Source organism: Halichoeres trimaculatus, unplaced genomic scaffold (assembly GCF_033239565.1).
Source record: "Halichoeres trimaculatus isolate MK-OKI-2021-1 unplaced genomic scaffold, fHalTri1.1 fHalTri1_scaffold_20, whole genome shotgun sequence".
Taxonomy (NCBI): domain Eukaryota; kingdom Metazoa; phylum Chordata; class Actinopteri; order Labriformes; family Labridae; genus Halichoeres; species Halichoeres trimaculatus.
In genome coordinates, this window is record NW_027437198.1 from 12,605,606 (window position 1) to 12,676,456 (window position 70,851).

The 70,851-nt window shown below is 41.5% G+C and overlaps 4 protein-coding genes across 4 annotated transcripts; 1 reads left to right on the plus strand and 3 right to left on the minus strand.

Annotated features, from left to right (window-relative positions):
* The first annotated feature begins 1,420 nt into the window (after positions 1–1,420).
* rdm1 (RAD52 motif containing 1) lies at positions 1,421–4,027 on the plus strand. Its single transcript, XM_074696952.1, has 8 exons — positions 1,421–1,618; positions 1,766–1,869; positions 2,163–2,342; positions 2,854–2,982; positions 3,059–3,218; positions 3,309–3,407; positions 3,650–3,723; positions 3,872–4,027. Exons 2-8 carry the CDS (start codon positions 1,771–1,773, stop codon positions 3,935–3,937), a joined length of 807 nt encoding a protein of 268 aa, XP_074553053.1. The 5' UTR covers positions 1,421–1,618; positions 1,766–1,770; the 3' UTR covers positions 3,938–4,027.
* A 5,230-nt stretch (positions 4,028–9,257) lies between these two features.
* Positions 9,258–24,192, minus strand: LOC141809732 (integrin alpha-3-like). Its single transcript, XM_074696903.1, has 29 exons — positions 24,085–24,192; positions 23,363–23,532; positions 20,295–20,422; positions 19,669–19,754; positions 19,385–19,521; positions 19,206–19,312; positions 18,973–19,065; positions 18,305–18,364; positions 18,067–18,220; positions 17,789–17,982; positions 17,620–17,708; positions 17,408–17,541; positions 15,802–15,879; positions 15,646–15,713; positions 14,313–14,449; positions 12,578–12,718; positions 12,389–12,489; positions 12,104–12,272; positions 11,922–12,014; positions 11,763–11,842; positions 11,604–11,681; positions 11,421–11,523; positions 11,169–11,345; positions 10,926–11,054; positions 10,731–10,841; positions 10,457–10,555; positions 10,249–10,374; positions 9,944–10,086; positions 9,258–9,357 (listed from the first exon to the last, which is right to left on the minus strand). Exons 2-28 carry the CDS (start codon positions 23,518–23,520, stop codon positions 9,976–9,978), a joined length of 3,141 nt encoding a protein of 1,046 aa, XP_074553004.1. The 5' UTR covers positions 23,521–23,532; positions 24,085–24,192; the 3' UTR covers positions 9,258–9,357; positions 9,944–9,975.
* A 1,717-nt stretch (positions 24,193–25,909) lies between these two features.
* trir (telomerase RNA component interacting RNase) lies at positions 25,910–28,180 on the minus strand. Its single transcript, XM_074696723.1, has 3 exons — positions 27,369–28,180; positions 26,962–27,033; positions 25,910–26,515 (listed from the first exon to the last, which is right to left on the minus strand). Exons 1-3 carry the CDS (start codon positions 27,660–27,662, stop codon positions 26,408–26,410), a joined length of 474 nt encoding a protein of 157 aa, XP_074552824.1. The 5' UTR covers positions 27,663–28,180; the 3' UTR covers positions 25,910–26,407.
* An 860-nt stretch (positions 28,181–29,040) lies between these two features.
* On the minus strand, positions 29,041–41,055 carry hook2 (hook microtubule-tethering protein 2). The gene is made up of 23 exons (XM_074696697.1): positions 40,828–41,055; positions 40,075–40,157; positions 39,542–39,614; positions 39,362–39,412; positions 39,148–39,280; positions 38,372–38,439; positions 37,984–38,049; positions 37,823–37,903; positions 36,361–36,518; positions 36,129–36,269; positions 34,342–34,543; positions 34,110–34,220; positions 33,408–33,495; positions 33,136–33,202; positions 32,761–32,898; positions 31,838–31,925; positions 31,597–31,602; positions 31,414–31,448; positions 31,249–31,331; positions 31,074–31,177; positions 30,776–30,883; positions 30,617–30,688; positions 29,041–30,469 (listed from the first exon to the last, which is right to left on the minus strand). The coding sequence occupies exons 1-23, from the start codon at positions 40,870–40,872 to the stop codon at positions 30,341–30,343; spliced, it is 2,130 nt and encodes a 709-aa protein (XP_074552798.1). The 5' UTR covers positions 40,873–41,055; the 3' UTR covers positions 29,041–30,340.
* Positions 41,056–70,851: the final 29,796 nt, after the last annotated feature.

The following is a 70,851-nucleotide window of genomic DNA, read 5'->3' on the forward strand; positions in this document are numbered from 1 at the left end:
GTCCAAAATTTAAAAAATAATTCATGCTTTTATTTTGAATACAACCGTTCTGAGCCTCCTGACAGCTGACTCCTTCCTGACTGATGCTTCGTTTTCACTTTCTGGTCTGTCAGGAAATACACCAATGATGCAAGGCTGTGTCGTCGTCACACACGCGCACACGCACACGTGTGATGCACAGTGATGACATAATTGATTTGAAACCTAATAGATCGGTATATCTCGTGTCGTCATGAGAACAGGTGCACTGGGCAGGGAACAGAAAGTAAGTTTAAAGCCTGTATAAAGGCACACAGGTGTAACAACACGGATCAGAAAGTGAGCTCTTTGTTTCATCATTTTTATCATTTCTTTATTTTTAAATCAGAAAGAGCTGTCAGGGTTTGGAATCACAAACCCTGACAAAGTTTTGGGACCCCCTTGTAAACGAGATGGTTCATATCAAGGGGCTTTCCCGTCAAGAAATAAATTCAATCAAATAGATGAAGAACTTCCCCTCGTGATTTTTTGATAATTTTTAAAGTATATATATATATATATATATATATATATATATATATATATATATATATATATATATATATATATATATATATATATATATATCGTTAATCATACAATATACAACCAAAACATGGTTCGTTCATCTTTTTTACACATAGTTTAATTAAAAATATTTTAAAAATATCACCACTGTTGGTAGCCCAAACTACCAGGGGCCCCTAAGAACTCCTCATTATGACATGGTTGAGACTTTTATTTATTTATTTTTATTATATCTATTTTTTTAGTTTTATTTTTTTATATATAATTCTACAAATTATATATACATTCTGTACATTCTACAAATGCACAAATTCAAATGCCATAAAATGTCCAAGTAGGGCCTCAGCAGATAAGCTGAGGCCAAAGTTCACAAATACACTGAACAATAATATGAAGGCAACACTTAAGTGTTTCCTCTCATTATTCATTAGTTGAACTCAAAGACTAAACACTTTTTCTATATTTACAAAAGGCCCATTTCTCTCAAATATTGTTTAACAAGTCTGTGTTAGTGAGCACTTCTCCTTTGCAGGGATAATCCTTTCTGATTACACAGCATGAATACTACACTAATGGAGGCTGGCCCCAATAAAGGACCATTTTCAAGTGAGTTTTACTGTATCTAGTGTGACCACAATTTTTCACACTCAGTCTCTAAAATAATATAATCAGTGAAACCTTACTACAAAAATAATAAATTAAGAAATAAATAAAAAAAAATAGATATACATAGAGTTCTAATACTGACGGATAAAAAAAAATAAACTATTAACTTTTTTCAAACAAATTACACGCACACTTTGTTCTTGATTGCAGAAAGCTTAAAAGCTTAAATTGAAGTAGTACAACTACTTCCCTATTGGTTACTCGAGTAAGCCCCGCCTCTTTGCGGAAGCGCGGTAAATGTGTGCTCAGTGAAAGCAGGAGGAGTAAAATTGAAAAGTTTACTAAACTCGAACCCAATGGAAAAAGCAGAGTCTTTAAACGCGGTAGCTGGTGTTCAGAGGACTGAGAATCATTTTTACATAAACTTTGACAAACGCTGTTCATGAACGAGTTGCATCCCTGTACGGTTAGTGATGTTTCAGGTTGTTTACGCCTAAATATCTTGTTTACTTCGCAAGCATATCTATATTAAATGCGTAATGAAAGTATCTTCTGGCACATTCATGACGTTACCTGCGACATCACTTCTTCTTTCACCTCTGTGTGTACACAGATGTGATGGAAGTGGACATCTTGGAGTTTCGGGTCCCTGTGGAGAACACCAAGACTCTGTTTGTGTGGGACATCCAGCCCTCTCACTCCGAGGCTGAAATCTTTGTAAGTTTACCTTGAGTATTGAATATCTGCACTTGTAAGAATAAGATTATTATGTGTCTTAAAAGGTATGACAACCACTGACATCCTTCACTGCAAAAACTTAAATCTAAGCAAAGTCTATCTTATTTCAGCAAAAGTTTTCTTCTAAGCCTTAATATGAGCCAGAGATATCAATCAAGCTTAGAAAAATGTCATATTTCAAGATACTAATAGATAAAACTGATGTCTGATTTGTTTGTAAAGAGTAAAAAAAAATCTGCCAATACTGAGACATTATTTTTATTTTTCTGCAGAATGGGTTACACCATGTGTTCTCCTCTTTCGGTCCTCTCTACCTGCTGAAAGTGTTTCCTAACGCCCCAGCTTGCCTGCCCGGGTTCTACGCCCTCATCAAGTTCTACTCTGCTGCTCAGGCCTCAAAGGCACAAAAGCAGACTGATGGACGCTCGCTTTTCCAGAGCTCTCCACTTAAGGTCTTCACTTACAGGGTTTTCTTCTTCTTTAGTTTTAAAAAGAAAAACGGTCAGCACATTATCTTTGTGTATTTTATAACTCATTCCATGCAACTGTAATATTCTAATCTGAGAATTCAGTTTATGTCTCTGCCAGTTAGAGAGGGGAAAGGGGGGCAGTGTGTGCACTTATGGGGGGTGGGTGTAGTTTGTGTCATTGAGCAGAGGGTGGCAGCATTGTTCAACATGAAACTCAATCTGAGGGCCACTGGAAGATTTGAGTTTAGTGAATTGCTCAAAGAAATTGAGGAATACTACCTATGTATATTTGTATTTCTCTTTCAGGAAAGAAAGAAAGAAAACTGCATCGATATCACAAAGCGCTGTTGTGTGTGTAACCAGTAACTTGTGTGTGTGTGTGTGTGTGTGTGTGTGTGTGTGTGTGTGTGTGTGTGTGTGTGTGTGTGTGTGTGTGTGTGTGTGTATGTGTGTGTGTGTGTGTGTGTGTGTGTGTGTGTGTATGTATGTTCAGGTGAAGCTCAGCTCCAGACAGTCACCTCACTTCACTTCTGACAACAGTAGACCTCTGAGCCACACCCGCTGTGTGGCACTGGCCAATCACTGCCTTGGGTTCAACGGCTGGACCTCTGACATCATCACAGTGAGAAACACACACTCTATCTCCTGATGGCTTTACGCACAGTTGGGTCTGTACGTGTCTGTGTTTTGCCCTGCAGCTGAAGGAGCTCACAGATGATGAAGAAGAAGAAGAAGAGGTGGAGGCGGAGGGCAGAGAGAGGAAGCTGAGGTTCGGCTGTTTGCTGCAGCTCTCGTTCCCTCATCACAGACAGATGACCAGAGCCGCGGCTGTGATGGAAGATTGCTTCACCTGCACAGGTGAAGACCTTGATCTCAGTGCTTACTACAGATTTGATCACAATAAAACATGTGTCAACATAACGATCGTGTGTGTTTGTGTGCGTACAGGTCCAGATGTGCTCCTACAGAGACGTTGTAGACTGCAGAAGCTGGTCAGAGAAAGAGCTCTGGTTCAGGCTTTTTCAACAGTTCTCATCATACTACTCGGTAAGATGATGAAAATTAAAGTTAAGCACAAGGTATTGTGCTTTTTTCACTCTGTAGTATCTTTAAATGATTAACAGCTCATATAAATCCCATTTTTTTCCTCTCTCTGGTGTTTTGGAAAGCCCTTATTTCAGCCTCTGTCTGAAACATTTGTTTTAGCTTCTGTCTCTTTAAGGCTCCCTTTTCCACAAACTCCCTTCCCTCTGATTGGCCAGCCCTCTCACTCAGGTATGTCCGTACAGGTAACGGAAAAGTGATGGTGGAGGTGAAGCAGACCTCAGATCAGTTACTTGAGGAGCCTGAAGAAGTCCTACAGGTAAACACACCTGTTCACTCATCACACCTGTGCACTGTTTCCTCCTTTTAGTAACACCTCTGTGTGTGTGTGTGTGTGTGTGTGTGTGTGTGTGTGTGTGTGTGTGTGTGTGTGTGTGTGTGTGTGTGTGTGTGTGTGTGTTTCTCAGGTGAACCAGTTTGATCTTCAGGAGGAGGAGGAGAAGGATGAAGATTGGGATCTCACTATATCATAGAGTGATGCATTATGGGAAGTTTGGGGTCTTTCAGATTAAGTTATGAAATAAATGTGTTTATCTATTGGAAAGTGTCAGTTTCCATGTCTTTACTTGATGATTCAAACTGAGCTCTGATTGGTTATTTTTGCTCTGATGGATTCAATATGGAAAACAATTACATCAGAGTGTTTTTATTGTAAATAAAGCACGTGAAAAATAAAAACGAGATTACATACAGGCAGAGCAGAAGAGCCACACACACTCTGTTCGGACCGTGCTTCGAGACAACACATTACCCACACAGAGCAAGGACAACACAACTCTGGCATATTAGCTCAGCAAGCTAGCACTAGTTTACTTTTATTTGATATACAAACTCATAAGTCGCTTTTAGTGAGGTGTGAAGATTGGATCGAAACAAACTTTCTTTGTTCAAGGCAACATTTCACCAGATACAACACGCAAAGGTAAGGCATTTATCAGTACAGTTAAAATAACAATAAAATGAGGAACACATTAATGTGTTTTAAACATGTAGATATACAATTAATGTGCTGTAAAAGCTAGAGATCTTGAGCTTCAAAAAGAAAAACATGTCAGTTTAATTAGAAAACTTTTTAATATACAGATATACAGAAAACAATTCAGATGTTTTTATACGTTGAACATTTTCAGTGATTTTTCGTTTGCTTTTTTGTAACTATTGTTTTTTTATTTGTTTAAATCCTGGTGTTTGCACTATAAGCTGAGGTACAGTAAACTGAGGGAAACAGTTCTTTTCCAGAGTTTAAATGTGCTTCTTCATCAGTTGTTCAAGTTTGTTGTCCACCTTACGCACCCCAGCTTCAGATAAACCCGGACAGCCTGAGACCATCACGTAACCCTGCACACGTCCAACAGCAACACAACAGAACATACAAATACAAACCATCACAAAAAGGGCACTTAGGTTGGCGTACAACAAACACACAGAGTCATGCTAGGTGTATAAATGAAGGGTTGCACTGAGAGACTCACATTAAAATATTTGATGTTGACCTTGGAGAAATCTACTGCAGCAGGCAGGGGAATCATTACACCTGGAACTCAAACACACCGTTTTAAATTCGATTTTTGAATTATTATCATTAACTAATTCCATCAGTGAAATAATTAATTTGATTGATTCTGGGCACTTTTGCCTTTATTGATTGGACAGCTGAAAAAAGACAGGAAATGTTTTGAGGAGGTATGCAGCAAATAGCCATGGCTGGATGGCTAGGAGTCAGACCAGCAACCCTTCCAATACTTGTCACAAATTCCTCAGGAAAAAGTATCAATTTTAAGAATAAAGTCAGAAATTACATTTTTTCTCAGAGTTGAAAAGAAAAGATAATAAAAAAGGAGTATTGAAAGCTTGGCCTCTAATATTTTCCCTCAGCAGCCCCAAACCTGTCTGTAAGGATAGTACGATTTGTTTAATGTTGAATTTCAGTCTCCTCGATATTCCGTATTAGATTAAAAACCTTTATCCAGTTGTCTACTTTCCCTTAAGCATGGTCAAAGTGAAATAAACCCCAAAGAGAAATCTGGTATCTGTAACTTCTTCATATTAGGGACGCACGCTGTTGATCTTCTATATCACATGGTTAGAGTGTCTCTGAAAAACATCTGTCCTGGTAAGTGTCAAACAGTGAACTCACTGCCTGCTGCTTTTTTCACTAGAAATCCAGTCAGGCTCTTCACCTGCACAGAAACAAGACAACACACAATCACAGATGTCTTCACACAGAGACAGAGAGGGTGAGACAGACAGGTCCTTACCATCAAATTTCTGGTTTCAATCGCACATCTGAATAGAGACATTTTTTTTAATCAAAGGATGAATGCCTTTTGGATTCTTAATGTACTTCACCATAAACACAGAAACGTGTGTTTGTGTGTGTTTGCATGTGTATGTGTGTGTGCTTACTGGACTTTGGGTGTCAGATTTTGTCCTTTGATCACCATCTTTCCTGAAACTGTTACCCTCTGGTGAGACAGATTTTTTTATTTGTGGAGACAAGTGACAAACTGACTTCTTCAGTAAATAAATAAATAAATGAATCATAACAATAATAATAATAATAGTTGTGTGATGTGTGTAAAAATATTGCAGCTCAAATGAGATCATGGTTAAAAGTCTTAGGTTAGGTTAGGTCTACAGCAGGTCTTAACAATCCTGCTCCTGACCCCGCCCCCAGACTGTGAGTATTTACCGCTGACAGTGAGAAGAGATTTTTATGCATCTTGAAAGTCCTGATTTTGTTGACTGTCCGTGTAAACACTCGGACTTTGACTCGAACATTGACAGTGATTCCATTTTTCGGTGTGATGTGGAAGATGGGTGCTTCAGTGAGTCCCACTTCCATAAATAAAGTCTTCCCCAACCCGAATGGTTGCTGTAAAAATAAACAAAAAAAAAAACAAACAAAAAAAAACATTGTTTCCTGAAATAGACTTCGGTTCATAATTGATAAAAAGTCAACGTCAACATGTCTCATTCAAGATTCAAGATTTAAAGGTTTTTTATTGTCAAGTTTCTATATATGTGAAGACATACAGAAAAAGAGCAAAATACTGTTTCTCTCTTCCGACAGTATAGATAAAAAAAAAATGTAATTCTAAAAGAAAAGTAAGTCTAAGAAAAAAATATTTCTATAAATGTAAGTATGAAAATATAAAAAAATTAAATTGAATTAAAAAATACTTTGGTTACAAGTATAATTTTGTAGATAGAATAGAATAGAATAGTAAGAATAGAATAGAATAGAATAGAATAGAATAGAATAGAATAGAATAGAATAGAATAGAATAGAATAGAATTTTTGTATAACTTATTTTCAGAGCAATTAAAACTGATGAGATTAGCCCATGTGAGGCATGTCTGACAGTCTATGATCACAGTATCTGCGGTGCCATTTTTGGGACCGCCCTGGGCCTAAACCTGAGTAATGTTGCTTTTTGTCAGTGGAAAGATTGGTGACTTTTTCTGACTAGTTTTGTTTTGTTTAGGTTTTTCTTTTATCTCAGTGAAGCCATCTAAACATTAGTGGCTTGGTCCTAAAGGTGGCTGCCACAACAAAAAAGTCACATGACTGAAACCAATGAATAACAAAAGTAGTACAACATGTTGTAGGAGGAAGTTTGAATAATATGTTCAGTATGTTGAACGATGATTAAAAAGAAAGATTGTCCCAGAACCTTTCTTTAAGGAGCACAAAAACCCAGAAAGAAAATCAAATCCAACTAGAAACTCATCTTATGAATCACTTGTGTCTGAGCTTACCTTGAAAAACTGCAGGGTTTTCAAAAAGTTTTTTACACTTTTTTTGGTCACCTGGTGAAGAAAAAGAAAGATGATAACATCTTTAAGAACTTTTTACAGGGATTTCATTGTTGTAAAGGATCAACTGAAATGTCAGAAGACATCTTTCTCTTCTGGTTTTGAATTAATAGTTAGAGCCTGTCAGAGTTACAGTAAAAGTTGATGATGTGACCAGTTTGTGAACTGTTAACAGCTGTCACCACATTAGTGAACAGTTTACACCACAGTCGTTGTTGGCTGATAAATGCTCTGTCGGGTGTGTATGTGTTTGTTCTTACCTGTTTTGTTTTATTAAAGACTCCTTTGCTGTAGAGAGACCTGACAGAACTGTTTAATAGTTCTTCATAAATTTTAACTTCCATTTTTCCAAGGGCACAGCCTGTCCCCGTCTCAACACTGAAAATGAAACTCATCACAGTCTGGATGATAAGCAGGTCTAAGGTTCAGATTTCTTATGTGATAAGTACAAAGTATTTTCCGTATGATTCACTGGCTCTTTAAATATGGTGTAGTAGTAATTAAAGTCGCTCATTGTGCAACTGTTTAAAGGAGCAGACCACTTTTTTTTTTGCGCAATATCAGCAATCCTCTAGCCAACCTTTAGTTTGGTTTCATATTTCTGAGTCAACGCCTGGCAATGTTGACATCATTCAGCTGATGTTTTTGAGCAAAGCACTCTATATTGTCCTTTTTAGCAGATTTTTGAAACTCAACATCTGTTGAAGAAATCCCTGAATCTGTCAGTCAGCTGATCAAAATGCACCCTTTTAAAAATAGCACCAAGTCTTCCCTTGCTGAAAGGATGAGAAATTAAGTAAAATAAAATCACATTCATCAGCATACAAATAATCAATCCAGTAGAAATATGTCCACCCCTTCCCTTCACCTTCGCAAAGGTTTCACCAAAGAGTAGATGTGGGGACAACAGACCAAACAGATCGACCTCGAGAGTTTCAAGACATTAAACGACAGAACACTATCAAAAAATACTTTAATATCATCAACAAACACACTGACAACAGTTCACCACAGTGATGACACATCACACAATGTTACACAGAAATACGTGCTGCTCTCAAGTGCTGTCAGAAATACCAACATCGTATAAAAAACACCTAAAAAATGGGAACACTACACGAAGAGTTGTTGTTACATTGACAAAATAAAAGAGGAGTCTTTTAAGGGATCTGTCAACACAACACTTCTGTTCTTCACTACATTTTCAGGAAGCGCTTGAAGACAGCACTTCAACAGAACGTCTGATTTAACAACTCTGCTGCGGTATTTGGATTTTAAATTTCATGAATCATCCCAATGTCCACATCAGTCTGTAAATATAGAAAACACCAACTACAAGGAACGACTTCTTATCAGTGTGACGTATACAATGCACTTAAAGGCAGAGAGGATGCTGGGAAATGGTTTCAACCTTAAAAAATCAAAAAAGAATCATACACCTCAAAAAATAACAAACATGATGAAAAGTACAGTGTAAACACGAAGAAAAGGAATCTTTCTATCTCTGAGCTGACTGTAAACCCTTTGAGGTTTTCACAGGAAAGGAGACACACAAACACAGGAAGGCAGGTTGCAACGGCAGTGTTGGGTTCACTTTGGTTTAGTTTGGTCCAGGTTGTCAAAGGTTTAGGAGGTTTGGTCCCATTCTGGATGTTTCTTTCCAGTTTGGTCAAGTTCAAGATGTGCTGGTCAGGTCTGGTCAAGGAGTTAGTCTAGTTTGAGCTGGTCCATGATGAGTCTGGGTTTAAATTGTGTGGTATCAATCACGAACTGGAGATCCAGTTTTGTCTGGTTTAGTTTGGTGCAGAGTATCTTGTATGGTAGGATTCAGGTCGTGGTCTAGACTGGGTCTTGGTCCTGTTCAGATTCCATGGATATATCTGGGCTCTTAGTGTGTCTCAGTCCACAAAGTGATCCAGTGTTTTGGGGAATTTCTGCTCCTAGACGAAGACGTTTGGTCTTGGATCAGGAAACCGTCAGCATCAGTGTACTGATGCTGCCTCTCTTTACCCACAATCCTCCCCTGGTGGAGTGCCGTGGCCCGCCACGCCCTCTGGTGCTCAAAGAAACCACACTGCAGACAAAACACAGAATGGGGCGGAAATGAAACACCAACATGTGGACACTGAGGCCCTGTTTACACGACAACGTTTCACCCCAAAATGCAAAAGTACAGCAAAAAAAAAAAAAAATCAGTGTTTATGCAAAAAAAAACTGAAGGTCTGGGAACGGCCTGTGGTTGGGGCTATGACTACCTTGTCCAGGAGCGGCTTTTGGAAGATCTCCACTGAAGTAGAAAACTTTCACTCAGGAGGCTATTTTCAAAAGTTTGCGTTTTAGATAAGTTAAAATACAGTTTTTGTGTAAACAAGGGGCCGAAACACAACAATACTTTTGCATTTCACCCTAAAACCATTGTCGTGTAAACGTCCCTTGAGACAGAAGAAGAAAGCTTGAAGTGAAATAATCCTCAACTGTCATGATAGTGCAACAAAGTATCAGCAGAGAAATTGAGTTAATGCAGCGGGAAACAGCTAAGCTGGAAAGAAGGAAGTGAAGAGGCCCCAGCAGAAAACCAGAGACAACCAGGAGCAGAGAGAAGATAGCGAGTCAGTAATGATCAGAAACACTCCTCCAGGTCAGAAACAGTCGATCCTTACAGCGGGGCTCTGTGGCGGCAGCGCGCCCAGCCTCAGAGCTCCTCGTCCAGCCTCTCATGCTCAGACGGCTGGATCTTCATGCTGGCTTTCTGCGTCTTTGCCTCGTACAGCTCTCTGGTTTGCGCTCTCTTGAAGAAACCACACTGAACAGCAGGGGGCGACACAATGGCACTTAACACACCAGGATCGTGTGATGGCAGTACAAAGACATGACTTCATTTTGATGACACAGCTAAAACTCTGTGGTCCCAGAGGAGCCTGAACCAGAGTGGGTGTTTCTGTTTACAGGCTACAGTCAGGTTTACCTTCCAGAGCAGCACGCAGATCAGAGCCAGGAGTAAGACTCCCGCAAGAACAGATACAACGATGATCCACACGGGGGCTTCGGAGTCGAGCTGCTGCGCCACGTCTGGATAAATGTGGACCTTAATCTGCCGAAGAAGAGTGCCTTGAATCAGGATATGACACAGGATACCACAAAACTTTAAAAGTAGCAGCCTGACAGTTTATAACCTCTGTGCTGCGTGACTCCATGCTGATGGTGGGTTTGTTGGTCTGCAGCTTCAGAGTCGCCAGGCCTTGAACTACCACACTATGTGCATCACTGTAGTCCTGAAACACCAAGAAGAAACAACGATGCAGATGAAGTGCCAAAAATGCTCCTTTGTGATCCGTTTACAGACAGGGATCGGGGATTATGAACATGTAGAGGTTTGAAAATCTGAGCGTCCAGCATTCTGACTTTATATCCAACTTAAAGCTAAAAGAGGCGACAGAAGTGTTGAACCTCAATCATTGTGGAGTTCCACAGTCTCGCTCTGACAGTCATGGTCGCTGTGCTGTTCATGTTCGACAGAGGACAAAGAAACTTCACACATTTGGCTCCATGTGTACAATTCTGCACAGACAGAAACACACGTTAGTCTCATGATAACACCCTGTAGAGTTTATCCATTAGTCCAGCGTTAAAAAATCTTCATACCAGATTGTACTGCTTCTCATTCTTTCCTCGTGTGTTGAGGTCAGAAGGTTTCTTTGTCTCCTGGGACTTGGTTTTCCCTGTCATTTCCTCTTCGTTACTCCTCCTACTCCTCCTCCTCTTCTCTGGCATCTGAGCAAATAACAGCTTGGTTTAATCAACCTATTTCAAGCAATATTTAAGACTTTTTATCGAAAGGCTTTTATTTTGAAAGGAGCTGATGTAAAGTTGATTTTCCTGTTGCACCTGGAGCTTGAGGGGGTTGATGATTTTCCCAGGTGGAGTACAGTACGGCTCAGATGTACCATTCACTTGGATCTCTGTGAGGTACAGCAGCCACTTCCCATTGGACACCTCCATCGGCCAATCGAACTCCACCGCCAGCTTTCCAAGGTGACCCAGTGGCTTCCCAATGATGTGAATCTATCAGAGGAAGAAGATGAACACCTGGTCTGTCTAATAATAATCTCTGAAGAGTCAGACCTAGTTAAGACCAACCTTTAAGGTGAAGCGCACCAAACTGCCAACATCCTGCGTGGCGTTCATGGCCGACTCCCCTACAACATGACCGCTGAAGGAGACGAAGCCAGGCGGATTGATTCTGTCAGGATGAAATTGACCAATAAGAGGTGAGGATGGTTCAAAGGTGAGCACCGAACACCTTCACACTGTCTAACTTACAGAGAGAGAGACGTCTGCAGAGCATACTCCAGCACCATGGAGACAGAAAGAGGAAGCAGATCTGACTGCTCGCTGAGCCTGAAGACAGAGACACAGATTATCACCTGTCAATTAGACTCAATAATAACAAGCGTGTGTGAGTGTGTGTCAGTGTCTTACGTGGACAGCTGCAGCTCAGACTGAATCTCTCTGGTGTCCAAACTGATCTCAGACGGCTGAAACTTGATCCAAAGCCGAAGCTGGAACACAGGAAGAAACTCGGCATGAGCCTGAGGACAGTACGACTGAAAACGACGGCAGCAGAAGCACAAAAAGTACCTTCTCGTTGCTTTTGAACGGATTCCCCAGCTCACAAGTGAGAACCGAGTCCTTCTCAGAACAAACCACCACTGCATGGGCGTCTCTCTGAAACTAAAACACAGGACTCACTGTCACAGAGACCCAGTCCTTGGTCTAGTTTAAGGATCTGAGAGGAGTTAAAGAGCTTTGGGTGTCAGTACCTTCGAGTCGACCCCCGCGTAGCTGAGATGGGGTGGGACGGTGACGCTCAGCTTAGCATCATGAGCGTCCTCTGCCAGTCGCCCAGAGGAAGCTGTGTTGGTAATGTTTACCTCTAGAAGCAGTCGGTTAGTGCTGCCATCAAAGTACCAAATCTGTTTGTTGTCCTTTCTGGAAACACAAACACACACATGCACACACACTCACAATCTTTCAGATTTGTTTTTATCAATAAGGAGCCTATTAGTTTCCTCAAAACTGACCCTGGTCTGTAGGAGGTCTCTCACCTGGGAAAAGGTGTTAGGCTCTGGTCTGTAAACTGAGCTGAACTGATCTGCAGGTTGCTGTTGCAGTTGTTGTCGTCCCCACACGCCTTCTGAAAGTGGATCTAAAAGATGAAGAAGTGTAACCGAGAGACGACTCAGACAGGAAGTCAGTTTAACTCGTGTGTCATTCCAGATTTTTAGTCTTCTCACCTTTGTTGTGATGGGTTTTGGTTTCTGGCTCAGCACAGGAAAGCGTTTCAGATCCTGCTTTGGGATCTTTTCAGGAGGCTTTTCTTTTAATGCATAGCTCAATGAGAACTCCAGAGGTTGCACTTTGTCCCGGATCAGAGCCTACAAAACACAAACAGAACCTCGGCAAAGAGAAGTAAAGATTCTCTTGTTTGTCTCCTTCATTTAAGAGTTTTCAGGAAGGTTTGCTCACGCAACAACTTCAACAGAAAAATTGCAAAAACCAGTCCCTGTTTCTGTACATTTCAGGTCTCTGCTTGTTGATTTAAAGAAGAACAGTGGTGTGGTGATGATGATCACCAGGAGGACAAGTCATCACATATCTTTCTCCTGAGGATGTGGAAATGCGGGCAGAGTCTCAAAACCGTGCTGATAAAAACTGTCAGGACATGACAGAACAGCATGAACTGTAACCCAACCCCAAACTGCACAACACTTTCTCCTCCAAACAAAGAGAAAATACTCATCACAGAAATACGTTTACACTGCCGGGGAGTGATTCTTTAAAATGAAGTTTTGTCTATGAGCTCTGACGGAGAGGCAGGATGTAAACTCTGTCATCAGCAGACTGATTAAAGCTCTGCAGTGAAAAGTAAACATTTCTTATCTTTTGAGGAAACTTCCTTCAATTAAAGCTCAAAATGTCTGAGAAAAAATCTGTGCAGAGATATTCTCAGGCCTCCTGGGTTCACAATTACTGTCAGAGCTTCAGAGGTCAGTCAGCGCAAAAACACGGTTATAAAGATGTTAATCTATTTTCAGGGTTAATATTGAGAATGACTTTCTAAAAATATACAGGACTCTATTTTCTTTCTTTCCATCAAGTTGAATGATAAATCCTAATTCATTTATCTTAAACTATAAGACATTATGGTATTCTTTTTTAAATTTTTAATCAAATATTTTGTTTCATTATTTTTACATATAATTAATAACATTTGCTTTTTACAACATAATTAATCTAATAATTTTAACTTCTTTTTTTTACCATCTCACAATATCTTCTTTTGATCATTATATGTATCTCATTTCTCTTTTTATCTCATTTTTATCTCATGATTTAGAATTTTTAACCTGATTTTTTACATTTTTTCTTCTCCGTAAAAAATGTCATTAGCATAATTCTGTTTCCTTATCTTATCATTTGATATTCTTATGTCATGCTCTCATTTTTTTTATCTCATAAGTATGACTTACATCTTCTTATTTCTGTTTCACAACAGATGATTTAGTATTTAGGGCTCAGCATTGTGACTTACACCCCAGAAAAAACATTTTTTTTACAATAGTATTTTTTTTTTCTTCACAGTTATGACTAGTTGTGTCATAATTTTTCATTGATATCGAACAGTTTTTTTATTATTACTCAATTTTTTTAAATTATCACTGTTTCTCCCATAGTTTTGAATTTTTCACCTTATTTAAACTATTTATATTTCAATCATGAAATCTCAGTTTTTTGTCTCTACATTCAGAGTAGCTATGTCATTAATCTTTCTTAACATTTGGGATTATGTTTTTCATTTTTTCTCACTCAGGCTCTCCTTTATACTCTTAACATGAATATGGACCAGTTGATAACATTTAGATATTCTGTTGATGCAGATCCTTAAGGATCACAGTTGATGTAGTAAACCCTCCATCCTGTAGTGGTCGCTCACATGTGTATAAATGATCAGTTTGTGTGAATCCTCACCAGCAGTCCCACTTTCATAGTGTCACACTGTTTCCCCGGCATCGTCACACCGCCAGTGTACACGTTCAGTTTGCTGTCCTGGAACCGGAGGCGGGGTTTGAGGCTGGTGGCATCAGCAGTCAGGTTGAAGTGGATGGCTAAGCACAGACAAAGTGTGATGAATGTGTGTGTGTGTGTGTGTGTGTGTGTGTGTGTGTGTGTGTGTGTGTGTGGGTGTGTGTGTGTGTGTGTGTGGGTGGGTGAGTAGGATGGCAGAAGGCATGTCTGTGGTTGAACAAATTATCAAGCATGACACACAACTTCTGAATACTGAGCGTGATGAATGATGAATATGAGGGTGTGTGTGTGTGTGTGTGTGTGTGTGTGTGTGTGTGTGTGTGTGTGTGTGTGTGTGTGTGTGTGTGTGTGCGCACGTGCGCGTGCGTGTGCGTGTGTGCGTGTGCGTGTGTGTGTGTGTGTGTGTGTCCAGATGTAGCATCAGTTCCTGTAATGCAATTTATCATTCAGAGAAACACAGACACGATACAAGGACAAGAGAGGACACACAAGGACATGGTGTGATGTCATTTGTTTTGTGTGTGTGTGTGTGTGTGTGTGTGTGTGTGTGTGTGTGTGTGTGTGTGTGTGAGTGTGTGTGTGTGTGTGTGTGTGTGTCACTTAGTGGATTAACAGCAGGCGTTAATTGACAGGTTTGTCCTGTCAATCAATCAAGCCAATTAGCTGAGAGCACACACACACACACACACACACACAGACTCACACTCACACAGGAAGCTGGGTGATGATGACCCTCTGACTATAAACAGACTCGTTAGCATTTTGTGCTCATAAACTGACATCTGTCAGCGACAGCAGCTGATCCATGCTCTGGGCACAGAGACGCTCTTCAACCTCTCAGTGTTTCTCGTTCGTGTACAGATAATTTTGAAGCTTGCTGCTGACTTGAAAATCAAAATGAGCAAATATGTTTCATACACAGAAAAAAAATAAAATCAGTTCCTGGGAATGATGTGCTGCCCTGACAGACTCATTCTCTCGGGAACGTTATTTTTATGCCCAGGCATGTTACCAAACAACTGCTTAATAATGTGATTCACTGGAACATGTTCTCATGGGGGTTTTTGTTTTAGCATTGCATAATCTGTAGCAGTGGATTTTTTATCTTTTTATTTTTTTGGATGTCCCTCTAACACATTTTTGTTGTATGTACTGCTAGCATCAAGCTTAAAACTGTTATTTTTCAGTAATCAATGAAGCTTTTACGTTCCAGTGTGTTCTTATTAACACCAATTACATCATTTCATTTCACTGTGAAAAGTTAAACTTTACTCACTGATGTCGTCTGTTTTGTCTTTCTCTCCAACGCTGAATGTGTAAGAGAAACACACCTTCACCTGAATGCTTATACACACATTAAAACACACATGGTAAGTCAGCCTGCAGGCTTTTAGCTGTTAGCATGTTAGCAGGTCACAGGTTCGGATCTTACCAGAAGTCGCAGTTTGTGGGGTCGACGATGTCCGGGGTAACTCTGAAGGTCTTATTGAGGTGGAGGATTGGACGAGTTCTGAGGGGATGAGCGAGTTACAACAAACTTGAAGGACAGTAGCTGTAGAGTTATGTAAATATTATAACTGTAGCTATTACTGTAGCATAATTTATCGCAGTTATCTTGGTTGTCTTGGTGTTACTTATCATTGTTATCCCAGCGTAATGTGTCATAGTGTTACATATTGAATTGTATCTTATCGTAGCATTACTAACCGTCGTTATCATAGCATGTTCTATAATAACGACAATTGCTAGGCGCCGCCCTGTTGGCTATGGCTGCCTTTTGCAGCAGCACTCTTTTCCTTGTCTGTTTCTTGTCATTTTTTCATCTCTTTTTCTTAATCTTTGTATTTGGAGTGGATCATTTCTTTGTATGGCTCATTTGTTGGTCATGGACACCAAACTTTTTGTGGCTTCAGTGATATTTTTACTTCTTTTCTCCTGTGTTTTTCTGGAGATCCTACATGTAACCATGGCTGCATTGTTTACATGTGAACTCAGCTGTTAGCAGCCTGTAGCATGTCAATGCTAACTGGTGTAAGGCCTGATGTCTTCCGACAAGGTGAGGAGAGGGAGGTGAGAAGAAGGAGGTGAGGACGATGTGCTGGTTCTCAGGTGTGAGCTAAGAAGTGACGACATGGACCTGTCCTTCCATCCATCGTAATTGGGAACGTAAGATCTATTTCCAATAAGATGGACGAGCTAGCCGTGCTAACCCAGCAACAGAGGGAATACCAGAAGGCAGAGGAGCATCATGCTATTAACAGACATGGCTAACAGACCTAACATCAGACACCAACACCACGCTGGAAGAGCTTCACCTGCTGTGAGCAGACAGGATCCAGGAGACAGAGACTGAACAGACTGCTGAAGAAGCTCAGTCCTGGACCCTGTGGAGGTGGAGACTGGCTGAACTGGAGAATGATGGACAAGCTGTCAGCATCTATTTTCTAATGGACCTTTTTGCACTTTCTATACACTTTCTTACTTTTGTTTTCTTGATTGCTGCTGTGACTTTAGTTTCGTTGTACTTGTTACAATGACAATGAAGTTCAATTCTATTCTATTCTATATTAGCTGATGGCCAAGCTGTTATAATTGTTATGGACCTTTTTGCACTTTCTATACACGTTCTTGTTTTTGTTTTCTTGATTGCTGCTGTGACTCCCCCTGAATTTTCCCTTGAATATAAATAAAGTATTTTCTACTCTATTCTGTTCTATTCTTTTCTATCATATATGTATCGTAGCATGATGTATTGTGACGTATCATATTGCAACTTATCGTAGAGTAACTTACAGTAATGTAACTTACTGTAGTGTAACTTATCATAGTGTAACTTGTTTCTCGTGTCGTAATTGTATTATAATTTATTGTATTGTAAAGAAGTGTAACTCAGGAGGAGAATTATTTTATTAGGCATTACACCAAAGCGTAGCATACTGTTTAATGCTTTCTTCAGCTGACTTTAAACTCAGCATGCTTGGCTCAGTTGTGTCTCTGATAACTCTGGGTAACATTGAGATTTTGGGGGATTAACAAACCTTAGCAGAGCTACAGTGTCATCCAGAGAGCCCACCAGCAGGTCGGGATATTTATTGCCGTCAACATCAAAACCTCCAGACAGAGAGTACCCGAAAGTTCTGAACCTGGGAGAGAGCGTGCTGCCCTTTATCACCTGCAGAGAGATTGGGAGACTGAGCGTTTATGGACGTCTCTGAGAGATTTATCAAAGAGCTAGGGATTATTGTCACACCTGGCTTGGTTTTGCAGAGACCCCATCTTTGCTCCCTGACCAGATCATCACACTGCCTGTCTCATGGTAGGGAGCTCCAACTGCAAAGTCTAAAACATGAGAAACGCCTATGAGATCTTCATCACAGTTTCTCTAATTGTCTTCATTAGTTCATCATCACAGTCCTCACCCTGGAATCCGTCTTGGTTCAGGTCTCCAGCGGCACAAACCGCCATACCAAGCGCGGACCCTGCTGGTCCCTTAAGCACCACACTGGGGCGGGAATTGAAGCGTCCCCCAACGTTCATGTAAACATAAACGGCCCCACCCACGTCCTGCTGCCGTTCAAAATAAAATGGTGAGCCCACCAGAAGGTCGCTCCACCTGCAGGAGAAAAACAATCAACAGTGACTTCTTATTGCACAGGGTCTCACCTGCAGGTCATGTGACCTTTACATCCCTCCTTACCCGTCGTTATTGAGGTCGCTGGTTGCCACAGCATTACCAAAATACGACCCTGTCTGTTCACCCCGCAGAGTCTGTTGAACAATCAGCTGATCGGACTGTCTGTGCATCAGCAGCACGGAGCCACGAGCGTCCTGTTTATTGTCTTTTGGAGCTCCTGTGAATCAATAAATCAATACACCAGTCACTTCACCAATCAGTCTATCAGCTGATCACGTCTACATTACTGAAAGAGCATCACCTGCTACTATGGTTTCAACGTCCTGAGAAAGAAGACGAAGTGCCTGGGTGAGAGAATACCCTGCACACACAATCACACACACGGGAAGTTAGTGTTGGTGTTAATATCATGTTTATTTACTCTGAAACTAACTTGATCTTAGCATATTAGCGGCTTCTGTTAACCTGTAACTGGACCTTATTTGCTGCTTCTGCTAGCATATGAAAGTAGCAACTTATTGCATTGTGTCATATTAAATAATTTCAAATATTAATGTATTGTAACATAACATAAAATAACATAGTGTATCATATCATACCTCAATGTATTGTATCTTGAAATGTTTTAGCATAACCAAAACATGACATGACATGATATCATAGCATAACATAATTTAACGTAATGTTACATCATGTTATGTAAGGGAACGTATCACAACAAAATATAAAGTAATGTGACATCGTATGACATGACTTAATGTAATGTTATGTAACGTAGTGTAACAGCATAACATAATGTTACATGCTGCTACACAGTGTAACACAACAAAAAGTAGCATAACACAACCTATCGTAATGTAACATAACCAAACATAACACAACATAACGTATTGTAATGTAACATTACATTAAGCTAATGGCTTAGCGTAGATTTTTTTGACAAAGGTAGCAATTAAAGGGACACTTCACCAATGTAAAGATTCCTTCGGCCAGTTGGTTTAAGGGAGCTCTTCTGAATGAAATACTCCTCATCTGGATTCATCCAGAAATGATGGATGTTACCTGAAACACACACACACACACACACACACACACACACACACACACACACACACACACACACATACACACACATTATGTAGCCATGGATGAAAGGCTGAGGCATGTAAGATAAACATATAGCCACAGCAGGAGTTTCTCACCTTCCCATTCGAAGCTTCCAGGTGAGCCAAGGATGACCTCAGTTTGACTGATGAAGGCAGATATCCCCACAGTACAAGTAGCCTCTGTAGTGATATCACCCCTATGACTTTACACACACACACACGTGCATCAGGTGACATGCCTCAGAATATGACATGGGATGCGTAAGATGAATTACCTGCAGGCTTGTTCGATGTTCTCCCAGCGGTAATCTTTATCGCCATACTGCAGGTTGTTTCCACGGAGATAACATTTACCAATCATTTGATGGTTGTGATCAGACCCATACAGTTTGATGAGGCGATGACCACATGCCTGGAGAAATGAAAGAGTAGACGGTCAGTCAGATGGTTCTGAATCTATGTTAAGGTAAGTCTGCTCAGGTGTCTGTTGACCACACAGGATCCCTGCAAAGAAATTCAGTGACAGCTCAGCACATGACACATGAGGACAAAAACTCACCAGGATCCTCCCCCCAGGTGGGCCCTGACTGGCCACTGTGACCCCCAACCACATGTCTTCAAACCGTTCATCAGAAAGGCTCTGGCCTGTGAACAGGTCAGAAAGGTGTGGGAGACACATAGGCAGCAGACTTTATGACAGATAGTATAAATGTGTGTGTGTGTGTGTGTGTGTGTGTGTGTGTGTGTGTGTGTGTGTGTGTGTGTGTGTGTGTGTGTGTGTGTGTGTGTGTGTGTGAGAGAGAGAGAGAGGGAGGCCAATAAAAGCTCTCAGAAACAGACAGCAGCTGTCACTTCTTACTGAGCGATGGACCCATAATGCACCAGGAAAGAGATATTATCAATAAAAAAACAACCTGAAAGGTCTACTTCTCTCTGATTGGCTGAAAGCTTGGCCATTACGGCCAATCAGAGCCATCAAACCATTTTGAGTTGGTTACATCACACAAATCAGTTTAACAGACAAGACTTAAACAACAAGAAATACGACCAGACACCAGATGATTGTTGGACCAACAAATGTCCAAAATATTACCAGCAATGCTTTGCAGTCAGGGGAGTCCCTGGAAAATGAAAATGTAATGTGAATTTTAGGTCAAAATGTAATTAAGTAAACAAGAGGCTTACCTGGGTTAATGAACGCTATCCTTCTGCAGTCTGATTGGCTGGTGCTGATTGGGCAGCTGTACACACCTCCTGTCCTGTTTGCTGGAACATTAGGCTCTGCCTTTTCCCTGGGAGCTCCAACCAGTTGCCTGTTAGAGTGAGAAGGGTGAGACACAACACACAACACAGACCTAGTCCAGGTTCAGGACCAGCAGCTTTTATAAAACATACTCAGACTCCTTCACGCACTAAAGAAAGTCCTTCTAACAACCTTTAGAGGCTTAAACTTCATCTTCTTTGGACATGTCTGATTTCTGTTGTGCTCCCAGAATAAATGAAAAGACGTCTGAAGGTGAAAGACATCCAGGACACACACACACACACACACACACACACACACACACACACACACAAAAAGAGGACAGGATACAGACAATGACAGACAGAGGACTCTTGTGTCTCCTATGATTCTGGAGGAGACTCTCGGTGCTGTCAGCTTTCCTGGTGATGAGTGTATCCCCATCACAGGTGTGTGTGTGTGTGTGTGTGTGTGTGTGTGTGTGTGTGTGTGTGTGTGTGTGTGTGTGTGTGTGTGTGTGTGTGTGTGTGTGTGTGTGTGTGTGTGTGTGTCTACATGTCTGTAATACCCTCTGAGTCTCTCTCTGGGTTTCATTTCCTGTCCTGGGTCCAGATCCACACACAGAGACAGAGAGCTCTGAATCAGTTTTCCAGCTGAACACACAGCCTCTGATCCAGCCCCCTCTGTGACCTCTGACCTCAGATATGATCTCTGCAGGTGTGTTAATGTGCCGATAAAGTTACAGAGTCTCACACGTCTGAGCTGTCTCATGAAACCTTCTGGAGGATTCTTCTAATTTCTTTGCCGTGCCAGGAGGCCGTTAAAACTTTCCCGTTAATATCGATCATTTTTGAGTGTTTCTATACAACCAATCAGAAAATGGGATGTATCAAACAGGGGAGCCAATAAGAGGCCAAAGTGACCCCATGACCCCTGAACTCCCATAGGAAAATAGATTACAGTGTGTGTCAGTGAGTGTGTGTGTGTGAGAGGTCCATTACCAGCCAATCCAATTAGAGGACATAAAGACACAGCAGTCATAGAGCGAGCAGCGACGGACAGCTGGAGGACCTCTGAGTGAACTCATGTGGCCATGGCCAAGCTGCTTCATATTCATACGTTGGAGAAGTTCACAAATTTGTCTGTTGACTGATCAAAACAGTCAATTTTTGAACTACCACGCGATCTTTTATGAGACTTGCTGAAATGATGATGTCATCCCAAAAGGACTTCCTAACTCCAAAAAGATGGACCTTAAACACCAAGGTCTGACCTGGCAGGCCTGCAGTGTCCAATCAAAAGACAGGGGGGTTGTGGAGCTTGGAGACGTAAAGAGACAGTAATTAAGAAATAAAACTATATCAAAACACAAGTTTGAGAATTTTTTTTTTTTGCTGTTAGTCATGTATAGAAAGTATGGTGGCACCAAAGGAACAGAATGAAGCCTAAAACAGAGCAATATCCCTTCTTTAACATCATCCAGATATTAGCAGCAGCTGCTCATTCTCACTCAGTACTGAGCTCTGTATCACCAACAGCAGCAAGAACAACTTATCAGCTTGTACCAAGAGGAGATGATCCAAACCCCTGAAAATCTCCTCACCGCCCTGTTAAGGGACTCTTGGAACCTTCTGAAGAAGTCTTAATTCACAGGACACCTTCTCTCTCTTAAAACCTTCAAAAATGTATCCACCCTTTAAGTTAGGCTACACTTTCCAGGACTTTCTTTCTACGTTATTACTCTTTAAGGCCTCTTCAAACCGTACCTGATGTTTTCACAGACATCAGGAGAATTCAAACACATTATTAACACTGCAGGGCATCCACCTGACCATGGATGTGAATGTGAGTGTGTAAATTCCTGTTGTGTAACTGGTTTAAAGCAGTTTTCATTTATAGAATTCCTCATGAAGCACATTATTACACTGCAACGCACGCAGTGGAGAAAAATTCACGGGTCATCGAGAAGTTTGAGGAGTCGTTATGGGAGCCTGAACTGTTGTTTCAGACAGAGGCTGATATAAGAGTTTTCTGTAACAGCAGAGAGAGAAGAGAAGAGGCATTTTTTCATGTAAAGAAAAGAAAAATAACCTCTCTTTAAGTTTTTCATCAGTCTGTGTGAATCAGACTCAGTCTCTCACAGTAAACATGAAGAACTTCCTCTTTCTCACACATGAACTTCACTTTGGTTAAACACCTCTGCAAATGACAGCACAAGCCTCAGGCCCTCTTTAGGTCCCATGTGGTTTCCTGACTATCAGCCAATCAGAGAGCACCATGTTTTAGTCTGTGGGTTTTGCTTTTTGCAGAACCATGGCCTACTTTCAGGTATCTCTATACGACTCCTGATCAAAGCTCAATTCCAACAGAAAGTCAATCATTCACCTGGACACACCTGAGAATATAGAGACAGGTGTCAGAAGGACAGAGAGACAGGTGCGTCACACATTTGCTAGCAGGAATCAGAACTCCAGTCGAGCGAACACATGGGTTTCTGTTAACGGTTACTGTCGAATTCCAATGTGCAAAACATCCTTCGGTCAATCAGCATTCTCTGTCACAGCAGCTAAACTCTGGAATAATCTCCCTCCTGAGATGAAAATGCTAAATAATTTTAAAAGTTTCAACAAAGGTATTTAATCATGGCTGAATAAGCAACAGTACTGTTCCCACATATGAATTATTTGCTTGTATACATGTTTACCTGACGAAACCTTATCGTTCATCTTTTTAGAACTTATTTTCATTTATCTATTTTCTGGATATTTTAATTTGTATGCAGTTTTTAATGAACTGTGTCTTAGGTATCTCTGTTTTTTAATTATCTTTTGTACATTCTTTACTCCATAAAAGCCTCCCATGGACTGGTGTTGAAAATGAGCACTGTGCTATAAACACTTACAGCAGTGCATCTGGGACCTGTGTATATTTGGATATCACAGCATCAATGTTACTGTGTGTCCATGTCAAATAAACAATAAATAAATAAACAAACAGGAGGTGCACTTACATGTAAGAGTTATCCTTCAGATCTTGATGTAGAGCAACAGAAAGTCCAAACAGAGATCCATCCCTGCCTGTCTTCAATAAGGGGAACGACGTGTCAAGGTTCGATGTGAGGCAGACACCAGCCCACAGGCTCAGGAACAGCCACACACCTGTGGCCATGAAGACGGCCACCTGAGAGGAATCACAGAAACTGTCTGCTGTCCTAAATAAAGCAGGTGTTCACATGAAGTGTTAAGGAGCACCACAGGGCTCTGAACTGGGTCCTCTGAGGAGATCATTTCGAAATATTCTTCACCATGTAGATGTGTTTATATCAGAGTTTGCTTCCATTACAGGTTAAATCGTTATTGTTAAAAGTCTGCAACATGACCAGTTTATCTGAGTGTGTGTTAGTGTGTTTGTGGGCTGATGAGACAGTTTGTCTTTGCATCATCAAAAGTAATATCACACTCCACAGCTGAAGAAACACTGGAATACTTGACATTATTCTACATGAGTTATATTCAGGGTAAAATCACAGACAGTTAAGCTCATGCACACTCACAGTGACTTTTTTTTTAAGTTGAACCTTTTCAGTTTTCTTTTTCTGTTTCTTGAGATTGAGTAAAAAAAACTTCAAAACTGTAAAATAAATAACGTAGGATATGAGTTTGTTAAAGTTCTGTTTTTTTTTTTAGACTGACAAAGACCTGTACCTGAAATCAAAATGAAGGAAATTCAGACCTGTTTCCTGTGCGGACCCTCCTCTTCTTCCTCTCCTCCACTTCCTCTTTCTTCTTCTACTTTTTCTCCCCCCTCCTCCTCCTCCCCCTCTTTCTTCTCCTCAGGGCTAAAGATGTTCTGGTTGTGTCTAAGCTGGTCTCTGATCCAAGTCCTGCTCAGGTCTGAATGACTCCTGCATCTGCTGCCAGACTCTTCTGAGCGCGCTCAATTGCCTCTGTCTTTCTCTCTATGTGGCTCCACCTTCCTCCCTCGCTTTCTCATTCTCATTCTTCAGATGTGCACGCTCGCCCTGAAATGAAATCATGTCTCTCACTGTCTGTGCACCCGCCCACACACACTCACACACTCTATCTCCCTCTCTCTCTCTCACACACACACACAGGTCATAAATGGATCAGGACGTGCAAGGGGCACCTTGGTTGTGTCTCTCTTTTAGCAAACACACATTAACACACACCCTTCTGTTTGAAAAAACATGTCTGTGTGTGAAAGTGAATGTTTGACTAACATTATGAGGTCTGAACTTTGAATGCCAAAACACACGCACGCATACACACACACACACACACACACACACACACACACACACACACACACACACACACACACACACACACACACACACACACACACAAAACAGTAATACATACAATTTTCCTCTGCTGGGCCTTTTTTTAGCTTCCTGTCTTTGTGATTACTTCCTGTCTCTCTAATTTTATGAAACACAGTTAATCAGGGAGCCTTAAACACACAAACACACACACGTTATTTTATGCTTCTGTGGTCTCACATCTACAATAACCAATCAGAGAAAGATGGTTATCATCAGACCTGAAGCTGACAAAGAATCACTGATCAAAGCCTTCTTTCATTTTGAGTTGCACTTGAACGCACCACTGACTCTTCACTTTCCTCCACACACACACACACACCGCACAAACACACACACACACACACACACCGCACACACAAACACACACACACACACCGCACAAACACACACACACACACACCGCACACACAAACACACACACCGCGCACACACACACACACACACACACACACACACACACACACACACACACACACACACACACACACACACACACACACACACACACACACACACTCAGCCTGTATGTTTGGTTTAAACAAAATAAAAACTGTCTGATTAAACATTTGTCATGCTCAGAAAATAAACTGTCTGCGACTTGAAAACAAACTGATACTTTTGTAGGACGTCTGGTTGAGCTCAACCGCCAATCACAGAGCATCCTGAGGCTGCATCCAGTAACAGCTCATGTAGGGGATACAGATCACCCTGTTGGTTCACTTGAGCCACACATGGCCATATTTAGAGCAGTAGATGGTGGTGGACAGCAGCTGGGACCTAACAGAATCACAGCCCATTGCTAAAACTCACTCAATAAACTGCCTCTTTTAACTCTTAAAGAGGGGGTGATGTGCTTTTTTTAATTTTATGTCTCTCTGGTGCCCTGTTGTATCTTTTCAGAAAAACACACATTTTTCTCTCATTGGTGAATCAGAAAACTCTTATTTCAGGCTCAGTCTGTAACACTTCGTTTTGGCTGCTGTCTCTTTAAGGTTCCCTGCTCCACAAACCTTGGTCCCTCTGATTGGCCAGCCTTCTTGAGCCCTGTCTTTATCATTTTGTGTTGTTGAAAGCTTTTAAATGGGATTTAAAAAACTTTGAAGAAGAAAAGTTCAGAATTATTGGAAATTAATGCAAGTTAAAATTTAAATTGGTAAACAAAAATATCACAGCTATTCTAATTTGAGGTGCCCTTTAAGTACTGATCAGGGTTGTACAGAAAACAGACATTGGTGCCCCCTTGTGGACAAAACATGTGGTACAACATTCATATGGCGCACTTGTAATCCAGATTTTGTGACTTTTAAAAAGACTGCATTTGGATCAGGTTGAGATGGGTTTTCAAACAGAGAAACAACAGCAGACATCAAAGGGCAGTGTAGATTTAATTCACACCTCGATTTTGGTTCATAAACCAAAAGAACATTGTTTTAACCCAGTTTGAAAATATGTTACAATAACGATCAGTAAGGAAAATTTGAGACACCCTTTGACACCAGATCAAATCGTCAGAGTCCAACAAATGACAAGCGAGACAGAACAATACAAAAAAGGAAAAAGGTCTGTTGGTCGAAGCAGTTTGTGAAAGACACGTCGATGTGAAGGGTAGCTGGAACTGGCAGTGTGAGAAGGTCAGGATCGGCCAGCTCTCCCGGAGCATCTCCCAGATCAGTTCTCTTCTAAACACCGTCGCCTTGCGGTTCTGGAAACCTACTTGACCAGCGGCCGGGTTTTATCGTCGTCCCCGCACTGATGGGCTTTGTACTTTTTGACCTCAGCCATGTACTTTGACCAAGCATCGCTCTTGCCTGGAACAGCCTGGAGGAAAGAACAAAGGGGTGAGCAGAAGAGGAAGAGGTGAAGTGCAATAGGTCTGTGCTTTGATCAGTTTAAGCATGTCTGTTTTCTATAAAGGGGCTAAATTGGAGGATAAAATCTGGGATTTTCAGAGTAAAGTTACAATGCTATGAGACCAATGTTCAGACAGAATAATACCATGCCTAAGATGGATATAATATAGTGAATAAAAAGTTAGGATGGTGGGTTAAAAACACTTTGGAAGGGTGTAGAGACTGCTGATTAGAGAGCTCACAGGAGCTTAAAATAGAGGTATTGTCTCCTGAGATGTCGTCATTAAGGGTATAAACATTTTGCACAAACCCTGTGGAGGTTTGTTTTTCTTACATCTCCAAAATAATGACAGCTGCAAGATCTCTAACTTGTAGAACGATAAGCGAGATGTCCATGAAATAAAGCAAACTTACTTCTGAGTCGTGTTTCTGCTTCTTCGCAACCATGCCGGTCTTTAGGAACACACCACCTCTGCGCTTCCCCACCTGGGTTAGGGGATAGAAGACTGAAACCGTTATAGGAGCTCTTTCAGATGGACTGCCAATGAAGGAAACTACACCAGAGCAGAAAGTCTACACTGAGTGTCTCGTAGTACCACCAGAGCAACATCATGAGTGAGGAGCATCCCTACTCTTCAGTGGAATACACAAATAAACACTAGCACTTCATTAAATTATACAGGAATAACAGAAGTACTGCTATCTGTGGATTGCTGTTGCTTGTTTTGACATTAAAGTATAAGCTAGTTGGCAGATAGTAAAAAAAAAAAAGTGCATGATGCTTGTTGAGCTATCTCATCTAATACTGCTAAACCCCTTACAAAGCTTGTCACGGGAGGGGGCCTCTTTTCCACTGGGGTCTGTCCCTGCACGGTGGCTGTCGCCTCTCCACCAGTCTCTTTTTTCCTCTGCTCCTCCTCCATCTTCTTCTTGAACATCTCCATGAAGCTGCCGTCGTTTGCGAACGCGTTCCCTCCGGGGAGCACCGAGGCCGCTTTGGGTGCTGCAGGGGCCGGGCTGCTGGAGGGGGACGCCGGGCTGTCGCAGCTGGAGTCCCCACTGCTGCCGCCACCTCCGCTTTTATGAGGTTTATTGTGTGAGCGCTTTGAATCCATTTTCCCTGGGTGTAAAGTTCATAAACAGGGAAAGTCCAGCAGCTCCAAGCGTGTTGATCCCTTTAAAAAATGCCTCTGTGAGGAGTTACCTCGTATTTATCAGCACTGAAAACAGTTTTAACCACAACCGCAATGCAAAATAAAAAGCTATATCTCAAAAATGCTTGGCTCAGCTCGGAAAATACTATTTTGTCCAGAAAAGCGCGACAGGAGATCAGCTCTTAAGTGTTTCCGACAAAAACAAAAGCAGGCGCTGGTCAGGGTGCTAATGTGGCTAACGCTATGAGCTAACTCCAGTTTCGAAAGGATTTAAGTGACCAATAATCAACTTAGAATTCGAATTCCTGTGTAAAATTAATTGAAACGCAATCTATAAAATAATTTATTCGATATCTCTCGCCTGACTGAAGCACAGACCCGAAGGTTCGTGGGTTTCTGCCGACGCTTCGCTAACTTCAACTGCTGTCGGCCATGTTTAGTTTTCCTCAGCTGACGTCACGTCTCCGCCGTGGCGCCATCTGCTGTGCCGGAAGCGAACCAGCACGGGGCTTTGTCTTATTTCTAAACACAACGATAACGATAATTTGTAATAATCCAGGTATTACTGTTAAAAACACACGTTTGTGGTAGTGTCCCACTTGTACGTGGGAGACAAGATGAATAATCTTCTTTACAAGCTTCTCAGTCATGAACTAATCTTATAATTATTAAATACTTGTTAAAAATGAATCTAATTCTGTTACACGGCTGTTTCTACACGTTTAATTGAGTTATTTCAAATATCACAAGGTTTTATTGTATCTTGTTATGACAAACACTTTCTCAAGGCACTTTAAAGAGCAAGTCGCAGGGCTGCAGCCAAAATTAGAGCAAGTTAAGCAAGCTGAGTAGAAGTTTAGCAAAATTTGGTTTTCATTTCAAAAGGTTTCTTTGATACACCATACTGTAAATTGTAAAGAATAATTCTGAGTTGAGTCACCCTGGTTTTTTCCCTCACATCCATCATTTGACAAGATTTTTTTGGCAATTCATCACTGGTCTAGTAGATTTTTCTTAAGCTATGTTGTCTCAAATCATCAGAAACATACTTGCTGAGAGTGATCTGATAGAAAAACAACCCTTTTCACTGTTTCACACAACTGCTCAGGCCGAGGATGTGAGAAGCCTGACTCATCAGTTTGGCCTTTAAGTCATGAGAGGCATAAAAGTTTGTCCACAAGAAGGACTGAGGTGATGAAACCCGCTCAGCGCTCACACTGAGGAGTTATGAATTTTCAAATTATAGGCAAAGACAAAATAGAACCAACAACAGGTCTTATCTTAAGATCCTATTTATTTGTAGTGCAAAAGTAGAACAGACAGGACTAAAAGTCTTAAACTTGCCTCAGATCCCAGTGTGAAACACGCTGTGCTATAATCTACAAAACCATTAGATATGATACAAACAACCTCAAACTAAACCCTTCAAAGCATGCAGATGTGCAGAAAGTGACCAAACACCATAAATACAAATCATGAACAGAAGAAAACAATGTCAGCAGGACGGTGGTGTGTGTAGAGCACAGCACAAACATTCACAGGGACGGAGGACAAGAAAGAAAACTGTGGCCTGAGCAGGACCACATCTGATGAAAACTGAAGTAGTGTTGAATAAAGGTAGACGTACTTTTGATATGTTTCACTTAAAGATGATTCCAGCTTATCAATGAGAAAACCTCCTCCCAGACCGGTTTAAATAAAGTCCAGCAGCATTTAACAGCCTCAGCTGAGTCATGATTCTTAGTGTTTATATCTCTGTGCATTTGATTTCAAGTCTAAGTGACAAACTAGGAGGCTTTTAAAGTCCAGTTATGTATCCTTTACATCTTATATTCAAATCATTTTTGGGACAAAAAGTGGTGAGTGCAGTAACACCCTGTATTTATCTTTGGGAAGAAGGAGGGGACAAGCTTAAAAAATTACACTTTCAGGCGACAAATAAGGAAATTACTCAGAAAAATCATGATCGAGCAAATTAAGAGCTTCAGACAGGAGGGGCGAAACTCTTCAGTCTCAACAGAGATGTTTTATACATTATTATCATTATTTCTATGAGGCACTGAATTAACCCACCCTCTAGGAAAGTGCTCAAGTGAAGCCTCTACCTCTGATCAGGAAAGTTAAGTTTAGAGAAAATAATTCACACACCCTCATGGCTCTTCAAATCAAAACTAAGTCACCTCAAACACAAAATAACAAAAATAAAAGCTCATACTAAAAGAAAACCTAAAGAGAGGTTCTGAGGCTGAATGAGACGACCTGTTTCAGTCTTTAAAGCTTCTTAAAGTCAATGTGATTCCCCTAAAGTCTCCTCTAACAGAAGCCCTGACTAGTCTAATTCACATTTCATCTTAAGATTCAACTTAAAAGATTAAAAAAAGTTTAAAACAAACCTTAAAGAAAAAGAGGAAATAAGAGTCACCTTAAAAGGTGAGTCAGCCTTTCATCAGGCTTTCCGTCTCTTCAGTTCATTTCTGTTTCTCTGAGCTCAGAGTCAGCAGCAACTCTCCTCGCATTCTTGTACCGTGAAGAGCCAGCAGGGGGCAGTAGCAGCATAAGGATTTCTCTCTAAGGTGCAGAGATCCAGTGGAGGTATAAAATAAAGGCAAACATGTGTTTTAAGCGTCCTGTAGTTTGTTTTATCTGGGCTGTTGGCGAATGAGGCCTCTCCGGGCGTTGGTGGACTGCCTCTGCTGGGCCAGAAAGGACATGGCCTGGTTAGAGGGGCCGAGGCGCTCGCCAGACACTTTTTGGTGGAACGCCATCCCCTGAGACAGAGAGAGGAGAAAGATGACACGTGAGGAGTTTGTTTTAAGAGTTGTGTCCCTAAAAAAAAGAGCCTCTGCCATCTCTAATTCTCAAGGTTTGAATCCACAGTCTGTTTTCAGAGCTCCTCCGGGTCTTTACTCACTCACCATGTTGTACCAGGCGCTAATGATGAGCTTCTCCTCCTGTTCGTGTCTGGCTCGGCTCTTCTCGTAGTCATGCTATTCATAAAAGAAACATCGTTAAGCTGTGGAGAATTTCTAAATAATAACATCAACCAGTGTTTCTCTTTCTGTCAGAGGTTTTACCTCCATATGTTGGATTTTTCTCTCCTTCTCTGAGAGCTGGTTCTTCAGAGCCTGGATTTCAGGAGACGTCGTCACCGGCTGCTGCTTTGGATCCAGAGTTTTGATCACCTGAATGCACAGAGAATGGATCTTTATATGAAGAAATTTGTGGCATAATACCACTTCTTCAAGTTCCCCAAAGGGAGGGAAGCTGTTAAATGTGAACTTGTCTGATGTGTAAAATTAGAAATAGCTCTTCTTATTTCATCTTTGAACCACATGTTGAGGACAGAATGCTCTGTTTCCTACATGAACTGACCGTTCTCGCCTTCTCCACGTAGCGCTTGTACCGCTCCTCCATCTGCTTCATGTCCTCATCCTTCTTGCGCAGGCTCTCCTGGAGTTCATCAATTTTCTTCGCCACTGCGGAAAGAAAAACATTCAGTGAGTGTAAAGAAAAAGCAACCAGAGAGCATCATGAAAAAAGGACGTACTGCTGCCATCTGCTTTGGGCTCCAGGTCGTCAATGACTTCTTTTTTCTTCTGGAGGTCTGAGTGAGCTTCATGGAGCTTCTCCCTGAAAGGTCACAGGAGTTTGTGGATTCAATTTGTGAATTCATCACATCACATCCTAACTGATCAACAGAAGCAGAACTTACAGATGCTCCTCTAGTTTTTTCTTCAGTAAGGAGGACTGGAAAGATGAAAATAAGACGTATTAGACTCCGTTTAAACCCAAGGCTTTCTAAAAAGGTTTCGACAAACACTGAATACAAGCTGCAGACTCGAGCAGTCAGAGTTAAATCATTGGCCTGTGGGGCCAAAGATGGGGCCGTACTTACGATGGCCTGATTTTGGGAGAGTTGAGCGGCGAGGACAAGCGAAGAGAGACAGACAGAGAGGGGCAGGCGTTAACAGTGATCACCACAGCAAATATGGTTAAATTCCCAAACATGTATAAAAGTAGGAGAACAATCACTGCAGACGTCAACAGACACGTGGTCAAATCCAAAATCATAAGGAACGCAGTGCGTCATGCAAACATTGGTAGAAGTGATTTTTTAAGAAACACTCTTCACTTACATCTTCAGTCTTGCTGTCCTGCTCCTGTAGAGCTTTCTGGAGCTCTTCTATCTGAGCTCGCAAATCTGAGATCTGCTGCTCATTTAACCTGAAAGAAAGACAGACGGGAGGGATGAGAGGGAGAGGGTAGAAATATGTTATAAAAAATGTTTGGTTTTGTAGTAACTCATGGCAGACTGAAATCAAAATACTTAAAGATGGACTCAGGTGTTGTCCTGAAAAACATAATTTGTTTCCTTGCTGAATCAGATCTTTTTAGTTTTATTGGTAAATCTCAACTCCTCTTAACTTCATTCGATAAAGAGGCAGGCTCCAGCCTCCTCAATAACTTCAAAAAACAATTTCATAACAATTTCTTGGAAATGAAAAGAAAGTAAAGGAGGCTAACTGTAAAGATAAAACACAACATTAAGGAGTAGAAATAGTGGGTGGAAGAAGTTTGCAAAGCATCAAGGGGATCTTTTTGTACATTTGCTGCAGGTTGTGTACGCCCCTGTGCTGCTTGGCCATTCACAGCTCTACCCTTCTGAGCATGCTCAGTCCGCTTCTCTCCTCCTGTTGCTGAGGAGGCTTCCCACACCCTGGGCCTGGTGTTGCATGGACACACACATACACACACAGTCCTCCCACATGTCCACATGCCCACAGCCATATAAACGCTCACACACACACACACACACACACACACACACACACACAGTGCGGGAACAATCTGGCTCTGTGCTGTCGGTCCGCCAGTCCAGCCCACACAGCTCGGCTGAGCGCTTGGTCCAGAGGGTGAGTTGACATTTAGGCAGATATCACTCCTCCCATCAGCCAAACAAGCAGCCTAATGTCCAGGAACACACAATATGGTGGCCTAGAAGGGGAATGATTACTTCACACTTGGACAGTTGGACTGCATGTCACACACACACGCCTACCTGTTCTGAGTTTCCAGGGCGTTCTTGCTGCGCTGAGCCTCCTCCAGCTCTGCCTGTACCTCGACCAGTTTCTGCCTGCAGTCCTCCTCTTGGACACACAGCATCTTGTTCTCGCTCTGCAGACGCACCATCGTCTCCCTGAAGAGAGGAGGTGAAGAGAAGCAGGGGTCAGAGAGCGGTGGAGGCATTTGGCTGTGCCCTCCACCCGACAACGCCCTGGACGAATGCTCAGCTGACAAATTTCTATTTCAGGGTACATTCACGCCTCCAGCCACAGACAATTCATACAAGGCACAAGTGTGCTCCCGATACTGACACTGATCTCATCTGCTCTGCTTACATTTGTTTACTACCTACACACAATAACAGACATACTTAAGCTCAGTGGGCATGATCTCTGCAGCCAGGTTTCCCACTGCGACGTCACTGTCACGCAGACCTCCTGCAGAGACACACAGGCTTTAAGTGTTAGCGAGTTACTTTTACACATTTTATTAAGCAGTTTATTCTGAAACAATCACACACCTCAGAGTGTGTTAACTCATTACTGTCAGTGCATGGTAGTTGCAAACACAATTTAGTTGAGTTGTTTTGTTTCATTGTTAGAGCATCTTCCAGGTTAGTCATATACACCTCAACTGACTCACCGGCTCCACTGAGACACCTCTGCTGGACCTGTGCACACCTGAGCTCATCATTCGTCTCCCGAAGTGTGTCTCTCTCAGAGATCAGACGCTAGAAATCAAACGCAGGGCAAAAAAAACAGGCTTTAGTGTTAATTGTGCACTTTGGAGACAGAAACAGGACAAAGCTGACACGCCCAGTGACCTTTGACCTAGAAAGATCTGATCGGTTCATCCTCAAGTCTAACTGAAGTTTGCTAGAGTCACTTCAGGTGTTCCTGAGATACCAACCACTTCCACATCGGCATCATTTCTTAATTTGAAGGTTCCTACTTGAGCAGGACCATAGCTGTGTGCACAAAGAGATGGAAGCTGCATGTGGAGGGTTTGGGACGGGGAGGGGGGAGGTGATTATTTATTTGATCACTAGGGTCACTTTTATTGCTGTAAACTAACTTAAAAACAGCTTATTTAATTGCATTCTCTAAAAGACTTATGGCTTCTCTTATGAAATTTGTTTAAGTGCTGGAAATAATTGAATCCAGCCTCTGTGCCTGCATTCGTTTGCTTTCCTGAGGTCGCTGCAGCGTCTATAAATAGGCTTGACTGTGTGACTGGGATAAAAGACAGAGCTCATATAATCTGATCCCGATAAAACAGCACAGTAAAAGCTTTTCTAAGTGTTCTTTTCGGCGTTAATTTCCCCGACAGCGCTCACAGACTCACTTCTTTCTCCTTCAGCAGAGCGTCGTACTTGTCGTGAAGGTTCTTGTACTCAAACTGCCATTTCTCTGCTTTCATGGCCTCGGCTGAGTGCTTGGTGTGAAGCTCGTGGGCCTGCAAGTCAGAGAGCGTGGAAACAGTCTGCGTTGGCAACAGCTCTATAATAAATTCAGGCTTCTCTGAACACGTGCACAAACCGAGCATCCAGCCCCCTTCTCCACCCCCTCCAGCTTGCCTGTCTCTTGTAGGTGTCCAGCTGGTTGCGTACGGCGTTGGCCCTGCGGAGCTCCTCCTCCAGCTCACAGGTGCGCTGCATGTACACAGTGTTGCGCTCCTCCAGGAGGCGCACCTGTCTGCGCAGGTCTCCCAAATCCTCCAGCTTCCTCTTGTACGTCTCCACCAGAGCCTCCAGCTGGTTCACCCGGTCCGACGAGTGCCTGAGGGGGAGGAGAGCAGAGTGTGGGCGGCGCCGAGCATCAGAACAGGAATATCACTTTATCAAAACACATCCGTGTGGAAATGTACCTAAGTACTGAAACAACTCTGACGCAAGCCAGTGTCAATGCATGAAATTCACATTATCAACACAGATGTCAGAGAGGAGCTGAATGGACGTCTGTGTGTGGGCAGTGTGGGAGTTGTTTCTGTGAGGACACATTGATAATAGATGAACTCCAGCTTAAAGGCACAGGCTGTGAACGACATTTTTAATCCCCTGAAAAGACAAAACAATGTTTGTCTCTAAATATTCTTCTTCTGTTTGTTTTTCTCAGCTCCGAGCTATTTAAACCCACACATGCGTGCTTTTATTTTGAAAGGTTCTGCAGTTTAGCAAACATTACTTAAGTTGGAGGAAATGTGCTTCAGTAGGGAACTTTTAAAAACTAATAAAATACATGGCAGTGAGTTTTAAGACACTAAAAATCATCCAGGGGGCTCTTGAAGAATGCCGAGCTTGTTGATGTTAAAATGTAACAAAAAACAGAGCTTGATCAAACAGAGATAAGACACACTGCTCAGGAAGCGGTTTGTTTTTGATGTCTTGTAAATTCAGTGCGTGTTTGAGGAGAATCTTGAACTCTTCTACAAACAAATATTTACAGTGTGTTTATTTCCCGTAGAGAGAATCCTAACATGTAGGAGGAAGTGTTGATGGTGACTAAACTTTATTTCAACAAGCCCTCCGTGTTTCGAGTCTTCCCTCGTTTGTCACTGCATAATCTCAAACTCTCTGTTAAAGAGCAGAGAACGCAAACCGCTCCGGGGCAAGGTTATAATAGTTAACTAAAACAAAACTAAAAACGAAAACTAAAATTTAAAATACATTGCAGTTAACTCAAACTAATAAAAACTAGAAAAGAAAACAAAAACGATAAGTAAACTATAACTGTATCTTGTGTTCACAAAACTAACTGAAACTGACTACAATTAAAGACAAAATGTCCTTAGTTATAGTTTTTGACAATATTAATAACCTTTGGGATTTAAATTAACCCGACACATTTTCCCAACCAATTTTAGACAGTTTTAGGCAGTTGTCAGGGCCGTACGGCACCATCACAGCGACGTACTGGGAAGAGGTTGATTACTGCACTGAATGGCTGTGCGCTGTGCTGCAGCAAAACATAGAGGAGCAATGAATCAGAGCATCTGTAATAGTCAAATCAGTATTGACTGAGCAGTGAGCACTATGTTGGACTTGAAAATAAACAGTATGACAAAATATTTACTCTGACCTTTTTGAATCCTGCACCTGGTTAATAAGGTATGAAAAAACTAAAACTAAACTAAAACTAAGCCTTGTTGCAAAAATTAAAACTAAATAAAAACTAGAATGTCTGCTCCAAAACTAATTAAAACTAAACTGTAATGGAAAAAAAATGTCAAAACTAACTAAAACTAAACTATAATGACAAATCCAAAACTATTTTAACCTTGCTCCAGGGTCATGTGGCCGAGCATATGACTTTATCTAAAGTTTGAGTACAACCAGTCCAGTTGTTGGCGAGAAAGGGGTCTCACCTGAGGATGTCCATCTCGTCTTTCAGGTTCTGGGCCTCCTGGGCCAGGCTGGTCAGCTCCTCATTGCGCTGCTGCAGCTCAGCCACCTCTCGCTCCAGGATCTCTCCACGCACACGCATGTCATCTCTGCTGTTATCCAGTCTGAGAATAACAAGAGGAGAGTTTGTGAAACTAATGAACTTATAGGCACATTGAGGAGAACCCCAGACCTCTGTGAGGACTCTGCTTGTACCTGTAGTTCTCTTCTTGCAGCTGCTCCATCTGACTCTGTAGCAGAAGCAGCTTCTTCCCCGTGATGGCGTTAGTGGAGGCGTCGAAGCGACTCAGCTTCTCCTTCAGTGATCGAGTCTCGGCCTGCAGGGACGACTTCTCCTCCAGAGCCAACGACAACTGCATGGGGACGAAAAAAAGAAGAAGCTGAGAGGAGTAAAAAGCTGGAGATTCACAAAGAGGGGAGTAGAACCAAGAGGAAGATTCTCAGAATAGGACACTTACTGCTCCTCATGTTCAGAGAACTTCTTATTTAACATGCTCAGACCTCAAATACAAGTCAGTCAGCTGGTGCATATGCTCTCAGGCAGATGGGAAGTTCTCAATAGTGACGTTGTTAGCATTAGCCTTGAGGTAATAACCAGATTTTTATGATATAAATACACAAATATGCACAATAAGGGCTTTTGGATCTTTTGTTAGAAATGCTCTGATGAAGTTTGATCATTAGGGAGGACAGACGGGACAAAATGTTCCTGTTATCATCAGGTCACATTGGTGGTGGACGAGCTGGCAGCACTGAGGAAAGGGGGACAGTGAACTCACCCAGTGGACATCTTTCCAGTTTGAAGACAGAAAAGCCTCCACTGAACTTTAAGCACAGATTGCATGCTTCAGCACAGTAGCACGACGGTAAATAGCTTTCAAAACAACACAAATGACTAATCCCTAACGCGTGGGCTCAGTAAGTAAACAAACAAGTGGGCTGAGAGCAGTACAAATTATTGTTGGCTACCGCTCCATCCCAAGGCAATGTGTCAGTTTTATCTTGATGTTATGCAACTATCGACTGGTTTGTATCTTTTAAAAATACTAAATTAGTCCCCTCTCAGTCGGCGGTGCAAAAACAAGCCAAGGGAACACAAACAAAGTCTCAGGCGGGCTGATCAATAAGGGCCAGGGCAGGAAAGCAGCAGGCGCACATTCAACAACACACTGAAGCAAAACTAGGCCACGGTGTATCACACAGTCAGGTGGATGAAGAGGAGAGAGGGCTTTATGATACTCCTAAAACAGAATATAGTCTCTTTTTCTTACATTTGTAACATAAAAACACAAACAAAATGAACTCATGCCACAGCTTTTCATCTTTACCCGGTAACCTTCAGGTTTTTGTGTACTTAAACTCTTCACAACACGCCAATGTAATGTTTAAAGAGCATCTCCTATTCCAAGTAAACCGAAGTCCACCAGTCCAGCTGCCAAAACTGGATCTCTTCCATCTGTGGTTAGTTTTAAAAAGGTAAAGTGTGGATGGTTTTTGAGCCAAACTTTGCCAAGATTTGGGGTTATTTTCTTATATTAAGGTGCATTATGTTGGTAATTCCAACACTGAACACCAGGTGGAGCCTTGGTTTGTGTTCTGCTTATGGTTAGTCTACAGGTGATTGGATGCAGGTGAGACAAACATTCAGAGAACAAACCTGATGCTCCAGGTCTCGACAGCGATGGCTCAGGTCCTCCTTCTCATCGGCCTCCTCGCTCAGAAAGTAATACTTCCTCGACTGCAAACACAGATCAGGCTAAGTATGGAGATAAAGGAGATGTGAAGAAGAAAAGCTGAGGAGTTTAGAGTGGGTTTTACCTGGTAATCAAAGTCCCCGTAGGTCTCAGGGCTTCCTGGTTCAGATGAAGGCTCTTTTGCTAAGAGCTGAAACAAAGAAAGTCAGTAAGGGGCAAAAGTAACAGGAAAATAAAGGAGTCTGTTCCAAAAAAAAAAGAAAAATTAATGGGGGTTTGAATAATTTCCTGGAACAGGTTGTTTCCCCCTCTAATAATGCAACACCTCAACATCCCTCTGAGTGCCAACGACATTAAGCACGCTCCTGAAATATCTCATAATAGTGTTTCTGGGACTCTGTTCAGTGTTTATGCCAATCCGTGTTTCTTTGATTGTGAATTAAGCGTGACTAAGAGCCGGGATTAACGCGGCGTAGAGGGAAAGCAGGAGGCTCAGCGGGAGCCTCACTCACCTCCTGAATGGCTGTCATCACGACGTGCTGGACAGATTCCTCAAGTGTCATTATCTGCTGGATTTGCTCTGATTAGGACGACAACACAAAGCAGAGAAGGTGCAGCCAAATGCAGATTAACACAAATAGTCTTCAACACATCAACAAATTGTAATTTCAAAAACTCTTCCTGATTTTTAGAGGGAAGAAAAATGAGGTTTAGAGCTTTTTAAGTGGGGTCAAACAAGGTTATTATCACCAGTGAGTTTACTCCCAACCGCATGTGGTAGTCTGCTTATGACAGTGACAAAGAAGCTGACAGAGATGTTTGAGATATTTTTGGCTGTTACATCTTGTCTCAGATGGTACATGGGTCCAGGATTGGATCAGTGCATCCCTATACCTATCCTTAAAAGGAATCAGAGAAATTCTCTTTGAAATGACATAAGCTCAAGTTTTATGGCTGCTCAAACAATCAGAGTTCAGCATGTTGTTATTCTGCTCTGTTGAGTGATATCATCCATACACAGCTGTAGTAAGCTGCACTGACCACAAACATCAACATTTTTGGACATAACACAGAGACACTTTACCACAGCCTCAGAGCAAAACACTTAGCGTCTGTGTCCCATGTGATTTTTCAAACAGTGATCATGTCAGGTTTCATTCACATTAAATAAAATCCCCACTTCAAGAGATCTGACCTTCCCCTTTAAGTGAGGGAAATGTAATCATGTGACCTGACTTTAAGTTAATCCTGTGAGATATTCACAAATGGCTGCTTCTGCACAGCTCACCTTGTTTCTTCTCACAGCTCACAGCACAGCCCAACACCAGCTGAACCAGCTTCCCCAGCTCAGTGACATCATTCATCTCTCCTATGAGGTTCACATCAGGCAGGTGGTCGTCTGATACCTGGTGTCCAAGCACCTGTTCAGAGATAGAAAGGCGGGAGTTTAAGTAAATCAAGCGCACAGAAGAAGCAAAAGAGAAAAAGTGTGGCGTTCTTACATCGTGATAATACTCCAGCATGCTCTTCAGGATCTTTTTCAAGTTGCTGACCTGAAGGAAAAAAAGTGATCAGAGTTACGATCATGATCTGTGTTTTAATAAGAGGAAGTTAAACAGACATCTCCGTCAGTCTTAGTGTCCACAGGGGATTCTGTCATATCCAGCTGTTTCACAAATTACCTTCAGGCGCCAGTTGGCCTCGCTCTCCTCCTTTATTCTGCCCAGCCATGTCTCATTAAACCAAGAGGGGTCTCTGTTAATGAGAGCACAAGAGAATTGGAGTGACGACAAGGACGGACAATCTCTGGACATGAGGACTCACAGTGGGCCACGGGGCAGCGATGTCCTGAGCCTCTGATCAACTAACCACAATGACATTTGAGGAGAGCAGTTCATTAAAGTCACATGTGGGCAGCTGAGCATTTAATGTTTCTTTTGTAAAGTGACCTCCAAGTAGATCTACTTTTTATGCTTTTGTTAACCATAAATGTCCAAATATTGTCCTTTGGCCAGGCCACACAGGTTGCACAACAATCACGACTAGGTTTCAAAGTGGAAATCACACACCCAGACTCTGGTGCTTTAAGTTTGCATAGATAGCAGCTTTTTGCAAATCAAACAGATAAGCAAATATTGACGTAGTCCTTGAATAGGATACAATAAAAAAGTTAATATGAAGTTCTCAGGTCACAATGAGGTTTACATGCTCTTACATTCTGTGCAGCACATGTGCAATGGCCACCCCACTTGTGAGGTCCTGCTTGCTGTTGCATGACGGCACCTGAAATGTCTGTAACTGCAAACCAAGACATTAAAGTTAGTCAGTTTCTAAGACTTTAAAATCATTTCTACTCACAATAGGGTGAAACATAGCTAAACAGTGTTTCCCACTACAGCTACATGGGCTACTTTGAAAAAAACTCAAAAACCACTTCCAAATAATGCAGGAAAATAGCAGTTTTTTGTCTGAACTCGCCCAGTCTTTGTATAGACTGTAGAGGATTAGAGACCTACTTAGGGAGCTATTAATACTAGTTTGTGTGTTAGTTAAGTCGTGTGTGAAAGTGCCAGACAGGTGGATTTCCACTCCGCTTTAGAAATTATTACCTTAGTTAGCCTTAGATTACTCTACCTTACTATAATGAGAGATTTGGGTCTGTTTTGGGAGCCGTTAACTTCTGCTGACACCACAGATTGATTGATAACAGCTTCAGAAAACACAGATTAGGAGCAAACTTTTTGTTTACCTTACTACTTAGCTTACCCTGCTAGCTCAAGTTAGCTCACAAACTTCCACCTTTTCACACATTTTAGCAATTATGATGAATTAATAAGCTTTGATTTAAAGATGCCTGTCGATTAAAAGATGTTTCTACTTTACAGAAAGTCACAATCCTAATTAAGAAACACCTGCTGTCACCTGTTAGCCTGCGGTGGCTAAGTTGTGGAGCTAACATGAAACTTACCCAGGTTAGCAGAGAGTCACAGAGCTCCGCTTTATCCAGACTCATCCTGATCACAGAGCCCGACACAAACTCACAGAAAAGCTGAAGATTTCACTTTTTAGACTTATTTTCTCCAGCGAAGTTTCTTACTCACTCCCTGACACTTTCCACGTCACTCATTGTCCAGCCACGGCCTCCTGCTGCTGCTCCTTCCCCCCTTCGCGTTTCTGCTCCTGTTAACCAAGCGAGCTTCCGTATTAAGAGCGTTTCCAGGGAGACGGATTATGTTGCAGGTCGGCTTAAAAAGCACAAAAACATCAAAATAAAGGCTTTGATAAGCCCTCAGAGTCACGCAGGCTGAAACGCTGGGTAAATTATAACTTGAGGGTTTTATTTGATTAGAGTTGAGTATAAACTTAATTTGTCTGACTTATTTCTTTAAAAACATACAAAAATATTTTACCGTATAAGAACCTAAGAACAGAGGACAAATCTACAGTGGCCCTAAAAGCGACATATTTATTCCCCCCCAAAAACATCTACAAATAAAAATGTTTCATAATGCCCATAGAACGCAAGAAAGGTTTCACTGAATGCAAAAAAATGTTTATAAAAACAAAAATACTTAAAAGAATGCTAAACTATTTATAAAATCATTCACAAGACACTTAATTACAAAGCATTAATCATATTTTTAGCACACCACTACAAAATGCAAAAATATTTTTTGAAACTTTTTTTTTTACAAAACTCAACAATAAAATCTCAAGTGACACAAAACTCATCAATGCAAACATACTGCACCAAATTAAAAAAAAATGTTTTCGCCTTTATCAAGTATTTTTGTTAGTATTTTTTAAATGTTTATTTGTTTTTGTTTTTTTTTCTGCTTGTTGTTGTGACAAATATGTTTGATTTTAGTTTAGTATTTTTTATAATATTTCACTAAATTACAATAACATTTCTGGTTAAACGTGTGTGTGTGTGTGTGTGTGTGTGTGTGTGTGTGTGTGTGTGTGTGTGTGTGTGTGTGTGTGTGTGTGTGTGTGTGTTTTTATAGGTCAGCGATAATTTGCCAAACCAAACTTTGCCCACATTTTTGTTATGCCTTATGCAACTGAAGTCCAGATAGAAGATCACGGCTGCTCTTCAATTTATTTTGATTTTTGTGACGTTATATCAGAATATTCAGGACATTCTGCATTTTAACAGTGTTCAGTAGTGATTACCACATCTTCCTTATTCTTGCAATCTTTAGATAGATCTTAAATTTCAAAGTTAAACAAATAAACTGATATGGATAGGATCTCTTTTGAAGGTCTTGTCGTTTTTTATTTGTTATTAAGAGTTCTTTTAGTCACCACTAGATGGCTCTACTAAACAAATAGCCAGACACAAATAGATGTCCTAAATTTATTCTGCTCTGACAGGTGCTCAGTTAAATCTTTCTTCTAAAAAAAAAATTCTACAAAAAAGAATTTTACTAAACCAAGGATTGATTTAGTGGAATAGAAACAAAGCTATCAATTTTTGCATTCATTAATGCATTGCATTTATTTTGATTTTCTATGAGTGTGATATGATATTAAACATTTACATTTCTCCTTGTTTTGGACAGAAACATCTTAGAAAAGGCATCCACAGAAAAGATGTCACACGTCTTTGTGATTTCCTGCTTTGATGAAACTTTCACAGGTTTCTGTCAGAGGCTCATATTATTAACATGCTGTCACACACGTACACTCTTTTCTTAGTAATCTGCACGTTGGCACGTCTCCCTCCTGCTCTCTTCCTCGCTGTCACAGATCAGCTGATTGCAAAACTGCCCACAGCCTCCTGTTTGCTTCGGCACACTCCACCAGTGACCGTAGTCCTCTGACCGCCTGCAGAAGATGAAACACTTATCCAAAAACCAGTCTGGTCAGACCAGTGCCTTACATCTGGTTTTACCATATTTGTGCAGATAGAGTTCCTGTTTTTCTAGATCGTTCTCCAGCCACAAGAATGCACGTATTCCTTTCCACCAGCTGTTATTATCACTCACACCCCGGTCACATGACTACTGTTATCTTTCTGTGGATTACACTTTAACTTTGATTACAGATTTCTTTCATTCCTTGTGTTTTTTATCTGTTTGCACTCTTCCTTCACACAGCCTGTCAGTAATTGAGGTAAACTCACACAAAGGAGAGCTGTGTGTTTGCCAGAGGAAAAGGAGCAGGACAGGGTCTCTCATAACACCTGGGAGGAAGTGAGGTTCATGACTCGAGGGGGGGTTGGCAAAGAAGTTATTCACCCACAGAGGGATAGGTCAGGGCTGACTAATGCCTGAGTGGAAGGAGGTGTGGTAGGGGCACAAGCGAGGCCAGGCTTGAACGGAGGCTGACTATTTTTGGCCAGCTCCTCTTCCTCCACGCTAATTCCTCTTTTCACCCGTTCTCTCTTTCCTTATTCCCCAGATGTGCTTCCTTCCTGAAAGTCAAAAAGGCTTTACTTCTCCTCTTTTCCAACCCCACTCTGACGCACTTGCATCCCTCTTGGGGGAACTAGAAGGGTGGAGGTGGGAGGGCCAGCAGCTTCGATTGAGTAATTATTCCTTTTTTTGAATCTTGTGGTTTTGTTGTTTGGAAAAAAAGGGGATGGTTCCTGTTTTTAAAAATTCTTTAAGTGCAAACTAAAACTGCCTTCTGCACACTGACATGCACACAGAGATCTGTGAAATGTTCCCAAATAGTAAACAAAAAAGCACGTTTCCATGACATTCTGCACCAGTTAATGTTGTAAATTTGTTCTCTAAACTTTATTTGGATAATTAAACTTTTTTCCTTTCAAATCATGTATGTGCAGAGTGGCTATTTACACAATGGAAGAACTTTTCACACCAAACCAAAATCTGAATGTTTTCTTGTTTACACAAAGATGCATACCCAGACATCCATATCTAATTTGCACATTTTCAGAAGCATCCTTCAGTAATTTTAGCCACAAATGAGCAGGAAATTTGGGGACCTGGTGGATCTGAATGGTTGAAGAAACCTTGTAGCCTGACACGATCCTAAGTGATCTTCAAGGTGGAGCCCAACCATCCTTCTGGGGAGGCCCAGGTTTCATCCACCTGCATCTGTGACATCATATTTTCGGTCACTACCCAAAGTTCATGACCGTTTTGAAGGTTGGAACGTAGATGGACCGGTTAATCCAAAGCTCTGCCTTTGGGCTCAGCTCTGTCTTCACCACACAGGTCTGGAACAACATCTGCATCACTGCCAATCGATGATGCACCAACATGTCTGCCAATCTCACAATCCATTTTACCCACACCTTTGAGACACTTAAACTCCTTCACTTTGGGCAGTGACTCACTCTGCATCCAGAGGGAGCAATCCACAGCCTCAGAACTCGAGGTGCTGTATGTCTCTATAGCATCTAACGTCAAGCTACTGGGTGGAAAAACAAAAGTAAAAACATACAATATGACTGTCAGCTGCTGTCACCACCTGATGGTCAGGTCATCTGACATATAGCAGTCAACATACCAAAATAAAAACAAATATTCTTATCAGTAGGACTCTGGTTTTACAAAACCAACCCTCCTTTCAGTAGAATTGGTGTAAGCCTGGCACCAAACACAGTTCCCACATTCCTAAATTCTAATGATTGATGAGGGGTGGAGAGGCAGAAATGAGCTGCACCTTTAAATAAAAGAATGCCAGCGATGTGTGGCTGTGCCCGGGCATTTGGAGCAGGAATGTGCTGGAATGCTGGCAGCGGTTTTTATTTCCCCCTGCAGCTTTCCCAGGTGTTAGAGAGAGAGGAAAACAACAAATCCAGAGAACACAGATGGACGTCTGAGAATAAAGAGGGCGTGGGGATGTAGGTGAAAAACAGGCATGAGTCTGAGCAGAGAGAGCCTTTCTAGACATGAGGTCACACATATGGGAACATGCTGTCAGGACATGTAAAACAGAGGAGGGAGAAACTGAGATTTATGGCCCTCTCTGCCTTATCAGACATCTCCTCCCACGCTCTCAGACCACAGATTTAATTCTCGGGTAAGGGCAGGTGGGCAGTAATAACCTCACCTCTATAACCTAGCAGGGAGTGTCCTCCTGAATACAGACATGCTGTTCACATAAAGAGAGAGTGTCTGCTTTAGCACGTGTTCTAGACATTTCCCCAGCAGAATCAGCCAAGCTCTGCTCTGGTGACTCAGCTATTGTGTCTGTGCCACTTTAAAACACTTTACATATTATGTAAGAGGTAATAATTACCTTCATGCCTATTGATCTATATCCTGGCATGACTCATGTTGACAGCAGTCAGACCCCGCTTGGCTGGTTTCAAGACCCCGGTGTTGCTTCAAACCAGTGGAGAGGAAGAGGAAGGAGCAGAGAAGCAGGGACGTAAAACATGACACACCAATACTTCTTTGTAAAATCTGTAACTTATAAATATATTTACATGAAAGACGACAGTGGTTCTTTTTGTGAATGCATGCTGGAAACACATGAACATCTGTTTAAATCTCTCTCTTTGTACATCTGACTCTATTTTGGGATGATTTTGATCTAAATTTTAATATTATGCTCTAGATATATATCTAAATGTATGGTTTCCAACCATACATAAAGATAATACTCAACTAAACTCAGCTCAACTAAACTTTATTTGTAAAGCACTTCAAAAACAGCAGAAACTAAGTGTTGTACATACAAGATGGTGCAGGCATAAAAAAGTTCATAAATAAAAGAAAAAATAAAACAAGGGTTAAGTAGTGAAATAACTTTGATTTTTTTTCTTTAAAACAATTGAAAAACAACAGTAAATTTATCTTGTATTTACGTTTTACGTTTGACCTTTGCTCTCTGGTTTACTTAGTGACGTCAGTGATGCGTTCATGATCTATCGTTCACCTTGGCTTACCCGGGCGTTGCTAGCGGTAACTAGCCTAATTGAGTGGCTGGACAGCATTAACGTACACATTTCAACGGGTTTTTTTAGTCTAGAAGTTGCTTTTACAGCCTTATATTTCGAAACGGATGTAAAAACTTCTGTTAGCTAGGTGATTATGTGTGATTTGTTGTTATCCTCATGCTAACGATCCGTGGGAGGATGGATTGTCGGCAGCTCCACCACAAACTGCTAGTGAGGATTGGATGCTAACTGCGTGAGGACACCAACAGACAATGAAGAGTACGAAGAGGAGGATGAGAGGACTCCATGGACAAGCTGCATCAATACTGTAAGTTTATTTGTTTGTTTGAATAAACTTCTGTTATGTATTGTGTCCCTTGTGCTAATGTTGGCTACAGCTAGCAGGTGGCTGCTAAAACAGTGAAGTTTAAGGACAGGTTTTCAGTAACAGTAACGCTATTTTTCTCAAACCAAGCATTTAATAGGAACAATATTGTTATTAACAGGACAGATAACAAGAATAGCTACATGTATGTGTGTTTTGACTTTCAAATGTTTGCTATGGATACCCTGATTAGCATTTTTATCTGGTCAGAATAGTAAGAATTGTAATCAAAAACATAAAGATATTTTCTTTCAACCTAAATTACATCTATCCTTAATAGAAGATAATGTAACTGCGAAAAAAAACTTCTGTGCCAGATCTCTATTATTAATACCCACTGTTTTTAATTTTTTTAATTTAATTATTAATGGGAATAACCATTCCAGACATAAAATATGTAACTATCAGTAGCTACAATTAACATTATGTATAGTGGTACTGATGTCTCTGAGACTTTGTTTGGAATGTGTGCTCAAAATATTAACTTGTTCAAGCAATACAATAATCTTTTACGAACAAGTTGTTACACATAGGCGTTCCTCGACCTTTATTCAAAATAGAATTACCAATAGGAGTGTATTTGTTTTGATTTGTTAAAACTGCTTTACACTGACTGTTGTGTGTTGAATGCCTTTTGCAGCATCTGGCTTATTCAGTTGTAATGCAGAGAATTATTTGTGCTTGTCTTGAATTTAAAGGAGCATATTTAATCATATACCTTGGACATGTGGAGTTAGTTCTCCTGTGGTGATGTTGTGTCTTACTGAAGAGAAGGGATCAGCTGTTAAGTTGAAGTTTCATCCACAAAGTGGGTGTGCGCTTCTTGCTTCGACTCTTACTGTGCTGAGAGGTTTTGATTTATCTCTTGTGTTTGTCTTTGAAAAGTCCATCAGTTTCTGCCTCGCTCTCCACATCCTGCTTTCCGTTTCAGTGCCCCTACACACACACACACACACACACACACACACACACACACACACACACACACACACAGAAACAAACAGGCAGCACATGGCCAGCGCGAGTGAGTCAGAGTGGTCTTATAACAAGTGGCTCTTCTCTGGGAGAGTCCCTCCATGTGTCCCTGTGATTAGGGCCAATCCCCTCGAGTGTATCAGGTGCATGACTGCTCCCAGCAACGTGAGACTCCTTCTCAGTCCTTTTGTCTCCAAGCTGACAATAAAAAGTAGCCCAAAGCAAACTTCAGTGATGATGCAAACTGCTTAAAAGATTTGTGGTTAATAACAAACTCGGCCTTATGAAATCCAGCACACAACAACAGGAATATCTCACTCTTAAATATAGGAATGTAAGGTCTTTCCTGTGATGTAACTAAACTTCAGAGGATGAGACTGAAAAGACAGCCTGTAACTTTATCTCCATTTACTAGATCAACATGCTAACAAAGCACGCCATGCTTCGAGGCTCAATCTGTCATCTGTGACTGTTTACATCCAGGTAGTTGAGCTTTAGAGTGTTATTGGCAGCAGATATAACCAGAGCTACAGCGCTGGAGAGCTGTGAATGGCTGTGCTGTAATTTAGACACAACCTATGACTTGATAATTAGTTTATTGGTTGACTATTAACCTCAGCTTCAACCCTAAAAGATGACAGCTTTCATTATTCTCAATCGATAAACACACATTCCTGAAATCAGCCTGAATATTGTTCATTCAATGTCATTGGGTTTACCCTTTTTATTCTATGTATCTGTATAACTCGGATTATCTCGCCTTTTTTTTTACAGCAGAGGAACAGCTGTTTGTTCTGCACTAAAACCTAGCTACCTGCTAATTTTTGTTTGTCCGTCTTTATTGCTGTATAAATGTTAGGCTCATATTCCTGTCACCAGGAGCAAGCACTGTATAATATATCTACAAATATCACACCTCCAAGTGCACAATATCGTGTCATTTAGTGGTCATGAATGTCATAATTACCACGCTGCAGTAATAACAGAGATGAGGTGTAGTACTTAAGCCTGTTCCCTCCAGCACATGTTCACAGACAGGCAAACACACCCCACACACCCACTATCAACCGTAACAATAGCTGAGCGTGCAGTACACTCCGCCTGGTAGGCTCACGCCAGGTGTACCTGTCCTCCACCCTGTTTGCTTTTTCAGACACACTTCACACACCCTTTACCAGAAGAGTGTATCCCAGAGTGGAGTGCAACGTGGTGGTGTGGTCACGGAGCTGCTAATGCTGGCAGAGGTGTGTGTGGGGTAACAAGACTGGGCCTGCTGGGAGGCCTGTTATCCCAGTAAAGCATCCATTAATGTCAGATGTGCAGATAAATTGTGCGGACGTGCATGCTATTGCTAACTCTGTGTTTGTCAGTTATAAAGGAGGAGTTCAGATTATTTTAAAGTGATATTCCAGGATGGAACAAGTTGGGTCCTATCACAAGGTTTAGGGCAGAAATTACTCCTACAGCAGTGTTTTTGTGCAGCAGAAGCCCAGAGCGCTGACACCGAACACTCCCTCCCTGCGCCTCTGCCGTTTTCCTCTGCACTCAGACGGGGCCATATTTTACTTGACCAAAAGCACATATAAACGGACTCCCACCAAAACAATCTGATATCGGTCTGCATTCACGCTTTATTCAGAAAATTTCAGCGCATTACTTTCACACAAAAACACAGCTAAATAAGGCTCTAGTTCTCATTGTGTCTCTTCGTCCTGGCAGACTACCTGCGTTTGTTTATATCTGGCACGCCGTGCGCGCGGACTGATACACTAAGCGGCGAGCGTCTCATAGCCAGCTGTGGCCCTGCAGCGGAGGCAGCGCCGTTTTTCAACACGATGAGAACTAGAGCCTTATTTAGCAGTGTCTTTGTGTGAAAGTAGCGCGGTGAAAATTCTCTAAATAAAGCATGAAAGAAGACTGATATCAGATTTTTTCGGTGGAAGTCTGTTTATTTGTGTTTTTGGTCAAGTAAAATATGGCCCCGTCTGAGTGCAGAGGAAACCGGCAGAGGAGCAGGGAGGGGGTGTTTGGTGTGAGCGCCCTGGGCTTCTGCTGCACAAAATCACTGCTGTAGGGGTAATTTCTGCCCTAAACCTTGTGATAGGACCCAACTTGGAGTATCACTTTAATGCCAAAACTTATGCATATTTAAAGATCTTCCTTTGCTAGGTTTGAAAAATCTTTGCAATTTCAGGTTGGTGATTGTGGGAAAAATCTGACATTTGTGAAGCATCTGGTTTTATTCCCTTTTTTTGAGAGGCATATCCTCAGTTGTGGCCCAACCTTTTCCTCTTATCAAGGGGGTTTCTTTCCTTTTGTTGTATTTTCAGTGGCCAATAACTCTATTTAATGAACATTGACAGGTATCTAATGCCAAAGAAGAATTGCGGGTGACCTGTAAAATTCAGAGATGTTTTGAATGAGGAGGGTTTTGCTGATTCCTCATGATTGTGGCATTAGCATTCACCTGACAAGTGCTCGGGATACCGTAAGGTGCCTGTGTTTACATTTTACTGACTTGTTCAGTCTCTGCCATTTTCAGAGTTTCTAAATCTCACAGCACTACATCCATATTTCCACTGACCGACGATTGTGTTTTCTTCTTGTTTAGCTTAGCAATTAGAATTCTTCACATCCACATGCCTGTGCTGGCCACTTATGTCTCTGGTTTTCACTGCATACTGACTCTGAAACTTTTTGCAGTGTTTACTATTGGTGAGGCTTAATTTGAAACATTTTTCTACTCCCAACTAAAAGATTTTCTGAGATAAAGTAATTTTTTTTTTTGCGTTTTTTTAGCCATCAAAGGGCCTTGGCTAGAAGTTAAACCAGCATCTATTGCAATGTCGACTAAAGCCCCTGTGCAAAAGATGCCTGTTTAAACCTCCAACTAAGGCCCCCATATTTAGTGTGAAAATAAATTCACACTTAGTATGGATTGCATCATTTTAGTTTCTTAAGTAGAAGATGGGTTTCAGTCTGACTACATCAGACAATAACATATCCATTAAGCTTTTCTTTAACGACCCATTTCTGTAGGTTTTTAAACGACAGACATAGCGTAGCCAAAACAATGTAAAACAAATAAAAGAGGGCACAAAACAATCAGAAAAGCCATTCAGTGACTGTCATTTAAGGGCAGGGAAGAGTTCTGTTGTGACTCAATGAATTGCCAGCAGCGGACATGACATTCACCCGTGACACTTGCTCTTGCCACCTTTGCCGGAGTGGTCAGAACTTAACTTCTGACTCAAAAACTGTTGAACGTTTTGAGCCTCCTCTGAAATAATCCCTGAAACCAGGAACCTGTGAAGCCACCATTCTTGACCGTTTGCTGGGTGTGAGACCAGATATTAATGAGTTGTCAACACACGCCAAAAAAAAGAGTCAACCACACCTTCAACCTTGCACAACTTCCTTATTTTTTCAGTGCGCACACACTCTCGAACACACCCAGACAATCTTCTCCCTCGGTCTCTGGGTCTACTTTCTGCAGCCGTCCTCCACTAATTGCTGCCCTCCTAACGGCCTAAAGTTCAGCCAGGCTTTGAGGTCAGAGGAAAGGTTGTCAACAAGTGTGTCCAGAGTGAGGCTGCGGCCATTCGCCCACAGTGACACTTCACCTGACTCAGCAGCGCTCAGGCCTGTCCACTGAGATCAACACGCTGCATCTCGCCTGACTGTAATCCCACCGTTAACCCCGTCCCTGCTGAGTGCGAGGACACTGGGGGGGAAAGGAGGGGGCCTTGTTTCTCTGCCTCTTTTGTCCTTCCTCATACTCATCAGGATGCATTCAGTCGGACGTGCAGAGAAACAAACTCAGCTCACACACACAAACACATACACACTGCAAAAACACACAGTGCAGGCATCTGCATACATTATCCTGCTTACAATGTTAAATTGAATTCATTTCATTCCACTGGCTGCACATAATGCACTGCAAATCAAATCTAATTTCACAATTACACACAAAGATGTGCTGGATTCTGGCCTGAATACATTTTATTCTTCTGCGGAGCATAATCCTGCAGAGATTTCAAAAAGAGCTCACATTTGCATTTCATTCTTTCTTAGTGTGTTCATGATTTAGGATGAAAATTGAAAGCAAATTTCCATGCTCAGTCCCTTTGAGCTGGTTTTCTTGCATACTTGAGTTTAGACCACAAATATATAGGTCAGTACAGATTAGGGCTGCAGCTATCAAACATTTTAGTATTCGAGTATTCTACTGAAAATCCCATCAATTAATCGAGTAATAGGATAAAATACATTTTTGTTTAGCTAAAGAGCAGTTATTTTTCTAATGAAAATTTTTCTCTTTACGAAATAGAATTTTCTGATACAGCATGTCAATAAGAGCACTTGCTTTGGTAGCTCCAAAATTTGTAAACACACTTTGACCCATTTTTTGTGCCTTGTACATCTCATCAAATGTTGCAGACCCAAATGGCACCCGTTTCGTAGAATGATCCATTAGTCTCCAAACTCCAGAAAAGAAGCTAGATTTGTTGCTAGTTGCTATTTTGTATAAGAGTTAGCGTGAGGGGTCTGAAAACTCTCTTAATATGGCCTCAGCTCTATTTGAAAAACCACTCTTTGATCTTTTTTAAAATTAAACAATTCCTCGAGGCGGAGAAAATTAATCGAGTATTTTTTGTAATCGAGTACCTCGAATCATACGAGGAATAGTTTCAGCTCTAGTACAGATTTCAGACTATCACCTTGAACAAAATATCAGTTGTAGGATATCGTAAAATGATAACGTAGAATATTTTGAACTTTTCTAAACCTGTATGTCAAGCAGTAGTCGTGGTTTTCACAGTCAGTGGGATAAGGTATCTCCAAATTTAGCAACAGTTTAAATTCCATAACACAAACATTCAGAAGAAATTCACCTTCTAATTTGTTTTTTTCAAAGAAAGCATGTGCAAAATAAAATTTTACAAATTATTTAACTTCATTAATGATTCATTAGTATTTTTGTCTTAGCTTTCCAAACATGTCTGTTGATTTCGTCTTTTCTCTGTATCTGTCACTGCAGCTCTCTGCTGTTACTTCACGTCTGCATGCACACACACCGTCCTAGTTGCTCACTTGTTGCTCAACTGTCAGTCTGTAGCCGTGTCAGCACAAAGCCTCAGCAGACTGATCCATTCAGACATCACCTGCAGTGACTGATCTGGACTCAGGTGAACTAACTGTCCCCTCTGGTCTCACACACAGCTGATTGAAGGGTCCACTGACACGCGCTGAGACGCAGCGGTCTGATGGCCTGAGACAGTGAAAGCTGCTGACCACACAGGTTGTCTCCCCTCTTCAGGATCCATCAGTCAGTGTGAACAAGCACTGAACTTGTCAGCTCTCTGATCTCCGTTCAGGGAAACCAGAGCGCTGATTGAGACGAACCGACTCGCAGCTCCTTTGAAGCTGTGATGCTATCTCAAGGTCAACACACATTAAAAGGCTGCACAAAGAGAGGCATGCACAAAGAAGAAGTGATAGCACCTGTGGTTTGGGAGATAATTACAGGCAAGTTCGGCTGAAAGGTGTTTGAAAAGGGAGTTGTCACGTGGGATTAGAGCCTGTTGAAGCTTTTACTCCCACAACCTTTCAACTCTGGTTCTAAGGTCAGCCTGAAAACACCTGATCTCCCGCCCTCTGCAGCACAGTTACACCTCTGTGACTGGTGTCTGTGGGATTACTAGTCTGTCACCATCCTGGATTATACTGATGAATCTGAAGGAGTGACTAACATAAGACATTTGGTTCAAAAGTTCACATAACTAAATCCGTCTTTTAATAACTTTATTTATAACCAAAAAAATCTAAAAGTTATGGAGCAAACACTTAAATTAGAAGCCAAAAAGTGAGATTTTCAAAGGTAAACAAGGAAGAAAAGAAATGCAAACAGTGCAATCACTCTTTTCGTTGGAAGCTAACAGGGTGTGAGCGGAATCACCGCCATGAAAAGTGACATCTGATAAAAGTTTAACTGGAAAAGTGCGAAACAGACGGAGCACAACCTTCTAAGCCCTCAGGGCAGAGCACACCTCTGACTGGAGCGGGCGATGACATCATCATGATGTCATCAGACAGCTGTATGAAACAAAACACAAGTAAATGAGTAAACAGTCTGAAAAACAAATCACAGCCCAGAGTATCAAACCCTCAGAGGTGAAAGGTCAACAGGAGTCAGTGAAGGTTAAGAGTATTATTTGCGCGCCTGTTAAAGCTGTAAAATGACCATAACACTGTTCTCTAAGTGGCGTTAAATTACGCAAAACAACTCCAGGAATGTCTCTGAGTAGTCCTCAGGCCAAACAAAACTGCTTATGAAATTTTCCAAGAGCTTCAACACCGCGCGGTCAATTAGAATCTCTCCAGGAAACTTTAAACTACACAGCTCATTTCAAGTGATCCTGTAATCCCTTTCAGATTAGAACAGAATTAATTTGGCTGGTTGGTTTATCCAGAGCACGGTGGTGGTATAAAAAGCCAGGTTATGATGCAAAACAAAGGCTTATCTGTTTCAGACACAAGTGCTCCCTCGATTTACGCCCTCCCCCGCACTGCTAACTAACTTTCAAATGTCCGCCTCACATAATTAAACCCGTTTGCAGGATTGGCTCCCGCTGAGAGGGATGAAACAATCCCACAGACAAACATTAACCCGGGGTCTGACCCCGCAGCCTGTCAAGAAGATGAACGTCTGAGACTGGAGGGAAAAAAAGAAAACAGCATACCAATTCCCGTAAAGCAGTCAGGGGGAGGGAGGGGGATTTTGGGAAGTTTGGTGAGTCATCACTTTTCTTTTTCTGCTGGCGCTCCCCCCCTTTGGCAAACTCCAAATACCTCCACGGCAGATTGCCCCGTCATGCTTTCAGCGGGCGCTCTTGACAAGGAGCGTTACAGCCAGCTGTCTGCACGGCTGTCTCCTTCACAAGCTTTCTTTGTCGTACGGTCCTCTTTGAAACCCGAGCAGATAACAAGTTAAGACTTAGAGCATGAATAAAGAATAAGCCTGCAGTGACTTGAACCGCTGCTGGCTGGGAGCCTCCGTTTGTCACTCAGGTTTGTTCTTGTGAGTGTGCATGTGTTAAACAGTTTGTGCGATCGGGTCAAATACAGTGGGTGAGATGAGTCAGTGAATATCTGCTACCATGCTGAGAATTTATTCCTTGCTAACTTCATCTTGTGTGACAATAACATGCTGACGAATGCTTGTAAAATGATGACGGAGCTCAAATTTAGGAGCTTTTACAGCAGTTTTGGGAGCAGCCCATAATGGAAAGTGCTTAAACTCTCTTTGAGAGAACCGCAGATTTTACAGCGTTACTTTCTTCTCCTATTTTTGTGTCAGCTCTTTGTGTGACCACTCATTGGTCCTTTAAGCACTTTGTTCCACTAACTGATCGTCGACATCATTTTGTGGTTAGGGACTCTCCCCAGAGGGCCCCATGCACACCGCACAACAACACCCTCTAACCTTCTATTAGGGGCCCTCAGCTGCAGGGGCCGAGCTCCTCTTTCCACTCTCGGCTGCTCACACACTCACACACGGCGGGTATTTATCACTCTTTAATGACAGACTCCACAAAGAGTGATGTCATCGACTTCAACACAACAACGTACAACAAAAGGCCGGCCGGCCTACTCCCCCCTCAGCTGGACCGCAGTGACCTCACTTGATTGATAGGCCTCAGTCTAACTAGGATCTTTGTGCCCTCTCTGCCCGGCTCGCCGCCTGTCGTGGTTTGTGGCACACTCTCTGCTGCTGATGACTAAGAGTGAGTAATCAAAACAGTCGCAGAAACCGGCCTGCCTCACAGAGACGGTTGTTACCATTAAAATGTCATCAAGCTCCTGATATAAAGCAGTGTTTGCTCCTGCCGACGAGCGTCTCTCGCCTCTCTCAGCTGTGGTAGACTGTCGGCCTGTTTGTGTTTGGTCTGTTTGCTCTTAGTTAAAAGCAGCTCATGCACACAGTCTGGTTTGAATGCACCCAAATATATGAGTGTGCAAGCGTGTGTGTGTGTGGACACCATGTTCTCAACAAAATACATCGGTCTCATTGGCTTTGCATCTTGTTAAATTGGGTCATTACCAGACTCAGTATTGGCAATACCTCGAATACTGTCTAATATGTGATGTTGGGTGTTATCAGAATATTTCTGTAACTAATTTTAAAGTTGGATTAAGGGAGATTTTAGGTTTAATAACTGAACGCCTAGAGATAAGAAAACACTCTTCAAAATGATTGATCTGTTCCAACCTCTCTTCTTTCATGCTGTGTCTGATTTTACTGGAGTCACTTGTTTATCATTGTTACTCACTCTGTTCTGTCTTTGCTGCTGCTCTCCCTGCCTTGGCATTACATATTTGCATGTAAAGTAAGAGAGGTAAGCTGTACTCTCCCTGCAACCAGCTTTAGCATTCCATGCATGCACACGGAAAAGAAGCGAGCTCCCAGAACAACGTGATACCACCAAATGTAACTTATTGCATGTTATACATCAAAAGGGATGGGTACCATGTTATGGGTGGGATAGGGTACTTAAATGGGTATTAGGTTTTACTATTTAACAAATTGATATTTTTTACTACACAAACACCAAAAAGTACCTAAAATTGGTATCATTGAGTACCGATACCGATTGCCAGGTACTGGGCATCAGTTTCAAATGTGAAAGGTACCCATCTCTCTACTTAAATTTTTTGATGAGCTATGTCATCTTTTTTGACTAAGCAAGTTTGATTTCCTGAGTGAGGCTAAGGTTAGCAGAGCTAGCATCATCAGCCTCCAGTTCTCCTGTCAGATTTACATGGTTAGAGGTGCTTGTTCGGTGCTAGTACTAGCACTTCATTGTTTCTAATCACGGTCTTTCTAAGAGCTTATTGTATGCAAGCACTGCTGCTTCAGTTTCACTTCCATTTCAAATTCTGGATGAAAAACTCCAACAAAATTACACACTAGAGAATAGAATAGAAACAAATAGAATAGAAACGAATAGAATAGAATAGATACGAATAGAATAAATTGATTGTGGTTTAGTAATCCCAGCAGGGACATTCAGAGTCACAGTAGCAAAATGTGCAAAAATGTAAGAATTAATAAAAAGAATAATAAAATAGGTGTCAACTTGAAAAAAATGTTTTTAAAAGGCAACAGCTTGTCCATCATTCTCCAGTCAGCCAGCCTTCACCTCCACAGGGTCCAGGACTGAGGACTGAAAGCCTTCTAATTAGGGATGGGTACCGAATTAGGTACTTTTATAGGTACTGACCGAAATCTGTCAAAAGTTCCAAGTACCAATTCACGAAAAATCAAAAGGTACCATATTTAGGTACCTAAATGCATCTTTGTGAGTATGAGGGAGTGGAAGAGTAGGCGATTTTCCATGCTGGACATGAACACAACATTACAAGGTTATATAATAAAGAATAGATATGTCTAATTGAAAAATAAAATAATTTATTTTTTAACAAACTTGTATTTTTTACCAAATAAGCACAAAAAAGTACTGAAAAATTGGTACCGTTGAGTACCAGTATCGATTGCCAGGTACCGGGCATTGGTACCGTATCATTTCATATGTGAAAGGTACCCATCTCTACTTCCAATGTGGTGTTAGTGTCCGGTGTTGGCTCTGTTAGCCATGTCTTTGAATAGCATGATGCTTCTCTGCCTGCTGGTGCTGGGTTGGCAACGCAAGCATGTCCATTTTATTAGAGATAGATCTTACATTTCCCACAACGATAGATTGAAAAACAGGTTGATGTCGCCTCCTCTTAGTTCACAGCCCAGTGCCAGCATGAGATCCTTGCCTCCTTCTCCTCAGATCGTAGAAAAGAAAGACGACCAACTCGTCCAGTGCTTGGTTGGTTCTAACACAAAGAACCAGTACCAAGTCAGGCACAGGCCTGGAACAAGAACTAGCAACATCTCAGTCGAAAAGGTGCAACGGTGGTTACTCATTGCTCTGGTTGAGTGGTTTCATGCCAGTTGAACCAGATACCGCCGACTTCACTTTCATTTTCTTAGAGCAGCATACTGATGAACAACACCTCACTAAAAGACAACATCTGTCATCTGTGCTTCTTTACATCCAGGTTACATCCAGGATTAGAGGTGTTAGTTGTTGTATAGCTTGTAGCTAGAGGTCAGTGCCATCTTTCCCCCCTCCTTCAAGGGTGTGTCCCCTTAATTTTACCATAAACAGCAACAAACCTCTGCACAAAACTCGCCTAATACACATTTCTTTCTTTAACCACTGAGAACAAAAATTCCCTTTGTGTCAGTGGAAAATTCTTGAAACAACTTTCAGTCTGTACACAACCACAGCTAGTCCAGGAACACACACTCTTACACACTCTTACACAAACATTAATAAGCCTGTATTAAGTTAAAAGCATCGATCCAGGCCCTCAGCAATCACACACAAGCTCCTTCCAGTTTCCAGTAAGGGTAAATAACTCTAACAGCATTTCTCTGAATGTGCTCCCTTGTGCATAAACACACATATTTAACTAATGCGCTCATCAAAGTCCTTCCGACTGAAATGTAAAAAAACCCCGACAACCTTCTCCGTGATTTATGAAAAACAAAATCCACTACTTCTCCAAACCCCTGCCTGTGGTTTCCTTCAAACGGTGCTTTGCTAGCTGACTCACTGGCTGAAGTACAGCGGATTTCCACTTCCACTTTGGCCCAGTCGTCTGAAACGGTGAAGAAAAAACAGCAAGACGGGGAAGAGAAACGGAGGAAAGGAGGAGATGGAGATCTGGAAGCCATTAGAAGCTGGCAGCTGTGTGTTGGAGTGGCTGATTCAGAGGAGGAGGGAGAGGAAGAGGGAGAGAGGGAGTATATGGCACATGATTGCCATAATGAATTTAATATCTGTGCATTCGCGGGTCATCAATGCAATGCTTGTGATTAAGCAGCAGGAAAGACGAAGAAGATCAGAAGTCGTTTTCTAAAGGCTGTCGCTCCTTTTTACTACTCCCACTGCATTTCCTCTGTGGAGCAATAAGGTCTTATCTAGTTGTTTATCCAGCCTTTTTATCTGTTTTCTATTTATTCCACACTTCCTTCCTCTTTCGGTAAGTATGTACCACACAAGCTCACACACACACACACACACACACACAAATACACACACACCAACGCAAATCTCTGGGCTGTAAATCCCCTTTTGGAATAGTTCTGAAGAGAAAACTTAACACATTCAGGCAGCTCCAAATTAAAGTTCAACCAACAGTTTGCTAAACTCCTCCCCCAAAGTTTAACAAACTAATTCTGGCCTATCAACCAGAACTACTGTTGTTTATTTACTGTTATTGAAATACTGGACTTGATTGGTCAACATTTCATGGCATTTTTGCCATGTGCTGCCTTCAAATCTGTTTTTATTTGTATTCACTAAGGTATATTTGGCCTTATGGTTCTCTCCTGAGTGCCCCCTGCCTTTCCACTTGCATATGTGGCAAGCCCGAACAGCCCGAAACAGGAAGAACACACTCCCCCTTCCCTTTCATGCTCATACAGGAAAAGCCAAGGCAGGGAGAGCAGCAGCAAAGTCAGGAACTGATAAGCAGAACCGAAATGCCGGAACCAGTGCTTGATACCCAACTCTCCTAGTGCTCACCTCAAACAAGTGACCAATACTTGTGATGTTTTGCTTGGTATCTGTATGTTCAGGCTCTGTCTTCCAAGACATTTCAAAGTCTGTGGCTGTCCATTTCTCACAGCTGTCACAGTTCATCTCGTAGCTTATATCCTACCCAGAAAAAGAGACCAAAAACAGGTTGAAATCTCTATCTTCTGGTGTATCCATATGAGTCAACTTCCAGTTCAGAGAGTGGAGGAAGTGAGACAGGTTAGCCTATAAACAGAAGCAAATTCCTCTGTGGTGATTCTGTTCAGCCCTTGGAGAGGCGACTTCTACCAGACTTGAGGACAGTTGGATTCTGGGTTTTACCCCTTGACTCATTTGTACAAGTCATAAAAAAACATCCAACACGATTCATCCAAGAGAGCATTTCCAAATGAACATTTACTACAGATGCATCTATGCTAGCAATGTTTATTCTTGCAACAGTCATTCAAGAAGACTTGCTGGAAATCAAGCAAACAAGTTTTCAAAAACTCAAAGAAACTGAAACTAAACCCCCTTGTTAACTCATTACCTGTGTGAGAGGGATGAATGAACTTTTGGTTTTGGGACGTAGTAAACAGAAGTGAGATGTAAAACATGACGAGCAGGGTCTGTCCCTGTGCTCATGGATTTTGTACACTCAATAAACCTTTAACTGCTCGGTTGATTTCTGATGTTATTCACCACACAGAGCCCCCCCCCACCTCTCTGCTCTTCCCCTTGCTTCTTCTTCCCCTTGCTTCTTCTTCCTCTTCTTTCAGCATTGTTGTCCTCGCTCTCTCGTTGTCATCTCCGGTGGTCTGAAACCATCACTGAGGTGGTCTGACTCCTGTGTGGGCCTGCAGGTCAACAAGCAGGAACGCTGCATTAACCGGGTCACAGAACACACGCAGAAAGAGAAAGAGAGAGGGGTTTTCACCTGGTGTGAGTCACTTAAAACACTTACTACAGAAGACCCCTGACAGATTCAAAACAACTTTAACCTCTTAAACTTTGAACTGAGAGTTGTGGGTTTGATGCGTAAACTTTGCAGCAGTTTCTGACACAGAAAACGAGAGTGTGTAAGAAGGAACAGATGAAAACAAACTGTGCTGACACACAAACATCTTCAGCTCTGTGATGTTTGTGAAATTTCCTTATGGTTTGATTGTGGAGTCAGACTCTCGCCAGCCAATGATCAGATGTTATTATCATAGTAAGCAGAATTTCTGACCATTTTTATTGCTGACTGGTGGAAATGAGTTTTCAAAATAAAAAATGTGAAAAGTGAGCATAAGAAATTAATGTCACTGGAGCGAAACAGGACAGAGCACTGAGAGAGATGTTTTGAGTAAGCGTGTAACAAAAACCTTTTTCAATTTATTTATGCATTTTGAGCCCACTTGAAAGCTACAAGTCATTCCACACACTCTCTGTATTCATCATGGCTGCTTTATGCTAATGTCTGATTGTACGATGGTCAGCTGTTTTATCCGGCACACGATCAATGCTGGTGTTAGATTTTAGCAGATCATCAATCCTCGAATTAATCACACTTTCACCCACATATTCACATCAGACCTAAGATATGTTGTGGTTCTGTCAGTAATGACAGAATTATAAGAGGATATGGAGATTTGGTAGTCAACCTTTTATTAGCATCAGCCTCGGAATTGAAAAAAAAAAAACAACAACAATACAAAACACCTACATCAACATCCGGTGGTCTTTGCACTATAATGGTCAGAGCTCTGTAGAACTCTTTCTTCTCATTCTGTGGGGATTTTTAAACACATTTTCAGGCTTTTTATGCCTCTACGTAGAGAGGACTTAAGCTCTTGTTACGTGCACAGGAACAGAGACGGACCTAGCAGGGATCTAGTGGAATTTAGCCGAACTATGCCATAAAAATGTCTGTTGTCGTAGTTGTATTTGAGCTCTAAACTGTAAGGAAAAATCTGTTAAAAAAAGGTAAATGACTGGCAGCTACAGATGCCAAACAAAAACCTTTAAATCAAAGTATCTTAATTCGAACAAAGTGTAAATAAATTACAATTACAGACATTTTCACAAAGAGCTCTGCATAAAAAATACCATTATTTAACAGAGTTCTGCAGAAAAATACTGTTATTTTACAGCAAAATACTATTTGGTTGCTATGGCATGAAACCGTGAGTGAGGAGGGAATACAGTGGATATAAGACCCTGCTGTACAGTAAGATATTGCATTGAGGGGAACAGGCTGCCTCTGCAACACTGCATAAAATGGCTGTGTAATCTTTATTACACTGCATTTTAATTTTGCGCCATTGAGCACAGGTAGCTGGTCTGCGCTGTGGAGCACAACCCCCTTTACAGCAGGGTCTCATATCCACAGTGTTCCCTCCTTACTCAGGGTTACAAGTGTGCGGTCACAACAAAAATGACTTTGCTGTGAAATAACAGAAAAAAAGGAAATTGAGGACAAAAACTGATGTCACAGGGCTGAAGTGACCAGTGAGGCATTAGAGGAAGGTGTTTCCAGGAGAGGAGCAGTGTGCTCTGTTTGGAGGTACTTTGGTTTTAAAAATCTGTCATTGATCAAAGAACAGTTTATTGTTAAAGCACAACCATTGTTTCAACCACGAGTGAGGAGCAAAGGGGGTGAAGCTGCATACTGTACACAAAACTAATAAGATTTACCTGCAACCTCCAGTTAAAACATTACATAGACCCATATAAAACAAGCTGAAATTTAGTTACAGAGAATAATTGTCATTTTTACATCAAATTAACTGTGATTTAAGAGAGCAGAGCTATTTCTGAAAAACAGAAAAATAATTTTAAAAAATGTATGCTTATTAACTATAAAATCAGGATTTTTAAAAGTGTAGCTTTAAGCCTTTCACACTTATGTTTCAATAAACCAGATTCCCAACAACGAAATAATTCATGACATTTGCGGCAGTTTATAACGTATTTATTCAAAGTGTGGACAGAAGGAAGAAGCAGAAAGTAAAGTTCAGGTTTGAGAAAATTTGGCTTTGAGATAAAAAAAATCTCCTGAGCAGTAATTATGAGGTGACCTTAAATCTTAGAGATATACGGTGGCTGAATAAACCACACCTTTGCAATCCACTGTTTCTGATAGTGCAAAATTGAATAAACTTCTCCACGTTTGGTGCGCATAAGTCAAAAATTTGCTTTTGAAGAGTGTGCCATAACCCTGATTAAATTTCTTAGGAAGAAGCTGTGGAAGATCATGTGCGTGACATCTGCCTCATGTCACTGCTGAACTTGTTATGATCTTGACGTTAGTGCCTAAAACAGAAAGATTATACTTCCTTGTAGCATATTTTTAGTGCTCTTACTCATGGAAGAAAGCAGAGAATAACTCAGTTGAGGACATGTCAACCCATGACCTGCTCCTGATCTGGAGCTTTGAGAGGTGTTGAAGAAGAGATGAGATGATACGCTTGTTTATCACAAGATACGGTCATTTCTGTGCTTGGAGATTACGACACTTGATGTGTGAACTCCCACATCCACATACTGTAAACACAGAGTCATTTACTATAAAGTTAATCTAAATATAGGTTTCACATTTTGTGAGTGCCAGAGTGGAGGCTGAAGAGTTTTTCTGTGCTTCGTTGAGGAAAAACTATCGGTGTCCTCATGACCCACATTAGGAAAATTTTATCTCTTTATGGAAAATCTTCTCTTGAAGCTACTTTCTCGTCCTATTTCACACAAACTGCTGCAGAGATAAATCCTCCCTTGATTTGTGGTTTTGTGAGATGATTAGGCAACATCGCTCATTGACGTACGCGACTTGAAATTGATGACTCGACTTCTGAAAACTTTCTGGCGTATGTGACAAATCTGCCAGTATCTCAACAGCCGTAGGCTTTATTGCATCAGCTGAAAACCACAAACAGATAAACACAAAGCAGAGTGAATGAGAAGGGTGTGGAGAAATAACATAAACTCCTTCACGGCATGATGACCTGCAACACTGCCTCTGGGAAAGTTGTCGAAGCGACTGCAAGGAATTCTGCTCTGTGCCAATTGTTAAAGCTTTTAAAGCAGCACACACCTCCTCCTCATGCAGGTTTCAAAACAGGAACAGATACTAAAATAAAAAACAGATAAAGTGAATGATCTATCATGTCTTGTTTGAGTTAACAGAAGGTTTTCTTAAAGACTTGATGCAGCTGTCAAAGTGAACTGTTTCTTAAACGTATGTTCATTGTAATCAGAGTTGGCCCAAGCCTGCATGGCGCCTTAAGCAAAATTTGATCTCTTCCTCTTTCTTTCCTTTGCCCCTGAAGGATGTGTCCTTTTCAGCTGCATTTTTTGCCTTAATCCTATTGGCTGTCATTTATTTCTATACACTGCAAAAATTTAAATGTAAGCAAGTATTTTTGTCCTGTTTTTAGTCAAATTGTCTTATACTTAAAAATGAGCCAAATTCAACTGGCAAGTTTGGAGACATGTCTCATTTCAAGATGTCCAAGAGATAAAAGACAAAAACGAGGTCTGAATTGCTTGTAGCAAGTAAAAACAAATCTGCCAATGGGGTCAGAAAAATGGGCTTGTCAAGTTTCTTGAAATTAGAATAAAGTCTTAATACCATAAACATTTTTCTAACCCCACTGGCAGATTTTTTTGCTTGTCATAAGAAATTCAGATCCTAATTTTTATCCTTAAATAACTCTGAGTAAGACATTTTTTCTGGACCGTTCAGGTGAAAGTGGCTCGTATTAAGGGTGGTACACATTACAGGATTCTCCAGACCTTCATAGATTTAGAGACTACACACTTGGTGATAACAAAAGACAGATCGCACAAGATCTTTCTCTTATGATCATAGTGTTTGGTGTGCATTCTGGAGGACACCACACACTAACAAACATGATAGACAAACAGGAAAAGCAATAATGGTTGTTTTCTGCCTCTAAAATTTTGGGGGAAAAAAAAAAAGGGAAAAATGATTGTGGAAAAGTTGCGGAGACGGTGGGGATATGGGCTGTATGAATAACAAAGAGTTGGTGGTGAGTAGAGTTGTCACAAGTGTTGCAGATAGATTTCTTACTTCCTCTTTGGTCAGTCAGCTGAGTCTTGAATGGCTTGTCCTTAACCCATTGGATTTTTAGTCGCAAATATTATACATGTTCATTATCTACGATCTACGAAAAATCAGCCCGATTTTTCCTGTAGTGTGTGCCAGCCTCAAGTCTAAAAAGACATTTTTCTCCAAAAGTAAGACAAAAATATTTCATTTTTTTGCAATATAGATGTCAATTAAATTACAACCATTGACTGCGTATATAGAAGTTAGTTATGTTTTCAACTGGAGGAAGTGGGGTCTGGTGGAGCTTGTCTATGTGTATCAGGCTTGTAAACTACTGTAAGTGGCAGCAGTGCTCTTTTGAATAAGAAATCAACATAGATATGAGAAGAAGATGCGAGATGTTGCAAGTCGGAAAAGTTCAGGCAGCTCACACTTGAAACAGAGAATGTGTCGTGGGATGGAGAAAGAGAGTCGCGATCGTGACAGAAGATGATTGAGATCATGGAGAGGATCAAAGAATGAAGCTTCCGAGACAAGTGCTACGTAGAAAAGTTTGTCTTCTTTGTTTTGGATGAAAAACAGGAAGAGACACATGAAAGAAGAGTCTACTCTTCTTTTGTCAGTTTCGGTGTATAGTCATATGAAAAAATATTCTGTGGATCTTGAAAGATTTGTTAAAGGTCCAATATTATGCTCCTTTCTGTAATTTAATATGGATCATTGATGTCTTCATGAAATGGTAGTAACATGTTTTGGTCCAAAAACCCAATAAACCAAGCACAGCAGCATTGTTTCCAGGCTCTCATAGCCCCTCTGTTCAGAACAGTCTGATTTAGTGGGCGTGACCTTCATATGTAAATGAGCCACCGCTGATACCGCCTCGCTCATCCGCAGTACTGACAGGGGCGCCACAAGCTCCGAGTGCACAATGTTTAGAAAACAGGGAAGCTCGTTTACCGTAACATTACAGGCCAAAACAACAGGCTAACCGCAGCTAAAGTTAGCATCCTAAAGCTAACACAGAGACGGGGGACACTGAGAAAAAGCTCTTACATCTGCTCCACAGCACACAGCATTTAAAATACTCACATTTCCAGGGTCCCAGGTTTGTTGGCGGATGGTTGGTAATGCACCTGGATTCAGGACCAGTCTATTCACTAGCTCTCTGTTGTACTGTTCAAAGTTGGAAAAGCAGTCGGCCGTGAAGTGACTAGCACACACATGCACAGTTTTACTGAGTGTAGCTGGCACATTTCCTTGATAAATGAACTCTAGCCACTTAGTCTTGTCTTCTTCCGAGATGGGAAGCTTGTGCATGGAACTATGTGGTTGTTTACAGCCAAAAACAAAGCAGTGATGGCTCTTCAACTTTGGCATTCTCCTCCTCTTCCTCACCTCCAGCAGCGGGGAGGTGAGTGGGCAGGGAGGGGGTTCGGGGGTATCTGCTCCAGTGGACCAATCAGGTCAGCCTTGCTCCTGATTGGTCAAAAAAGGGAATCGCTGACGTCGGCAAATCCCGGAAATTCCAAACAGCTGGTTTTAGGTCAGGATTTTACATTCACAAGCACTACTAAGTACAGGTTTTGTCATTAAATATCACATTTTTGTTCCTTGGCAGTATTTATTACAAAGTAATACTGCCAACTACTGTCTGGCATGCATACTGCAGCTTTTTTTTGCATTGTTAGGTGAACAAGGATCATTTAAAATAATGCAAAAGAATATTTGGTTTTTACCGTGGCTGCACTCTTATGAACAATGCTTTACAAAACCACTTGTTCACGAAACATCATCCTGCACATTATCCAGCTGACAGCTTAAGATGTAAACAACTTGTTTTAAGTGAAGTCTCTTGTTGGTGCTCTTCATGGTTGAACTTTGAAAAATGACTGAAACCGAGGCCCCAGAAATAAAACCAGGATTAAGAGATAAAAGATCAAACCCAGATTATTCTCTCTCCTCTTTTCAGCCACCCATGACGTAAATAAGAGTTTGTGGATGACGAGAGTTTAGGAAAATTACCCTAACAGTCTGACACATCCTCCTCAGTCCACCGGTGGAAAGGTGTGGGAGAGTGAGGAGCTTGCCTCACTATAAGTGTGCAGTAGTTGTAATTTCAACCTAGACTCTTTTTGCATTTTTTTCCTTTGTCTTTCCTTTATTCTCTCCATCCTCTGCAGAACATTAAGAGCTGTTTACACCAAACAGCTTGAGCCCAGAGCGTGCTGCAGCTACCTCTGCGGAGAGCGCACTGCGAGCTGATTGGACTGGGCATCCTGCCACATGAGCCGCTGCTTTCGGGGCCTTTCTCGTAAATCTATTGTGAAAGCTTCAGGGCTCCGACCAGCGCAAGCCGAGCGAAAATGAGAGTCTGAACGGCTGCTGTGAGGACGGAAAATACAAAGACAGGAAAAGGCTATTTGCCAAAACAAGGGGGAAGTCCAGGGGACGAATCCTGCGCTGTGAACATGCTCAGCTCCTGAGGGCAAAAAATCCTGCTGTTGAAATAATATTTGTGCAGTTAAATGACTGAAGGTGATGCATTTCATGGTGGAATTCCACTCTGTGATACCTGATCTACAAACCTATTGTTTGCTCTCCTTTAGTGTGAGTACACTCCACAGTAAAGTGAGGAGCTTTTTCTGGATTCTTGTTTGTTTTCTGGGCACAAGATCAAAGCCAGGTGGTCTCAAAATGAGCTCCTAGGGTTTTTGTTTTATGTCACCGCTGAGTCAAGACCTGCAGGAGCAAACGGTTTCTTTAATGTTGATCCAAAATGCAGCCGATCCACTCTGTAACGCCGTTTCACAGGTGAGAGCCGTGACACTAATTCCTGTATGGTAATTATTCTGGGTCAGTTTTTATGGCGATGCTATCCAGAGCTATTCTGAGACAGATTATGTGACAATCCTCACCCAGCCGTTCTACGCCAAGGGAGAAGACAGACGTGGAGAAACAGAGGGATTAGAGACGAGAGGAGGTGTAGGAGGATGGGAGAGAGGGAAATAACGGGGTTGCCAGGACTCCGAAGCTTGTCTGTCATTCTGTGCGTCAGTCAGCCTATTCCCAGGCTCAGACGCACAAACAGCATTTGCGCAATTGAGACACACACACATACACACACATTTTCTCACTCTATGAACGCAGGCTGGATGCTGGAAATATCCCTTTATATCTGCTGTCACAGTTTAATTAGATTCCACCACCACAGCGATTCTCTCCCTCCTTCTTCTCTCCTTTCTTACCTCAGTCACACTCGCTGCTACACTTTGAGAGCTTGTGGTTGTTTCCTTGGCAACAGCTGCTTCCTGTTTGTCTGGCTGTGTTGCTATGACGGACAGGTCGAGTGGGCCAGCGTCTCTTAATGTGACGCTGAAGTGGGCAACAAATGTGTGATTCTTATAACTCTGAGATTTGGTTTAAATTTTTGTCTTGAAGAGAGGGTACTGTGCTTTTTTAGCGTTCACTGTGCTCATCTGTTGCATCCATATATATACATTTACATCATTTAAAGCTCAAAATAATCTGGGGGTGTCCAGATCTGATATTGATATAGGATATCGGTCCAATATCAGCAAAGAAACAAGTATCGAATTATACCAGCCTGCATCTAAAATCTCCAATACAAGCAGTCCGATACAAGCAGTCTCTTCCAGACTCCACTCCAGTACTTCTATTCAGCAGTGGGAGTGATATCAGGCGTGTAGCAGTATATTTTATGAAAGTCCAGAAAAGAATTTGTAGCTGAACTTGTTAAAAGTTAGTCTTAACTGCTGTCTCTTTAAGGCTCCCTGCTTCACAACCCCCCTTTACTCTGATTGGCCTGCCCTCTGGTGGCCTGTCAGGGGGCGCTATGGGCAGACCTTGGCGTTGACGCTGCCCATCAAAGTGTCATGAACCAGTTAGGACCTCATCATGTAAGCAAGCCGTAAAGATCTAGTTTGTGCTATTAAAATGGAGCGTTTACAGTCCTTTAGTTCACCAGTGATGACAAGTGTCTTTACAGAAGTTGCTTTTTCCTGTCCTGAGAGGAGACAACATCATTTGCAGTTTTGCTTTTTACAAATCTACAACATGATGGTGTTATTTTAGCAACTTTGAGATCCATTCATTGATGGTAAATCGCACAAAATCTTTTTTCTTAACCTGGGTTCATATTAAGGAAGTGAACCAGAGCACAGCCTCCATTTGACTTACAGTTAACAGTGAAACCAGGACTCACCAGAAAAAGATGGACATATCTAGCTTAAAGGAAGGGAATGTGGATCAGTGAAGCTGCTGCAGATGGCTGGATTAGATGCTGTGTATACAACTAAGTATCAAGAGCATTCATCCTCCAGATACACTACCTGGCCAAAAAAAAGTCACCACCTGGATTTAACTAAGCAAATAGGTGCAAGCCTCCTGTGGGTAATAACTGCATGGGCGATTATTTTTCAGCTGGTAATGAGCTATTTAACCCCAACTGGTGCAATGAGTCGCTTCTCATTTCTTAAACAACCATGTCGAAAGACACATCCCGGGGTTGTAGAAATTTGTTAGTCTGTTCGAGAAGGGTCAAATCATTGGCACACATCAAGCAGAAAAAACATCTAAGATCTTAAATCAATTTGCAAAATTGATTTAAAAACTGTCCAATATAATGTTAAAAATGGAAGGATATTGGGGACCCATCATCTTCGAGGAACAAATGTGGCTGGGAAAAAAAATCCTGAATGATCATGATCGGCGATTGGTGAAATCAAATCATTTGAACAGCTGTGTAGCCTTAAGAAAACCACTAATCAGTGAGGCTAACCGGAAAAAAGGCTTCAGTTTGCTAGGGTGCATAAAGATTGGACTGAGTCATGTGGTCTGATGAGTCCAGATTGACCCTGTTCCAGAGCGATGGGCCATCAGGGTAAGAAGAGAGGCAGATGAAGTGATCACCCATCATGCCTAGCGCCTGCTGTCCAAGCCTGTGGGGGCAGTGCTATGATCTGGGGTTGCTGCAGTTGGTCAGGTCTAGGTTCAGCAACAGTCTGTGCTCAAAGAATGAGGTCAGCTGACTACCCGAAGATACTGAATGACCAGGTTATTCCATCAATGGGTTTTTCTTCCCTGATGGTACGGCCATTTTCCAAGATGACAATGCCAGAAGTCATCGGGCTTAGATTGTGAAAGAGTGGTTCAGGGAGCATGAGACATCATTCTCACACATGGATTGGCCACCATAGAGTCCAGACCTTAACCCCATTGAGAATCTTTGGGATGTGCTGGAGAAGGCTTTGCTCAGCGGTCAGACTCTACCGTCATCAATGCAAGATCTTGGTAAAAAATAATGCAACACTGGATGGAAATAAATCTTGTGACATTGCAGAAACTTATCAAAACAACGCCACAGAGAATGTGTGCCGTAATCAAAGCTCAAGGCGGTCCAACAAAATATTACAGTCGCCAGTCATAGATAAGTGTGAGTGGGTAGTAGATGGCCTAGCGGTCCGGGTCGAGGCCCAGGTTCAAGTTCAACCTGGTGTTTCTGACATGTTTCTCTCATGTCTCTCCCAACTCATGCCCTCTATCTACTGTCCTCTTCTGTCACATTAAGGCCACGAAGAGCCCAAAAATAATTTTAAATACATAAATAAATAAATAATAAGTGACACTTTCTTATATTCTGTCTTCACTAATGTCCTGCTAAAAGATTTCAGCTTTATCCCTTTTTCATAGATAAATCCATATCAGAAATCACAGCCTCCATGTGACCTCTCTTCTGTCAAACGTTGTTCTGACTCTGATGACTGATTACAGGCTTACAGGACTGTGGTTTGACATTTCCCGTATCGTTAACAAAAACAGAAACTCTGCCATGTTGTGTTGATAAAACTAATGGTATTTCCTGTGAATAAAGGTCCACGAGAATTTAATTGGAAAAACACAGTCAGAAATCACTTGCGTAAAGAGCATTTTGTGGCTTCTGTGCCCTGCAAACGTTGATGCCAGCTTATCATCGTGGAGGAGGTCAACACAGGTCAACTGGAACAAATGAGGCCCTGTTGGTGCATGGACCATTTCAGTAATTATAGAGTAGTGATCTTAAAACCAGACAAGAGGATTGCATGAGAGATTCTCTCATAATGAAGCATGTTATACTCCAACTGTGTAATTTGATTGGATAAGAGGCCTAATATGGAGTTTAACAGCACTGAGACTTTTAAAGATTTAAAGATTTTCTCCACTGGGTGTTTTGACGCCTTAAAGGGCATATTACAGGTTAAAGATAACTGTTTAAAAAATTGATAGGAAAATAACTTGAAAATGATATCCTGAAAGAAATTCCTAAATTAATAAACCACAGGGTCTCCTGGAGACATGCTAGTACAGGTTTTTGTACTTGCATGTAGGGATGGGCATCGAAAACCGGTTCCTGTTGAGAATGGATAAGAAATGTTTCAATCCTGAGATATTGTTAGCCTTTGTGCTTAACATTTCCCTTATCAATTCTTTACACTATGCCAGAGCTGTGGGACCTTACGCCTCCCGTGACCATCTTAGCTTAGCAGTAAGCTGACGTTTCTGATTCAGGATACTCAGCTTGAAATTTTACTGTAAGAACTGAACTCACAAAGAAATGTGCATTACCCTTTCACAAGAGATTTATATCCAATACATTCATCATGGTATAAATCTCCTTTTTTACCAAACATGATATCAACAAAATAAAGCTAGCTTGATGCTAACATATATGGGAAATTGCACTGATGTGCTAGTGGTTAGCACACATCTGTATAACTTTAGCTTCAGAATAGAATTTTAACTTTCATCACAGAAACATACCACAGTTAGTCTCCAAATGTCAAAAAACTCACAGGCAAATTAAATCCAAGGATCCAGGGACAAATTACATATTTATTCACTTATAAACTCAGTGTAATGTTGTCGAACAGGAAAACCTGTGAAGCTACTTTTTGTACAGAGAAAATTCATAAGAGGAATTGATAAGGGAATCGACAAAGAATCGGATTGATAAGCAGAATTAATAAGGGCATTGCTATCAATAAAATCTTATCAATTCCCATCCTTACTTGCACGTTAAAAACTGG

Bases quoted from the DNA above. Each gene is read 5' to 3' on its own strand.
- rdm1 (XM_074696952.1), top strand. From the start codon at position 1,771: ATGGAAGTGGACATCTTGGAGTTTCGGGTCCCTGTGGAGAACACCAAG. The intron at 2,343-2,853 runs GTCTTCACTTAC...ATGTATGTTCAG, and splicing joins TCCAGAGCTCTCCACTTAAG to GTGAAGCTCAGCTCCAGACA. The intron at 3,408-3,649 runs GTAAGATGATGA...ATGTCCGTACAG, and splicing joins AGTTCTCATCATACTACTCG to GTAACGGAAAAGTGATGGTG.
- LOC141809732 (XM_074696903.1), bottom strand. From the start codon at position 23,520: ATGGCCACAGGTGTGTGGCTGTTCCTGAGCCTGTGGGCTGGTGTCTGC. The intron at 17,709-17,788 runs GTGAGGACTGTG...CTCATGTTTTAG, and splicing joins GAACCAAGACGGATTCCAGG to ACTTTGCAGTTGGAGCTCCC. The intron at 11,346-11,420 runs GTTGGTCTTAAC...TTCCTCTGATAG, and splicing joins TGGTGCGCTTCACCTTAAAG to ATTCACATCATTGGGAAGCC.
- trir (XM_074696723.1), bottom strand. From the start codon at position 27,662: ATGGATTCAAAGCGCTCACACAATAAACCTCATAAAAGCGGAGGTGGC. The intron at 27,034-27,368 runs GTAAGGGGTTTA...CCCCTAACCCAG, and splicing joins CCCCTCCCGTGACAAGCTTT to GTGGGGAAGCGCAGAGGTGG. The intron at 26,516-26,961 runs GTAAGTTTGCTT...TCTTTCCTCCAG, and splicing joins AGCAGAAACACGACTCAGAA to GCTGTTCCAGGCAAGAGCGA.
- hook2 (XM_074696697.1), bottom strand. From the start codon at position 40,872: ATGAGTCTGGATAAAGCGGAGCTCTGTGACTCTCTGCTAACCTGG. The intron at 39,615-40,074 runs GTAAGAGCATGT...TCTCATTAACAG, and splicing joins GCACATGTGCTGCACAGAAT to AGACCCCTCTTGGTTTAATG. The intron at 33,203-33,407 runs GTGAGTCAGTTG...GTGTCTCTGCAG, and splicing joins GAGGTGTCTCAGTGGAGCCG to GAGGTCTGCGTGACAGTGAC.